Genomic DNA, 71316 nt, shown 5'->3' on the forward strand with positions numbered 1-71316 from the left:
TATAATCCGGAAGGGAATGCGAAAAGCGAACGCGGTCACCCGCCGATTGTGAAAGCATTGGTTAAAGCTTGTAATGGGAAGGTTAAAGAGTGGCCACGGCTTTTGTCATTTGCATTATGGGCTGATCGAACAACACATAGTTCGGTGACAGGATATATGCCAGTAGAACTTATGACAGGTCAAAAACCAATTATGCCGATTGAAGAAAAGGTACTTACTTGAAGTATGCTACTATGGGAAGATGGATTGACAAGAGAAGAACTTTTGGCTATTAGGATTCGACAATTGGAGCAAAAAACGGAAGATGTCCAGATAGCATTGGAAAGGTTAAAAAGAGCAAGGTTACAAAACAAGGCGCGATTCGATAAGCAACATCGATTGAGACCAAAAGCAATCGAGGAAGGTGACTGGATACTTGTTTATGACAATAGTCTGGATAATCAACATAGTACTTTGCAGAAATTTTTAAAACGTTGGTTTGGACCATATGTTGTAACAACTGTTCATGATAATGCGACTTACTCATTACGGGAGTTAGATGGTACAAAATTGAAAATACCAATTGCAGGGAAGCGATTAAAAATATTTAAACGAAGACACGCTTAGATGAATATGGAAGACCTTAATGAAGGTACAAAGATTTCGCAGTAAGAAGATGAAAGTGATATGGATAATGAAGGTGACGAAGACGAACTGGACAAAGACGTAGGGGATATATTCTGAATCAAACAGCAATTGGGTAAATTGGTGCATACCGGAGGATGCACAGGTTCAGAGGGGGTGGATGTCGTGTTGTAACACGAGTATACAGTGAAAATATAAAGAAAGGGGAATTTTATTAATATTCAGTTATCTCAAATATTGGGAGCATCGACCAACTCTAGTACAAATACTGAGTGGTCAGGTTCAGTCACTCCGTTATAGTCAGCCGGGGCATACTGAAATGCTCCGTTCGATTCCAATAACGGGAGTTAGCAGGAAGAGAAGGACCAATTCACACGACGGGTTCGAGGAGCCAATTGGATCCAATTTCGATAATCCAATCCGGGTCTTCTTATCCAATATGAGACCTGAATTGGCCGGTCAACCCAATGCAGTCTAATTACGGGAAATCCAAGTCTTACTACGGGTCTTAGCCAATCTGACGTGAGGACCAATTTGACCCAATTACGGGAACATCCAGGTTACTTCGGGCATCTTTCCCAATATAGGACCTGAATTGGTCGGGCGACTCAATGTGGTCCCGATTACGGGGTTCGATTCTGTTTCAGGCTGTCCTGTTCTCTGTGCCGTTTCAGGGAACGTTGTTTTCGGTAAATGGATTTCTTAAAGGTAAAAACGGAGGAGAAAGCTTGACGGCGAGAGCCAATTTCGGATCCAAGCTTGAGGTGGGAGCCAATTCCGGATCTAAGACGGAAGATTGAAGAAATTCAGAGGATAAGGTTAAGTGGGATATAGTTTTGAGGAGGGAGGTTTTTTTTTTTCGGGGAATCGAGGGAGGGGAGCTAGTTTTCAAGCTTTGCAAGGTTACCAGTTCAGTTTTCATTGGAGGTTTTTGAAGATCAAAGGAATTAGAGAGAGGAGCTTCATGCTTCGGGTCGGGGAAGGAAAGACATAGAATTTGGATTTTTCTTCTTCGTAGAGTTTTGGGAAGACTGAGGCAATCGCTGCTGAAGTCAGTGTTGTAATGGTGAATCGAGATTTTTAAATGAAGTGGGTTTGAATACTCTTGATTGTTTTGTAAAATCGAGTTACGTCTGTGATTGAAGGATTAAAGGTGTGTCTATAGGATTGAGTATGCGGAGTGAATGAAATTTATTGGGTTAATCTAACAGGACAGTTAGTGGATACAAGATCGTAAGTACAAAGGGGTATTGAAGATTAACAGTTTGGATTATTCGGGGTTCTCTGTAACGTCTAGAGACCTATCGGCTGGGGCAAAAAAAAAAAAAAGACTTCGACAAGCAGTCGAAGAGCATCCGTATAGATTTACGGTACATTGTTGCAGTCGTTTATATTCCAGCAGTCAAAAACTGATAGACTGCTTGACTATCGGCGAATCTCCATACTATCTTCTACAGCCAGACGCCCGGCGCGTTCTCGAGCAGGAAAGCACGTAATACGACAGCGGCATGGTAGTTCTTCTAATTAATGGAGGCCTTTTTAATGCAATGGTGGCATTGGATTCACTCTATGGAGTGAAGAAAACAAGATCAGCACCTTCTCCTTCAAAATACAAGGAGAGCAATGAAATTCTTATTTTGAAGAATTTTATAAGAATTACCAAGATCCTTGTAAGTAAAAACTTTCATGAAATTTGCAATTGAACATGGATTGAGGCACGTGAGTAGTTGATCTTAGCATCATACAATGTTTTGAATACAATGGTGTAGTTAGATTTATCTAAAAGTGCTTTCTTGACCACTTACAAGAGCCATCAGCCTTGGTAACGAAATTGGTTCTTGGATGAATGAAGGCTGTAGATCTATATTAGAGAGCTTAAAGATCAAGGATGGAGATGTGGCCGCCCTCCCACAAGCCACTACTCAATTGTATAAGAGTGGCTTGGTTCTCCAAGCCTTCTTTCTCTTCTCCTTTAGTGAAAAGCAAAGCCATACCAAATTTTGGCCTTAAATCCTAATCTTAATTTTGTTTTTGACTTTTAGTCTCATTGTGAACTTTGTGGTTGTAGATGAATGGATCTTGAGTAGTGAATGATGGTCATTGAGCTTTAAGACATAGGTCATTGTAGTAGATAGCTCCCTTGGCCTCCCAAATATCCCAAAGATTTAAGAGCCTTGGATTTCCTTCAATTAGTCATTCAATTTTTGAATTTCAATGTGAATTTTTTTGTAGTTGTAGCTTTTGGTGTAAGATTTCCAAAAAGATAAGGGCCGCTTGATTTGGAATAAGGACAAAATTTTTGTGGGAATTTTGAGTGCACATGGGTAGGCTACCTTGGCAATTTAGATCACCTACCTTTAAAAAGTCATTTCTTGGTGCTTTCTAATTGAATTATTGTAATTTTTTTTATGTAAGTGAATCTTTAAGCTGAGCTTCTAATGGCATAAATTTCACTAAATTTTAAGATGAATTGAGTTTTTGGTTAATTTTTAAGTGGAAGGAGGTTGCTTACCACATAGTCTTAGTCATTCAATTTTGAAGGAGCATTTCTTGCAGCTTAGGTAGTGGATTGAATTCAAATTTATTGAAACAAGAGCACTTTTAAGTTAACTTTGCAATAAATTAAGACTTATTTCATTAATCCTTAAATAATGGATGGTAATTTTTAAGGAATAATAATTTATAAGTTTCAATTAATTAATTAATTAATTATTATAATTAATTATAATTTTGTAATCACATAAAAATTAGTAATTAAGAACTATATAAATGATCTTAAAAAAATAATTGAGATTTAAGTGGAAATTATACAAATAGCCTTGAAGATCATAGTAATTTTATTAAATATATATATATTTTTTATATTAATATTGATAATCATTGCTTGAAAGGATTAAAGTTAATTGTATTACAAATACTAAGATTTAAATTAACTTAGCAATTACACAATTAGAAATTCTTCTATTCCACGTCTTAAACTTGTATTGTGGCTTAATTTCATTGAGTGGTTAAATTTGGGCTCACAACTAGGTAGAACAATGTTAAAGCTTTCAATTTAAGATTTAAAAAATTGTGGAAAAAATAGAAAACACCAATCCAATGTTCTTTGAGAGAATATATGTGAATGATGACGACTATAAGTAATTGGTACTTAAGATTTAAAAAAATGCACAATACCTATAGTATTACTTCAATAGTCATTCCACAACACATTAACAAGGATATGTGGGTAATTTATAAAAATACATAGATATTGGTGAAATTATAATACCTTATATAGGTATAGAAGTAGATTTCTATAAAGTAAAATATTGTTGTAGAATTGATAATCTTTATACTAGCGCATTAATCTTATATGCAACTATTAAAGATAAGAACTTATAGAAAGATAAATAATTAAAAAATAAAAATTATATCAAAGATAATAAAACAATAAAATAAAAATGATATATATTTCATAAGAAGCTAAAATGACTGTTTCCAAAGATAAAAAGACTAAAGACTCTTAAAACTAATCTAAAAAAAAAAAAAAATCATAAGAATAAAAATGACATTAATCTTTTATCCATATATATTATCTAGTTAAATAACTTTTCAATAATGTTCTATAAATGAACCAAGTTACTTCCAACTTATAATAAATTTATTAAATTGCAAAGAGAGTTTTTGACAAATAAGTCATGTAGCCAACTTGTATCATAAGTAGTTAACAAGTAGAATATGCAACCAACTTAAAAAATATGTGATCAACATGTATAATACAAGGCCAACTTATTGGCCAAATTTTTAATCTATAAATCATCTATAAATATTTTTTTAAATCAAATCCACATTGATCATGCTTTTAAAACGTTTTTTTATAAGATTTTAATCAAATTTATCTATTTTTAGTTAATCTTGCCTAACTTCTTTTATCTCAATAATAACTAGTGCCTATATCTATGTTGTGACAATAACATTGCCACATTAATTTTGTTATAATTCTTTTAAAAAAAATTATATTATAAAATAACTTTATTTATTTATCTATATTATTTCATTCATAAAAAAAATACTCTTCTATAATATACAAAGTCAAAATAAAACCGATATGTTGTTGTATTATGCAAAATCTTACTTAGGATTGCATTGAGTACTTGGTTGTTGAAGATAGATTAGAAATTACAACAATAAGGTCCAACAATTCTAACTGAATCTTAAATAAATTCCAATTAAATCTTAATAATTTTAATCAAGACTTAATAAAATTTAAAAGAAGTCTTACAGAAATTATAAAATAAATATAAATAAATTAAAAATTAAGCTTTAAAAAATATTAAAATTTTTATCATAAAAAAATTATAAATTAATCTTTAAAAATATTATTTAAAAAATCTCATATAAAATAATAAAGATATATTAATTAAATCCTAATTAAATCCTAATATAGCCCTATGAAATTCTTAAATAAATTCTAAGTAAATTCTAATCAAATTCTAATAAAATTCTTTAAAAACTTTTAAATCCTAAACAAATCTTTAATCAATCTTATAACAAATTAAAACCTTAAGAACTAATAATTCAACTATATTTTGATTCAATTTTTTTATACTACTTAATTATTAAATTGAAAAAAAGTACACATAATTTTAAGAAGATTGAACTTACCAAATAGAAGATAATTCTTCTAACATGCTTAGATATTGATGCGCCTTCTTCTTCAATCTTAATTTTAATCTCCTAGTACAAGTATTTCTTATTTCACTATCTAATGGCTTTCAATCCTTACAAAGCTTATGAAAATTGAGTGTGCTACTAGTAAAAAAAATTATAATTTAATCCAATTAAAAAATTATAATTTATTCCAATTAAAATATTATTACAAATCTTTAAAATCTTCATAGATTCTTTAAACTCCAATTTTTAAGAATCCACTACTTTTAAATTTTCATAGTCTCTAAATAAATTATTCAATTAAGCTTAAATTTATCACATATATTAAATACAACTATAATCACACACACAAAAATTTCATCTAAAGTTCATCTACAAATATCACAATTTTTTTCAAAATATGATCTCTTTATATTTCTTAAAATCCAAAATTACTCCAAAATAACCTTGACTTTGTAAAGCCTTCACAAAGTCATTACAAACTTAAATCACTCAAAATCAATGTTCTAAAGAACCTTTAGAATGAGGGTATAGTTTCCAATCTCACTCTTTAATCAACCAAAGAATTCTAAAATCATCATATGTGTACAATTTTGTATCTTAGAATCTAATTTCAATTCTAGTTCACAATTATTCCTCTCTAAGTATCTTAAAATAATTCTTATTATAAAATACTTTTAATTTTTTTCTAAAGAAACTTGTATTATTTATTTTTCTTTAATTTTGTTTTTGCCTTATTTATGGCTAAAAAAAGTAAGTAGAAGGTTTTTTTTATAAAAAAGAATTATTAATATTAAATACTTTTACTACCTTCCTATCTTTTATCTATGTTTTGCTACTATATTTTTCAATTAGGCTCTTTTATAATAGGATCCATATTTTTTTTCTTTCACTATATAGTCATGTTACAATACAACATCTACCTTTTCTAAATTTGAACATCACCTAGTATGTGCCAAATAATCTAAATATTATTGTTGGATTCACATTATTCCTTCTATGTCTTTATCTAAATTTTTTTATTATTTTTATTATCCAAGTCAAAATCATTGTCTTGGTTTGAAAAAATTATGTCTTCAAGAAGGTCTTCTATATTGATTTTTGTATATCTTTGTTTAAATATCTTTACTTGTTTCTCTAACAATTTGAAATGGAATGGAATTCTCTTAAAGATTCAAAATCCTTTTTGTCTATAACAACATAAATTCCATCACAAAGTAGGACAAAATGGCCAAAAAAAAAACTGAATAGAATTAAATACAATAGAATATAAAAGACAAAATAGAGCAAAAATAATTAGAACAGAACTAAACAAAAAATACAAACCAAACTTTATTGAAAAAAAAAAGAACTGAAGCCATACTTGACCAAATGCCCCAAATGGCTTTGATCAATCCTATTTATAATTTGTCCAAATATCTTAGAATATTTTAGAGTGTTTTTAATGGTGGGCCCTATCAAAATAATTTTCCTTCTAGAAGATTGTAGAGATAGGCCCCACCTTGATAACCACCTTTAATTTTTCTAGGATGTTCTATGATAGGCCTCATATAAACCACCAACCTGGCCCTAGTTTTAGAAGCTTCTATAAATTTTTCAAAAACAGCCCTAATTATCTATCTCTACATGTCAATAATATAATTATCTTATCCATGCCTCATTATACAACTGGTATTTTCAACCTTATTCCATCTAGTTCTTATAATAAATAGATTGCATTATCACAAATAATTGTTATTACATATGGTCTAAATTAATATATATATATATATATATATATATTTTTTTTAAAGTACTATATTGATTATCTAAGCTACTATTATAGACCAAAATCTAATCACATTTTTTAATTACTTTAGACATTAATCAATTTTGGTTATGAAATCAAGCCTTATTTTGTAACCTTCCTGTTTTTTACCTTTCTAATCCTATTTGCATATCTTTTTGTCTTTATTGGAGTTGTTGAATCTTAATAGCTAAAAGTTCTTCTCTTATTAATCCATACCATAACAACATGTATTAAAGAATTCTACATATATTATTAGACATTATAAAAATTATTTTTTTAAAATCTCACAATTTTTTATTTTTTTTTATTTTTTTTCAAAATAGCTCTAATAAAGCTTTACAGTTGCAAGAAAAAAAAAATAAAAAAAATAAAAATAACATGTAGTTATAAACAATATTAGATTTTAGAAATTAATTCTATATAAATAAGCATTTGAAAATATAATTACAAAAGGTTTATGATTCTAGCTGAAGAATATTTAATATCTAGAAGCTTACTTTTAAAGACTAAAATTCAAAAGCCTTAATAAGGTCTTCTTCTTGATAAAGAAAAATGCTCATTTAAAAGTCTTAGCCTTTTAATATACTGGTAATTGAAAAGATGTCATAAAATAAACCAAATAATTCTATTATTTAAAGTCTAAATATATCATCAAATATGCTGATTAAAAAATTACAAGTAGTATATTAATTGATTTATTTATTTAAAATAGTTATTCTAAGCATTTTTTAATGTGACTCCTTAACTTTTTCTAAAAACTACATCTTGAAATAAACACAATATAATTTTTAAATGACTATTTTATTCATGCTATATATAAAAAAAATTATTCTACCTTATATTTTCTTCTTAATATTTTCAAAATAAATTCTAAATATAAATCTAACTTAATAAATATATATAATCTTTTATTCTTGATCTTTTAATGCTTACATTTATAAAATATAAACTTGAGCCTAAGTGACTAGTTTTTATTTCATTATTATTATTTTCTTCTTATATTAGTGAATATAATATTCTTTTGCATCTTTTTTTAAATTAGTATTAAAACTATTGCCTATATTGTTTTTATCCATCTAAACATCCATACATCTATTCATATGTCAATATATTTATGTATTTATCTAAATCACATTTTATATCTATCTATCTATCTATATATATATATATATATATATATATATATATATATATATATATCTCAATAATATGCTATAACATATTACTTTAAAATATAACACGATATGCTACAATATTTTAATTTCATATGTATTCAAATTCATTAGTATTAAACTTATTGGAAAAATTGTAAGAATAGTGTTGTGTTAGTATGGCACATGCAATGTCTTTGTAATAAAAGAGAGATGTCTATACAATAAAAGAAAGTATCCACCTAAAAATTATTTTAATAAAAATTTGGTTTATAATTTTTTTTTTGAATTCTATATTCTTTTGAAAGAGCACAAAAATTTACTCAGATTATTAACCTGATATGAATCCCACCAATATATCTTAATTCGTGGATTATTTAAAAACATAGTTTTAAATTATTTTATTATATAAATATTAAGATCAATTTTTTTTTTATTATCTAATTATTTATTAGAATTTAGAAGTATTTATAAGTTATAAAAGTCTTATTGAAAGAAAAGTCATAAAAATAGAATCTTAGTAAGTCTTGGAGGCAATTATCTTAGTTAATTTAATTTTTTTTACTTATTTTTAAGTATTATGATTAGGTAATGAGACCAATGTCTTTATTGGCCTCATATCTATATTTATTACTTATAAAAATCCTATCAATGATTAATTAGTTGTTAGAAGAAGCATGAAGAGAACTTCATATCTTTTTAGTTAATTATATAGAAAATGGGATTTTTAGTAGATGTAAATTGATTTCATTGTTATAAAAAATATCAATATAGAAAATATAGCCTCAAATATATATTATTAGTATAAAAATATTATATAGTTTTTTAGAATTTATTTAGAATTTTTTAGGAATTTTTGTAGAAGATTTCAAGACCTTGGTAAATTTGAATTTTACCACCTTGGGAGCCATTATGAAGAAATGAAGCAAGATTCAAAGACCATGCAAGAATTTTACTCTAATTGGATGTTTTTAAATACCATGGTGAAGTCAAAAATGAAAAAAGAAGGAATTTTACTAGTAGAAAATATGAAGACCAACAACTAGTCTAGTCCTTGTAGAAAGGAAAGTGCACAAGTTCCATATGGGTTGTAGCACCTTGGATATAGGTAGGAAGATAAGACTAAGGCCTTGTGGCTTCTCTCAACAACCTATATACACTACTTGTGAGCCTTGGTGAGGCTTGATCTATTGATCTCTTAAAGCAAGTTATCTTTGATGTTAAAAGTATTCATTTAATTTTTTTATTATTTACCTTCTATCTTTAATATAAATTATTCATAGTAACTTTAATTTACATATTTTTTTATGTTATTGGAAAGATAAAAGATTTATCTATCTCAAAATATATTTTTTATTTTTTATTTTTTATTTTTTACTAAATGAAAAGCTAATAAACAAACCTTGACTAGTTTTGTAGTATATAATTGCTTGATTACATTTTTTTTTTTTTGTTTTGTATTTTTCTTCTTTTTTTTTTTCTTATTCTTGCTACTTCTACTTTATACCACCAATTACAAGTGATTCTTAATCGAGGCCATCTTATAAGTTGGGTGGAGGGAAAAATTCATCCTCACACATGATTATTTTATTTATTTATATTTCATTTATTTACAAAAACATCTCAAAGATATGTAAACACTTTTTTCCTACTCATTAGAAATATTTGGAATAAAAATCAAACTACATTGATTGACTTAAGATTTTACAAGTTTTTTTTTTTTTTTTTTTTTTTTTTTTTCTTTTCAATTTGTTTGATTACTTTCTTTTACTTAAGATAATACTACAAGTAAATTTTAAGTCTTTAATGTTATGTTTTTAGCCAAGACCTAAATTATTTTTAATAAATATATATATATATATATATATATATATATATATAAATAAATACTTATTAGTTCTTGCATTGTCAATTATTTAAATGTCTTCATTTAAAAACTTGAATATTCACAATAAATTTATGTTTCCTATCTTAATGAACAATTGGACTGGGAGACAAACCTATGAGCAATCATATATATTTATATTTTTTGATTTTGCTTTATAGATATTTCTAGATAGATTAAAGCTTCTAATTCCATGTATAAATTCATTATCAACAAGTATGTCTTATACCAAGTTAGTTGTTCAAAAAAAAGAAAAAAAGAAAAAGAAAAAAGAAAAAAAAAGAAAAAAAAAAAAGAAAAAAAGAAAAGAGTTTACACAAATGGTTTAAAAAATTCAGTATATAGAAATTGTAAAAAGAAACTTTTTTTGATTTTTTTTCTCCCAAAATTTAGATTAAAATATTTTTTCAAAAATTATATTGTACATAAACATTGTCACTGATAATACATTATTTCATAAGTTAGTCAAATGTATTCACATTTACCATTTTTAATTTTTTAGTTTTTAATTTATGTTTACAGATAATATATCAGAATTTCTTGTATGTATATATGTATATGTGTAAATATGTATATATACACAAACATACATACACATATACCCTTTCATTGTTTTATTTTTCTTTACTTTATTGTTTTGACACCCTTTCATTAGTCAGAACACTTTTCTTTTTATTTTTCTATTTTGGACTTGCATCATGCATACTCATTAATGCCAATTTTAGAAACATTTGCATCATCAATCACACAATCCATTATTATCAAGATAACCCCTAAATTGAAAATCTTATTAGAGTTTAATAACCATAGACTTACTAAAATATATACCACACTGTTGTTGGCTTTTACCAATCAACTAACATACGTTGAGTAGTGTAGACATCCAGCAAATCCACAAAACGTTTCAGTGGAATTGTTAGGAATTGATCCAAAAGGTCCAAGAGGGAGCCAAAGGCTGAGATAATGTGAAAACCAGGGGATACAAAATCGACGGCTGGAAGGAAGCCACGGTGTGAGTAGGAAGTTAGAAGATGGGAACGGGAAGTGAACGTTCGACCCCATTGATGACGTCAAGAAATGCCACATGCTGGGAAAACGTAGATGCGAGGGGAATGGCAGCCAACCCGGGTCTAGGGAGCGGGTTAGGGTTGCCCGGCAGTGTCTTCCTCGCCCGGCCCAGCCCACGCTCGGCCCTGCTGCTTCCAAACCCCGGCGTGCGCATTTCGCTGTGAGTGTTGTCTCCCAGGCGTTTCCCGTCTCGCATCCCGTCGCCCCGGTTCCTGCCTCCTCTACCCGGTCGCGGATGCTTGACCGCTTTCCAACGAGTCATCGTTGGCTTATTTTGGTGGAGTGTTGCGGTTTCTAGAGGCTGTCGTAGGAGTGGCGAGGGGGGTTGTGTTGTGTTGTTGTCTGCTTCTCGTTACTGGTCCCATGTGTTGGCGGAATGGAGCCGTATTGTTCCAAATTCGTGAGCCGTAAACGTGCGTTTTGGTTCTGTGTAACTGCATTCCTGCGACTGAGGTGTTTTAATGTTTGCATTCGTCCCGAAGGTTTCTTGGTCGTGACGATGAGTCTTATGTGTTGACAGAATTGCTGTTGTTATGTGCCGATGCGCGTGTTATGGTCGGGTGATTTAATCGGGTAGGGCTGTGCTGTTAGGCTTGGAGTTCGGTGCTTGGATATCATTTCTCTCTCTGTACTGTTGTTATTCGTAGTTTAAGAAGTGTTAATGCATGAGTTGATGATGCTTCATACGCGATCGTATAGTCTCGTTCTGGAAACTTTTGTTTCACATTTGGGGGGGGGGGAGATCGTGTCACATGATTTCAGTTGGAAAACTCATTGGTGTTGGAAGAAGTTTAGACGAGGAGGATGTGTGTTTGACTTGTGGGATGCGATGTCGAGGATGGAATCGTTGATGGTTTTTACTCGGAACTAGCAGGTGTGTTGAAAGGCTGTTGCCAATTTTTGATATGGGAGCAGCCTGAGGCATTGCTAGCTGTGCACGAAGGGGAGCCTGCAGATGAGGTGTGGAAGCTGTTTACTAATTGTACGTATTAATCAGTAACGGGAGATATGGAGCATGAGAAGCGAGTATAAAGGAAACAAATGATCACAGTGTCTCATGTGAGTGTAAACATAGTTCAAGAATGCCATCGTGGCTGGTCTGTTCTCCATGTAATTTTTTTTCAAAACATCTCTCTTTCTTGAAAGACTGTCGCGTCTGATCATGTTCCACCTTTTATTGAACTGCAAAAATATTGCTAACTATGCGTATGAATGTAGGTTACGTTCTCACATTCATCTGTATTTAAAATAATATATCTTCTGTGTGTGATCCATAACACAAAATCATGACACAACATTTTCTGCGATATCCTGTTGGAAGTACTGGGACTATGGCTGTTCGTAATTGAGTTAAGGAATTCTTATTTTGGATGCTTTTCGTAGATATTCATATTTTTCATTCTGCAGATAATAGAGCATCCTTCATCGGGAGCCCGTGTTGCTGAATGCAATGGCTGATCACATGGGCCCTCCTCCTGTTGTCTTGGGCCATCATTCTTTGGCCGATGCCATTGTCGATGATAGAGATCATCATAATCACACGGGAAGTGAAAATGGCGTAGTGTTTGGGGACCGTCGAAAGGGAGATGGATTCAGGAAAGGTAGGATCTACAAGAAAGGAAATTGGACTTCAGCGGAGATCCTGGTGTTGCAGGTAAAGTGACGATGCTGCGCAAAAGTAAAATGCATTTTGTTTGGTAAGGTTGAGTTGACGTGAAGTTGCGTTTGTTCTTGTAACTTTACGTCATTACCTAGCTTATGTTACAGTAACCGATATAATATATCATTTGAGCTGGTTTCATAAATTTTATATCAAGTCGCATCATATTCATCGCAGTCCTGTTTCATAGATGAGTTCGCCCGTTGTCTGAAGAAACGCAACATTTCGAGTAATTACAAAGTGCGTCATGCACATTGCTTTCTTCTAAAATTTGCTCATCCTCTATCTTTCTTGATAGCTCCTTCCGGTATGACTATTCATGATGGATGATCTTGGACTAGACTTTTCTTATTGAACTCGGCGTGTTAACTCTTGCTTCACAGGCAGCTAGAAGGGAAGACTTTGAAAGGGTTCGTAGAGGAAACTTGAAAGAAAGGCACAAATCAGCTCAAGAGAGGTGGAAGTGGATAGAGGATTACAGCTGGAGCCAAGGAGTTCATAGAAGTGCTCAACAGTGTCAAGACAAGTGGGAGCTATTGGTGTCAGAATTCAAGAAAGTGCACGATTACGAAAAGAGTCTCCCTGAAGGTCAGAAGTCTTATTGGGACATGTCCAAGGAAGAGAAGAAGAAGACAGCTATGCCTCCTAACTTCTACAAGGCGGTTTACAACGCTTTAGTAGAGTGGTACAGCAAAAGCCGCCCGGCAGATCCAGGGGAGCTAGACTCATCAGGGCCGCTTCGTCATACTGGTATGGATATCCTCGTGCAAATGTTGCGCCTTGATGAACGATTTTTCATTTTCCAATTATGTGAAAGTAAATCGCTGTTGGTTCAGTTAGTCTGGGCGGAGCAATTCCGTGTTGATCATATTTATCTTTCAGTAATGCCTGATGGACATTCACAGGTGCGTCTCATAGAAGTCACAGCATTCAGGTGGTCAGTGACGCTGAGTTCTCCATCCCGGAGGATTCGGATGCTGAGGGTGACCCTGAATCTTTGTTGAGAAAGCGAAAGAGAAAGACCTCTTTATATCCGCCGACAGAGGATTATGGTCTGGCTTGTATCCTGAAGATGAACAATAAAAGGGTCATAGATGCGATGATGGAAAGTGAGAACCGCAAAGATAAACGCCACAGGGAAGACATGGATATGGAGAAGAAGAAGCTTGATTTTGAAAGGGAGAAGTTTCGAGGGACGATGCAGTTGGGAGCAGGTTACATTAATGCTCTTAACAGCATTGGCGATGGCCTGAAGCAACTTGGAGCAGTCCTCGCTGCAACTGGCCAAGCCTGAGATTAACGAGGGCAATTTATTTTTGTGCCTATCGAGTGGCTTAGGTTTTCTATCGAATCCATTCGATGTGACATGAGTTGAAAATTTAAAACCTTGAAATTAGTATCCCATCCAGCTGAGTTATTCATGTTTATGGCAAAGTCTTCTAACAAGAATCAGATATGCAGTTGTGCAATTGTCCACTTGCACTCTGACCTGGGAGTCAAGCATGTGTTTGCTTATTAGCGCGATAAACATACTGACTGCTGTGTGGCTGAAACAGAGGGCTGGGTTTCTTCAAGCTTTTATACAGGTTTGTTATAAAGGAGTTAGGTGTAGTTTGTATAGATAGTAGATCCATTCGACGAGCTGCATTACCGCCGTATACCCTCAAGGGGTGTGGGCACAGAAAGGAAAATTGGGAGTCTGGACTTGACCCCTACCTCAGGTGAATCCGTCAGGATTGGCACTGAACGTGTTCAAGAGGATTTTTGTATGTCATAATATAGCTCTCATGTACTTCTGGCGTTGTACATACAGCAGCTTTATCCCTACGTTTTTATTTATTTATTATTCATTTTTTCTTAAATTTTTTATGGAGCTTAAGCCCACCGAAACATTTCGCATTTTGCACCAGTTTCTAAATTTGGTGCAAGTCATTGAGGCTACTGTAAAAGTAATAGAAGTCGGACGATATGATTGGCAGCGAGATTTTCCATATGGTTTTGTGAAAGCTTACATTTGTAACAACGTAGGTCTGTGGGAATCCGGTTTTTCTGGGCTTATTGTAAGCTGCGAAACTCAGGAGGGATGTTATGTCACTGTTTGGCGTTGATATTGAATGTTCGCTTTAAGTTCACGTTTCACTGCCGCTTTCGATGCTTTCTGAGGCAGGCTGTGAAGATGCGGTTTACTCCTCACAATGAATGCAGCTGGTCTACAATCCATAAGAATCATCAGGTCTGTAAGTTGTTTCTGTTAGATTTGAAACTTGTAATCCATAATCCGCAATTCACCCATAGATTTTCTGAACCCAACTCACACCACCGATTGGGAAGCAATATTACCAGTCAGGATCCAAAGCAGCAGTTTCAAGAGGACAAACGAGAACACCAAAATTTCGAATTGTGCCGGGCAAGCGCACTGAAAAATACTTAAAACTAACAATTCCCATCTCTCGTCCAATTCCTAGTTCTTCAACTTAAACTTAATACTCACCTGCGAATTAAAATTTGGGACTGTTGCAGATGCCAATGGCTGATGCTTCCGAAGACCCGACCTTTAGCGGAACGAAAGTTGGTTTTAGGGAGTCAAATCGATCTCTCCGCCATGGACGCAGACTAAAATGAACAAAAGTATCATGATGGAGGGTGTGGCCTTGATGTATGGAGTCGAAAGTGACGGACTAAGGACCAATGGGCGGCTAGCCTTAAATTTGCCCTTTCAATCCATGGCATGCTCAAAGCCGCACACCTGATTCTTGAGAATCTCTTCTGATACAGAGCTCATATTTGGGAGGCTTTTGTCGAATAGCATCTGGAGAATCACTGCAGGCCACAGGTTCATTGGTTAGTCCTGTAGAAGTGAAACAGCGAGAGCAGCTTGGAGCTTGGAGATTGAGAGTTCCAAATGGCGTCTCTAGCAGTCGAGAGGACAGCCGTTGCTGGCACTATGGCGTCCTCGCTTTGTGCGCATGGACCCCTCGCGTCGTCGCCATGCCCATCGTCGGTGAGCATGGCCGGTTGGTCATCACAGCGCAGGTTGCATCGCCTGGCCGGGAGTGCAGGCGGGTTGACGATTGGAGCGGAGATAGCGTTGTTCGCTGGAGGGCGAGTGTCGTCTGTGACGTCTGTGGTGACTAAGAGTGCTGCGAGTCCGCTGTCGAATTCTAACGGCAACGTGTTGGAATTTGAATCTGGTGTGTGTTCTTTGACAATCTTACGCGTTGTTTGGTTGTACTTAGTCGGAAGGTGCAATGATTAAAGTTGTTCAGAATACTACCTTGCATCCATCTCGTTGTTGTCTGAGCTTGGATCGAGCGCGTGAAGTTACTTTGTTCTTGACAACCTACTGATGTGCTAATGATTTTGCACGCCATGCTAGTGTTGCTCAAATGATTTTTGAAGTTTAACTGACCTTGTCGCTCACTTTAACCTTGGTTGCGAAAAGACCCTCCTCTTGCGGCTTCTGTAATACGCATTCAAGGCATAGCACTAGTCAATACTTTCGCATTCGTTGGAACGTTTATTGAGTTACATCCAACTTTTTATTTCATCTTTAGGAAAGAAAACCCTGTCTCATGCTGGTTTGGTTTGGGTATTGTTTCCTGCAGAAGAGGCGTTCAATACCTTCCTCGAAGAAGCTGGAGATAAACTGGTAGGTTCTGCTTTTTAACCTTCAAGATGTCTAATAGTATCAACAACAACTAATTACCTGAGATTGGATAAGCTCTCATTAACTCAGAGTCTGATTTTCCGCTTCCCTTCCTCCTTTCATAATGTATTTGGAGGGTGGTTTAGCCACCTTCTGAGATGGCAAAAAACACCTACAGGTTGTTTTGAAGCTCTGCGGGTACAATCCAGGGTTGAGGATGAGATGCAGTAGCAGTTGGTAAGAAGTGCTTTTGCTCTAAATTCAACGCATGTGGTCTTTGCAGGTCGTTGTTGACATTTCCACGAAAACATGCGGGCCTTGCAAAATGATTTACCCTAAGGTGGTGGAGATGAGCCTCGACTATCCTGATGTTGTCTTTCTTAAGATCAATGGGGATACCAGTAATGACACTCGGGTAAGAGCTGCAAAATGATCGTCCAATCTTTACAGAAGCGAACGCCAAATTCCTACTTTTCTCTATGAGGACATCTCAGAAAGGAATCGTCGCAAAGTGCTGGCCACTTCATTGTGAACTTCTTCATTTCACTGCAGATTAGGCAGGTTGAAATATCCTCAGCATCTTGTCTCATTCTTTCTTCAATCACAGTTATGTACAACATTTTTCCTCACCTCGAGAATGGATTGGTGCAGGCTCTGATGCGCAAGTGGGGAGTGCGAGCAGTGCCCAACTTCAGATTCTATAAGAACAAAGTACTGGTCCACTCCCACACTGGCGCCAAGGTAGAGGAGCTCAAGACCCGCTTAGCCGAACACTACGGCCAACCTGCCAAAGTGGCGGCACCCTAGGGATTCAACTCTTCCGACCAAGCACCAAGGATTGATGTTAAGTGCAAGCAGCTTGAACCTCAGAAAAGGGGATTCATTTGTATCAATTTGTCGACCTCACATTATTTTGTAGCAGTGAATGCATTTTGTTGAAAGGAGAGAAAGAAGAAAGTAGAACACCAATAATCCATTTTTTTTACTTCTTGTAAGGTGTGTATTACAAAGGTTGATGACAACCTGAATAATTAAGGAACATAATTATGAAAGGATATGTTCTAAGTATGTAAATGTAACAATTACTTTTTAACCCTTAATCTGCAATTAGATTATCCACTATTTTTTGTCTTTATGTCTATTTAGATATTTTAAATGTATAGGTCATGCTAAAGCTTTTAAGCTTCTGTCCAAGCATCTGCCACCATATCTTCAATTGGATAGAATAGTACATTAATATTGCCATGTTCAATCTTTCTTCTAAGATAATGAAATCTTATAACAATTTGTATTGATTGATCATAATAATAGTGCGGATTTATAGACAAAACGATTGGAAATTGATTATCACAATATAAAAATAAGATATATGATTGGTGATAGGCTGTCTCTTTAATTGATTATTTAATCCAAGTAATTTCTTTTGTCACTGAAGCAAAAACTTTTTTTTTTTTTTTTTTTTTTTTTTTGCTTCAATAGAAGAAAATACTACAATATGAAGTCTTTGATTATGCCAAGAAATAGTTCCACTGACAAATGAAACACATAACTAGAAGTAAATCTTTAGGATTCTTCATCACATGTCCAATCACTATCATTCAAATCTTCAGCTTCATATTGATAATTAATAGAACTTTTTTTACTTTGATTAAAAAAATATTATTTAAATTACATTTAAGATATCTTATTATATGTTCTGATATAAACTAATGTGTTTGACTTGAATTAGCCATAAACTTGGTAACTTGGCCAATAAAAAAAGTAATATTAGGCTTAATATAGATCATGACATGCATTAAATACTCTAAGATAGTATAATGGATATACATATTTATTTAGATTAAAAGAATTAGTTAGATGTAAGTAAAAGCAAATAAATTTGATAATATCTTATAGAACAAGTTTTTAGAAGCTTCATAGATATGGATTTGACATTTTACATATTTTTAGGTAATTGGTGGATTGAAAACTTAGCAAATAAATTGACTACGTGTCACACATGTTGATAATTTGTAGTAAAAGTTGGCTATGTAGCACACTTGTAGAAATCTTATCTTACAAGTTTGACATATGTCTTGCAAGTTAGATACAAGTCAAAGGTCTTATACAACATTGCCATGTAGCTCTTAATTAGATAGTATGTATAGAAAAAAAATAAGAGCATCCTCATTCTTATCAATATTTTTTTTATTCTTACTCTTATTTCAAGAATTTTTATCTTTGGCAATAGCCATTTAATTTAATATTATATCATCTTTAAATGAACATGTAATCTTTTGTTGTAACACAAGAATATATTGATCTTTTGGTTCTTTGTGATTTATGCCCTTGATAGGCAAATGAATATAGAATATCTTTTATTGTCTCAATATTTTTATGATCAATTGAATTCATATCTTTAGTTAATCTTAAACTTACTTCAAAAAAGATTGAGACAAATTTATATAAATTAAATATCATAAAAATTCTAGTTATATATTGAATTTGTAATAAAATAATAGATTTGTTAAATTTATTGCGTTCAACTATCATACCAAAGCAACTTGCTAAAAGTCTCTTGTTAGTATTTGAGAATTATATATGATTACTAATAATAATAGAATTATCTACATATAATGCCAATATGAATTTTTTTGATACATTAGTTTTTTTAAAATATATATATTAGAATATATTTCATCTTTAGGTTGAACTACAAAAAGAATTCATTCAAGTTACCATTTAGAAATGTGATCTTAACATCCATTTAATGAACATGAAGATCATAAATTGTAACTAAGAATATTAAAATACATAATAAATTCATTTTTAGGACAAGAAAAAAGTGTCTCTAATAGTCAAGACCTTTTTCTTATGAAAAATCCTTAGTAACAGATAAAGCTTTATAACTAGTGACTATTCTATCAACATTATATATATATATATATATATATTTTTTAAAAAATCCAATTACAACTTACTACAAAGTATTCAAAAGAAAGATCCTCCAAAGTCCATGTATTATTTTTAATTGAAAAACCATATTTAAAATCTAATGCATCATTTACTTCATAATATCTTTATCATTTAAAGCTTTTGTAATTATAGAAGGTTCATCAAAACTATGTAAAATAGATAAGTTTTTTGTGAATAAAACATAATCATAATATTTATCAAGTAATTTTTCTTACAATGATCTTGTGGATCTTCTTGGTTGAATAGATAATAAAGATCTTCTTGACTAAGAACTTTATATGCCATTTTAAATCTCTACCCAGTGTTCCTATCTTATTTGTGAAGAAAAAAGATGAATCTCTATAGATGTGTGTAGATTATCAAAGACTTAATAAGATCACCATCAAAAATAGGTATTCTCTACCTTTGATTTCAAGATTTCTTGATCAACTAAATCATGCAAATATCTATACAAAAATAGATCTATGAAGAGCATATAACTTAGTTCGCATCAAAAAAGGAGATGAATGAAAGATTGCTTTTCGAACTAGGTATGGACATTTTGAATATAATTTCATGCCTTTTGAACTCACAAATTCATCACCTGCTTTTCAACATCTAATGAATGATGTCTTTTGTGAATTTTTTGATGATTTTATTGTTTGTTATTTGGACAATATTTGAATCTATTTTAAGAACACAAAAAAACATGAAGTTCATGATCATCATGTATTATAAAAATTAAGAGATGCAAGATTATATACAAAGATGAAAAAGTGTATATTTCGCACTACTCGAGTTGACTTTTTGGGATACATCACTTCCAATGAAGGCCTTATGATAGATCCAAAGAAAGTCCAAACTATCATAGATTGTAAGATTCCAAGAACAGTAAGAGATGTGCAATGCTTTTTGGGCTTTGCGAATTATTATCAAATCTTTATCAAGAACTTTTCTCAAGTTGTAGCTCTACTTACACGTTTGACTTGTAAAGACAAACTTGAGTGGAATAAAGAAGCCAAAGTATCACTTCTGCATTAACTTTATATTGCATTAACTTTTCGAAGGCATTATTTATGGAAAGAGATGCATCAAACTTTGCCTTGAATGTAGTATTGTCTCAAATGAAAATAAATGACAAATTCCATTCAGTAGCTTTTTATTCTAAAAAAATTTTAGCAGCCAAGATTAACTATGAAATCCATGACAAAAAACTTCTTGCAATTATAGATTCATTTAAGAAATGACATCATTATTTAGAAGATACTTCAAGTCCAATCACAGTATATATTTATTACAAGAATCTCAAGTATTTCATGTCGGCATGTATTTTGAATCATTGCCAGGTCTGTTAGAGCATGTCATCATCAAGATTTGATTTTAAGATTACATATTGATCTAAAAAATAACAAGATATATCAGATGTCTTTTTTAGACGCTCTTATCTTGTATCAAAAGAAGAAGACATATCTTTTGATCAGCAAAGAACAATCTTCTTGAAGCCAAAGTATTTTCATCTTTGAGGAATAAAATCAATATTGGCTATTGATTCAACTTTTGTGAAATAAATTTAATCAAATATGTCCTTTGATCCTCTTATTCATAATATCAAGAATCTTTCTTCTAAGTCTCATGACATTTCAAGGTTTGAGTTCAAAAATAATCTACTCTACTTCAAAGGATGCCTATATGTTCCAGAAGGAGAGACACCTTAACATGTTTTTCAAGTACATCATGACTTTCCAACAACAAGATATTTTGGACACAATAAGACTTTAAAGCTTATATGCAGAGATTTTTTGTGGACGCAAATGTAAAAGGTAGTAAAAGACTTTGTCTAGTCATATGACATTTATTCAAGATCAAAAACTTCTTCTCATCAACCCTATGGACTTTTTCAATCATTGCCTATATGCAAATAACCATGGTCTTCTATTTCTATGGATTTTATTACAGATCTTTCAAGTTCAAGTTCATTCAATTTTATATTTGTAATTGTAGATCAGTTCATTAAAATGACATATTATAATACTATATACAAAATCTATTTCAGGTGAAGAAACAACTGAGCTTTTTATTAGCAATATCTATTGCTATCATGGATTGCCAAAGGATATTATATCAGATAGGAAGACTCAATTTGTATTAAGATTTTAAAAAACCATATTTAAAATTCTGAAGGTGGATATAAAGCTCTCTTTGGCTTTTCATCCTCAAACTGATAAACAAATGGAATAGATGAATCAAGTTTTAGAGTATCAATTGAGTTGTATCATCAATTAACATCAATTATCATCAAGACGATTAGACAATTCTTTTGCTATTGGTAAAATTTGCATATAATAATTTGATACATTCTTCTATTCAACAAAATTTTTTTTTTGCCAATTATCATTACCATCCACAATTTGATACTTTTGACTTTTCAAAAATTGATAATCTTATGGCAAAAGATTTAGCAAATCATTTGTCAGAGCAACATGCCACAATGAACACACAATTAAAGGAAGCTCAAGAACAACAAAAAATCAATGCGGATGCCTATCGCAAGGAATAACTACAATTCAATATGGGTGACAAGGTATAGTTACTTTGTCATAATATCAAGACTACTTGTCTTTGTAACAAGTTGGACTATTGTAGCTTGAGACTTTTTACTATTTGAAAACAAATCAATGATATTGCTTATCAATTTCATTTATCAAAGTCTATGAAGATACATCATATATTTCTTGTGTCCGTTCTTGAGGTGTACAAGACAATGATTACTTCGAAAAGAAGATAAATACCACCTCCTCCTATAAAAGTGGATAATAATAAAAAAATGTGATGTAGAAGAAGTCTTAGATTTGAAACGGTGCCAAAATAGATTGAAATATCTTATTCATTAGCATGAATGTGATCTTAGCAAACGTACATAGGAGCCAACAAAAAATCTTCCAAATGCAACAAAGAAGGTTGAGGCCTTTTATTGACAACATCCATCAAAAACAAGATGAAGAACTGCAAAGATCCATGAAAGATGATGATTGCTCATGGTGGAACTCGTCCCTATAAGGAGGTGTAATGTCACAGATATGTATATTTATCTCAATAGTTACTTATATGATTAGGTAGAAGTAGGTAAATATAAATTAATTTTATAAAGTCTTCTAAAAAAACTTTTTAGAAGCTTCATAGATATGATTTTTACTTTAGATGTGTTTGTAGGTTAGAAACTTATCCAACAAGTTGACCACTTGTTGGTAGCTTGGAGAACAAATTAACTTCATATAGTAGCTTGTAGAACAAACTAACTATGTGGCGCATACATATATAACTTGCCTTGCAAGTTAAGACATGTAGTTAACAAAGTCAACACATGTTAGAGGTCCTATAGAATATCGCCACATAGCTCTTAGTTGGAGAGTAGATATGGAGGCAAGAGTGAAGCCTTCTTCACTCTTATCAACGCCTTTCCAATCCTTAGTCTTATTTCAAGACTTTCTAATCTTCTTGTTTTTTGCAATAGCCATTTTAATTCAATATTATATCATCTTTGAGTGATATTCTAATTCCTTCTAGTGATACAAGAGTATATTGAAGATTTTCTTTCTTCGAGATTCATGTCCTTTGATAGATACATTGAATTGATTATTGCAAAGTAATAGTATAATAACAATCATATTGATATTAAAACATGAACTTTTAGGAATATTAATAAAAATATAATTTTTCAATTATAGCTTCTTATATGTATGCTATCATTAATACACAAAATGGGTTTATTTCAATAATAAAATAAATTAAAAACTTAACTATAGTCATCTATCATTACAATACACATAGATTGTTTTAATAATATTATATATTAGTATAACATATTATTTTTAAAAAATATTAAGATATTTCTAACATTTAATTTTAGATAGTCTAATTTTTTTTAATGCATGTATTTTTATTATTTTCTAAATTCCTTTCAAATTTAATATAACACAATTATATGAAATAGATACATAAAAAACAACAAATTATTTGACATCAATAAAAGTTGAAACAAATTCTATAAATAAGAAGGTAAATACTTCAATAATTAAAAAATATATTTTTTTATTATGCTTTTAGAATTTAAAATCATAATTAATTTTATTATAAAAAATTTAATTAATCTTTTGTATATAAAAAATCTATAGAACATAATTTAAGATAAATCATTTCATAAATATGTTTTTTGAATTTAATCTTAAACCTCTATGTATTTCTTTATTTCTATCTCGTTCTTATCTTTTCTATGAATTTTAAATATCTACTAGATGAAATAAGAATATATCTATGATTGCAACTATTTAATATCTTGTCTTCAGTTTCTACCACAAAACTACTTACTTCTAATAGTAAACCTATTACTATTCAATATTATCAATTATTTTTATTATTGAAATCAAAAGACTTAAAAAAATAGTAGTGTTTATTAGAGAAAATCAGAAAAACTTAATGAAATAAAGTAAAACAAAACTAATATAGTAAATTAACTAGTTTTAAGAATAATATGACTTAAAAAGAAAGAAAATATTTGTGGAAGATAAAAATATAGAGCATGAAAATATTAAGCTCTAACCTCAATTAAAAAAATAATGTGGTAAATAACTATGATACATATCAACAAAGAGTAAATAAAAATAATTGCAATAATTATAATTGTTTGTGTGTGTATATATATATATATATATATATGTGTGTGTGTGTGTGTGTGTAATAAATATAATTATTTTATATACTATGATTTTTTGTAAATACAATTATTTTTTACTTAAAGAGTAATATTATAATGAATATAATATATTTTTTAAAATATACTATTATATTTTGTTACTACTTATGTATAGCATATCTTTTTTTAATCTAATGTAGGAATATTTGATAGGGCATCTTATTTGTCTTTTTTGTTTTTTAAAAAATATGTAAAATCAATTAAAAATTATAAGTAATACATGCTCTAATTTTCTTGTTAAAAGTTCAAAATATTAAATAATAATAAACACTTGAAATTTCTTTTAATCAACATAAACTTTAATCAGATTGAAAGTGGATTTAAATAATGATGCAATTCTTGGTATTAAACCTTGATAGTAAGAAGTTATTTGTTGTAGGTTCTATAATTTATTTCTCTACTCTTAAATTTATCTACAGGAAAGTAATAATATAATTAAGTATAATACTTATATTTTTTTGTATTAAAATTACACCAAATACAAATTTTAATGCACTTTTTTTTTGTATATTATGAATATAATTTTTTTAGATAATAAATAATAAGAAAAAATATAAATACTATTCTTAAATATTAAAATACTACTTTTAGATCTATATTCTACTTTAATTTGTGTGTGCAAGTTAGTTTGGAATGTTGAATAAGAATATTTTGTAATTTTCCTCAATATAATTTTTGGAGGTAATTAATTTGTTTCAAAATAAGTTATAAATTGGTACATATGGTTGTTGAACTCATTCTTGGAGGTCAATTGTGTAACCGCAAGGTTAGTGTTCATGCAGAATACTAGTATTCTTTTTCTTGCATACATCTTGATATTTTTTTATATTACTGGGAGGCTTGGCTACAACCTTTGTTTGAATGAGCACTTGGTGCTATATAGATGACAAACAAATCACTTTCTTTTCTAGCTTATATAATTATCTTTGCTTCAACAAATAGAGATATTCTTTTAGTAGGCATAAAATCTATATATGATAATTTATTCTTTATATTTGCTATGTAACATGTATGTAACACCAAGGTCTTAATAAAAAAAATATATGATTTGACCATAAATTTTGTTGAAACCATTTTATTGACTCAAAAAAATTAGTTAATATAAGACCTTAAATTTTTTATAATTTTAAAAATAAATAATAGCATATGTTTTTAAAAAATCCTAAAATTAAATATATATATATATATATATATATATACGTTAGTAAAAAACAGTCTTATTGGGTAGAAGAAGCATCAGCTCTCTAATGTCCATATCTCATATCCTATCCTTGAGCTCTAAAATGGACCTTTGAGTAACGTTCACCTCATGTAATTTTACAATCTAAAACCAAGGAGGCATGACTTCTTAAGGTTCAAAATATTAAAAAAATAAATAAGAGGATTTAAAGCCTATGTAAATGTTGTAATATCCATTTGGGTGTGGAAGTACCCACCATACTATAATAATATGTATAATAAATAGTACAGAGTTGATTTATTAACCATAAATTAGTTGTTGTTGATACTATTAGACAATCTCAGGTTACAGAGTATGCACCTTATCAGCCGCGAAAAAAAAAAAAAAAAAAAAAAAAAAAAATCCAATTCATGGATGCAACAGTACAGGTTGGTACAATCCGCAAAATTGATGCATTTCATCACACAAACAAAGCTTAAATCTAATGCTGCAGGAATGAATTCAGACAGGACTGTCCAATTTCATATCCGCAGAGCCATCTTAAATGCGAGAGATATTTTTTGCGTACTAGTCGCCTCACTTGGCCAGGTGCACCAACAACTGATCACTCCTGATCAGTCTTGTTTTTCACGGGCTTTTTCTAAGCCCGGCTCCACAGAATGTAGCTAAAGGAAGATCCGCATGTTCTAATTAATTTTTCCTGAGCCTTTCCCAAATGAATATAAAAAAGAGCATGGCATCGAAGTCGAAGACCCCAAGTGAAGCTTTAAGGCTTCCGGGCTGGAAGTTGATAGCCAGAAAGCAGTAGAAGCACAATTCTAGACAGGAGATCTCTCCGTGATGGTTGCACGCAGACGTGATTTCATGGTGACCACCATCCGAAACTTTTCGGAGAAATCCACAGGCTGGCCTGGAGACTCTGGACCCCATTCGAATCTGTAGATCAGATTGGCAAGCAGCATGTGCAAGTGCAGGAGGCCCATGCTAGCTCCGGGGCATGATCTCCGCCCGACGCCGAACGGAAGAAACGCCATTTTGTGCATGTGGGTAGCCTCATTATCCAAGTTCAGAAACCTCTCTGGTCTGAATTCTAGTGGATCGGACCAGATCTCTTCATTCAGTGCTAAAGCTCCGGCGTGTAGTACCACCATGGTTCCCTTCGGGATGTCGTATCCGCGGAGCTTGCAGTCGCGGGAGGCTATTCTCGGAATCGCTAGTACCGCCATCATGTGTCTGCGCATGGACTCTTTCACGATCGCTTGAATGTAGGGCAGATTTGGAATGTGGTTCTCTTGAACGAGACCTCTGTCGAGATTTGGGCCCATGGCTCGCTTCACCTCCTCGTAAGCTTTCTGCTGGACGTGCGGATATGTGATCATGTTTGCAAAAATCCACTCTAGGATATGCGATGTGTTGTCCGTCGCACCGACCATGAGCTCCACCACATTCCACACAATCTCCATGTCCGTCAGCGCGTCATCACCTTTCAGCATTATCAAGCTATCCACAAATGTTTTGACCTCCGTCAGCGGCCTCTCCTTGAGAAGTCTCTTTCTTTCCATGACGATAGGCATGACAAGGTCCGTGATCTGACCAGCGATTGTTCTTATATTACTGTAACATTTCCGAGAAGCAGAAAACAGCAAGGTTCTTGTTAAAGGCGACGAGTCTAATGCGATTTGGAAGATGGATCCCGCGTCCATGATCTCCTGGAAGAGCCTGTCCAACACTACGGCATTGCCTTTTCGGCCTTCATTATCTAAAGTTGCGAATTCGTCTCCAAAAGCAATTCGCATGATGATGTCCACCGCGCTTATGCGTAACTGTTGTAGAGGATGCACGACACCTTCATTTTCCCTGGATTGATCGCGGAATCTTTCCAGGAGTTTTTGGATCTCGCTGTCGCGAACCGGTATGTAGCGGGCCAAATTGGTAGGGCTGATCAAGTGGTGGCTAATGATTTTTCGAAGCTTCTGCCAGTGTGCTCCTGCGGGCGTCGTCATCGTAGTCCTGTAGCCCGAGCTAATATACTGCCACGAGATCAACGTCGGGCGTGCCGAGAAGATGTGACCTTGGTCGACAAACGCTTCCCGAGCAGTTTCTTCGCCAGTCACAATCACCAGGGGGAAGGACCTTCCCAGCCATAGTGTGTAGATTGGCCCCAGCTTCTTCCCCAGAAGCCGCAGCGTCGTGTGTAGTGCAGCACTCTTTCTCATGATATGAGGCAAGTTTCCGAGGACAGGCCACTGGGGAGGACTTGGAGGTAGCTTTGGTTTGATTTCTTTGCCCAGCACGTTGCCGAGGTAGCCCAGAAGGAGTGTCATCGAAAGAAAGGTGACAACGCAAAGAATTAGTAAGGAGTCGCTGGCACGGTTGTGATCCGCCTCCATTATCCTCAGTAATGCGTTTAGCAGACTGGTTAGCGCGTGCATCGTCCCCATCGCCACCGTCCACTTCTCAATTTCAAAAGTGAGTAGAGAACTCAGAACTCCCCGATCATCCTCAATGTTCAGCACAACTCTTATCAATGCTCTAAAGTGCAAACAAAATCCCCTCCAACTCCTCTTCGCTATTCAGATGTTAAAAGACTGATAGCCCCCGCCTGTACTATGGTAAGGTTTTCATACGTAATCGATCAAAAACTACCAGTTACTGTTGATCTGCATGTCAATTGTGCATGTCTAGATCGAGGCAGTCGCTCGTGGATCGCATTCTTTAAGGGAATTAAGCTATGATTCTAACGATTTTGCGTGACACAGGACCGACCTAATACCGGTCTGGAATTATGAGCAGACTGTAAGCTCCGTGTAGTACTGTCACAGCGAGCACCTGATTGAATCACTCCCGAGTGTGTGCAGATTGATAGCGGATCGAGCAGCTTCATGTATCCTCGTCACTATGAACTGTCGTTGCGTGGCACCTTCCTAAGGTCGTAGAAGGATTGAGAACCGGTGGAAGGGACGTGCAGTTAATATACTTCTATCAGGTGTTTGCAGGTGCTTTGTCGCACCTATAATGAGAGGTAGGGTGATTCGGTCTCTCATGATAGACGAAATGCGTACTTCCAAAGAGAGGCCGATGTGGTTATTGGTCTGGGAAGCACAAGTGTGGCCTGCTGCTACCTCCGAAGCTGCCACAACTGAAAACATCTCATACTCCTTTCGAATTCATAAAATAACTGGTAAGACATCAAAAACTTCACACGCGATCATTTGCGCTTCGAATACCACGTGCACAGCAGATGAAAAGTCTTTCCATTATTATGGGATGATTTTGAGATCAACTATATTAGCTTCGACGACTTGGGATCGTCTTCTGCTTTACCTTATTCGACGAACGATGAAACGAAATGTTTTGGCTGACGAAAATGTGCTCAAGTCAGATGTACTTGTATAGCACACCTCAGATATCATTGTCGCGCATGCTGGACTGTCATGTGATAACCCTCGTTCCTGAAAATGGATGGCTGGGCCAAGAGGCACCGAGTAATTCGTTTGTGTGGGTTAAACACTAGTGACATCTGACATGTACAGCTCTTATGACATTATCTTCTCATTGCAGTCCGGAGCAATGAATCGCCTCAAGGTACAATACGATAGTAGTGTTAACTACCTCTACCAAAATCAGGATGGTTGGAAAACATGAATTTTATACAAGACTGACTCGCAGTTACATTATGAATTGCGTCTCTGTTGCTGGGTATGCATAAATGTGAACAAGGTTTGTGCACAGCGCAGAGAAAGTCTTGTAGTCCTTCAGAAGAAATAAGGAGTGGAGACATACTGCACCGTCACTTCCATTTCTGCGCGCTTGTCACATTTCTCTGTAGCCCTCTGTGGTAAAAGATTTGATCATTACGTTGATAATCCTTTTCAATATAGAATGAATTGTTTTGAAGATAAACAATAAAATGACATGAACATATAATTATTGACAAACATTAAAAAAATTTAGGATCACTACTAAATGACCCAAACATGTGTTTCAAAAGACTTGAAAACAGAAACCTATTTGAAATAAGATATTCTTGATCTCTTCTTCTTCTTCTTCTTATTTTTTTTTTCTTTTTTTCTTTTTTGCCAATTTATGCCTTGTCTTCAACTTTCTTTATTCAACTCAAGTTTTCCTTCAAAGTCGTAATATAAATCCATGCAAAATAGTTATCAATTTTAGCACCCATTTGTAGTGGTATGCTATTTTAGTTATTAGACTCTCATTAAAACTATCCTTTTCTAATTAAAAATTATTCAATTCTGGAAAACAGTATCTGAAAGTGTGACATATCATTGGATGAAAAAGATCATAATTCAATTACTATGAATTCCTTAATAAAAATATCAAAAATGCAAAATGAATCTGTTAACATCGACATCAATACACACATAATGTAACGTTACATTGTAACAAAATCTCACATACATGCAGAAAGAGAGAGATTAGTGAGATAAGCAGGCACTGATCCAGCCATTTGTGCAGGTTAGTAATTTTAACCTTGAATCAAACCAAAGACGTGATACCAATCTTGTTCAAACAACACCCACCAGCACATCACTTTTAACATTGGCACCACTAAATTCACAACCAGCTCGTTACGAAAAATCTTCTGCAATACATGAGTACAAACGAGTTGACAGATTGTAGCTGGCGGTCTGACTAGTGGCGAAGCGCAGCGGCAAGTTATGAACAGCACAGTCAGCTGTCTCGAATGGTGGTTCATATAGGATGCCGTGGCCGGGGGAATTGGTAGTATGACTATGGACAAGGGAACCAGCAGTACAGTGCAAATTATCTCACACTCTGACAGAGTGACGATGGAGCACTGAATAATGCAGGAAAGGCGTTGCAGGGCCACTGAATGCGAGGCCCTGCGTTGTGTGAAGGTTTTTCTTGTTCATAGCCACCCAACGTAGCAAGCAGGGGCGAGCTCTCATGTCGGTGCTTTATGCTTGACTTAGAGAGCGAGAGAGGCTCCCCCTTTGCAACAGCAAGTTGAGGTAGAAATCAGGCACACAAGTCTTTTTGAACTAAAATATTGGAAGAAAAGGGATAAATGGGTGGAGGAAGCAAAATTGGGGGGTTTGAAGCTTAGAAGGTTTTCTAAACTTAAAAACAAAACAAAAAATTATAAATTTGACAAATAATGTACAATTAAAACTAATTTGACAAATTTTTGTAAGAACAAATGGATTTTTATAAGAGTTTCTAATAGTTATTTGGATTGAATAGCATAGAATTGTATATCATGGTTGACATGATATACTATTTCATATAAATAAAATTAAGTGAATATTTTTTAAAAATAAAATTGCATGTTTTTTTAATAAAAAATGAGAGAATCATTAGATAGAAACCTTTCACTTATAATATTTTTTATATTTTAGTGTAAATTTATAATAAATTTTTTTTACATGAAATCAATAAGTGTATTAAAGTGATTGAAAGAATCGCATGAAGTGTATTATGAAATTTTCTTAAATTTAATCATAATAAGTTTTAAAAAGTATAAAAAAATACCATAAGCAATTGCACACAAATCTTCTATTGTAAACTTACGGTAAAATATTTTAGTGTAAATAAAAAAAATATTGTGTGTATGCAGGGATGTGTGGCACAATAAGAAGGGGGTGTCCATGCAATAAAAAAGAGGGTGTTTATGTAATGAAAGGGGGTCTCCATGCAAGAAAAAATGGAATGTCCATGCAATTAAACGGGAAATGTCCACCTAACTGTTCTAAAAAATTTAATGCAAAAACGAAATGTCTGTACTTCCCTCATGCCATCTAAACAAGAAATGAAGATTTTAAAATCAATATCAAATTTTTAATGGATGTTGTCTGAATCACCATCTTTTTAAAACCCCAACATCAACTCCTTTTCTTATCTTCTTAAATGTGTTCACAATTGTTATTCCGCACACTTCAAGGAAACACGAGTTCTCTGATTTTATTTTCCCCTCAAGTAAGATCTATTTATCTTCTAATAATCGGTTCCAAATATCAAAATTAAACAAAATCTGTAGCCGTGAGTTTTGTCTTTTTTCTGTTTTTTTGTGTGTCTTTTCCTGAATAAACGTCTTAAAACCATGCGCCAATTTGCTTAAGATCAAACAGGTGGTTGCAGAAACAAGCAATTTGCTAGTAAACCTCGTTGTTTGAGACCACAAAATGGACAAAGACTGTGGATGTGTGTTGTGTTGTCTTGAATCGATGGGTAAGAATCCCTTGTGCTTCTCGAATTCGTAGCAACGATGACTTCTCTGCCAGAAGTACCGAGGAATTGCAAAGCATCAGCCGCTGCCTACATGATTGCAATGCCGTGTTGAAACTGAGACACCTTCGGCCGACTTCTAGTACTCGGAAGGTCGCCGTCTTCAGCGTGGGACGAAGCAATGAACTGCATGTAGACAATCAAATGCCGCGTGCCACGTGATTACAATAGATCCTGCTCTCTCTGTATGATCGATCCTTGGGGTGCCTGCAACCTACCACAACCCTTTCCTGCTAGCACAAGCCGGAGAGTTGAGAGCCGAATCATGTCCTTCCAGAAGGAATGCAAATGGGTTGCATGTAATACCGCATCAAAAGTGCCGCGGTACCCACCGCTTTCAGAAGACCAGGCAGTGGCTGCCACTGATACCAACTAGGATAAGGATGAGATATATGTGATTCTGTGTTCTAGTGGGGGAAGCCAACCCACTTGAATCCCATACGTGCAGTCACTGTGAACAACAACCTGGCCCGAACTGTGCTGTTGAGCCGAGCTAATTATGCGGTTTCGATGTACTTCACTAGAAAGGACGGTTTAGTTAGGTGCCGGGAGAAAAGCAGCCAATTGTGGCTGAATAGATTTATAAGATTGGCGAAGTGATTGATTAAGGACGCTGTGGAAGCAATGTTGTTTCAGGTCATTTGTCGATTTCTTTGCAAGGGGTTTTTTGGCAGGAATCGTGATCAAAGCATCAATTATATAGCATTTAGTTGCCAAATGAACATAGATAGAGAGGAATGATCATGGAGTTAATTAATGATTAATATGGTCTAAGACCAATGTAGAAGATTTAGGAATTAGCATTTAGAAGGTATGCAATGCCTTCGTTACGCATGTGTGTAGGCCCTCACGTCATGAAGCAATGTTGCCAAATTGTTGCATTAGGAAGACCCAGATGTAGAGCTGAACGAAAAATCCCTTTTAGATCACATCCTGTAGGCTTCATCTCCTAGCCCACATTCATACGCAGGTCCACTAGGATTTTGAGGAAGACTTTTGATAAATGAAATCTGTGAGGTTTTCAATTACATCAGAAATGGGAATTAAAAGAGACTTGAACACCTCCAGGTAACAGGAATGATTTATCATGACCTCTCCAGCCTCGACTCAGAACAATGCTGACAATAAACAATACTTCGACCTCAATCTGCAAATTTCTAAGTGTGGTACTTAAATATAAGCCATTGGAGCATCGACTCTATTAATTGAGATCCACGATTACACGGTAATCTTAATCAGGAACATACCGAGACACAGGCAAGGTTAGCACTCAGACTCAGCCTCTCAATGCTAATGTGCTGTTGTATTCGAAGCAATACGCTATCTACACTACTGTAATGTGAAAAAATAAGCACCAATATCACATGAAGGTTTCATTCGACTTATTCATTTGATACGTTGATGTTCGTCAACTTCAAAGCTCTGGACTGTTTAAAACTAGAGACATTCCCGTAAAGTCGACCAAAGTTAGAGGAGCATTGGTCTCAACGCCATGGTAAATTATTGTTGCTGTGGACATGACCCAGAAATCTAATATTTAAGTACAACTGATAAGTTCATTTAAATTTTTCCAAACACTGGGTGTGGCTGCCGATTTGGACAATTTCCATTATTGCTCTTTGGCAGGGACATCACTAGAGACTGCTCCTCTCTTTCCTATGAACCATGTCCAGTATCCTCTAGCTCTGCTTTCTCCCTTCGACTCAGTGCTGGTGCACCCACGAGTATCAAGTTCGGAAACTTCTAGTTTTGGTTTTTGTTGATTCGTTCCCTGCACAAATTTGTCACCATAACATCATAAATGTAACCAGAATCGCTACAGCTATAAAGGCACAGGAATATGAGTCACAAATGCGTATTTCCTGTTTGATGGAAAGTGACGTTCCAAGGCATAAAGACTGATCCGATCAGAAACTGAACAGCCAACCGACTCTCAATCAAAGTACACACAAGACAAAAGGATTCATTTGAAAGATTCTATGCAAGTTCCAAGATCCGGAGAAGTTTACATTACAATATAGCAAGCGTTAAATGTAGGACTGACTCAAGACTTCAACCTTTTATCTTTTAAAAAATTGACTCGCTATTCTACTTGTTTGAAGAAAGCAAGAAAGGTTTATGAATAACAACCTGTTGCGAAACATGGGTACTATTTTCCTGGGGAACGGCAGCAGCGTCTGTTGTCTTCGGCGGAAGATTCCCATTTTGTTTGAGCGCTGGCTCCAATTGCAACAATTTTTCCTCCAGAGCCTCAAGACGCAGCTTTAACGCTTCCAGATCTGGATTTCTTGAATTAAGCATAGCCGAGACTTCTTCAAGCTCTACACCTACCTCAATCTCTAACTCCGCTTCAACTAGCTTCTCAATTTTAGTATCTCGTTCCTGCATCCAGAGCAATTATTCTAAGCCTCGTCACAAGAACTGTAACCAACACACAAAAGGATAATTAATTAATAAATCAACAAAAAAAGAAAAAAAGAAAAGACCATCCTCGTTAACTGGAAACTGTCCGGAACTGAACAGCCTTCAGTAATCTGGCAAGAAAAATGAGCAATCACCTTCAGCATTTGACGCTGATCGTAGCGAGAGTATTGTGCGAAAGCATAGACAGCTGCACACATTAGAATGACAATGTTAATAAGCATTCGGTTTGTGGGATTCTTCAGGCAAAATTTTACAGATCTAACCATTCAGACGAACAACACCTTGCATGCAGTAATTAAAAGAGTGATATACACAAATCATGTATACCACAAAAAGTACAGTTAATGATCATAAAAAATTCTTAACCAAAATCTTTGAACGTCATCAATTAGAGACCACTTTGTACGGTGTAAAACAGACAACGGGGGAAAAAGTTCAACCTACATGTGAATCCATGACGCCTATAACGTGATATGCGTACACTAAGGGGAAGTGAAAGATGAAAATTACCTAAAGGCGGCAAACAAGCAAAAAAGAATTGCACGAGATGAAAATCCCACCTGACCAGACCCACAAACATGAAACCTCTTAATTCTGTCTCCCCAATTTCCACTTTCATGCTACAACTGCTCAATCTTTGTCTGTGCAAGCAAGCGCCAATGCAGTCTAAGATGAAAGTTCACAAGGAAACGCGTAACACGAAGGAGCAACACATTCACGATTGAACAATAAAATTAGAAGCTGAACGTCTAGCAAAAACAAATCACTGAAACTCCAGAAAGGGCGTGCAAAAGACCCTATGGAATAATATTACATACAGGATATACTTAGGCAGCTCCAGATGTTCTTGAGAAGCCGCATACATCACGCTAAAATTAAGAAAGTAGAATAAAAACTAAGTCTCCCATTCCACTCAAAATGGGGGGGGGGGGAAATAAATAAATAAATAAATAAATCACGTGTAGTTCCAATTGAAATAGGAATGCGTAACCAAAACTGCATGACCCAAAAGCAAAGAAAGCACACTGGATCATTGTGGAAAAGAGGACAATACAGGGAAAGGAGGAGCTTAAAAATGTTCACTCGGACAGTTCTTAAACATTAAATTATTTGTAAAACCAAATGTGGAGGTCATGCGTGACTACAGAATCGACTCATAAACCCTAAACCCTGAGTTTGGAAAAATTGCAACTCCAGCGATTAATAGATTTACAAATGATTGTGCGAAATTGTGTAAGAGAGTATAGGTCGAATATGAAGTTGATCAATTCTGAAATTGACGGAGTAGTAGGTATGTAGAAATATTACCCGAATTTGCGCTCATCCGCAGGCGATGACATGAGGAGGCGAGCAGCAGTTTGAAAATCCAACCGATCTTCGCGAGCAGCAGCTTCCAAAGCCTTCCTAGTCACCTCTTCATCCTTTCCCCGAGCAATGCCCGAACCAGAAATGTCAGAAAAGGCCCGACGCTGCAGCAAAGTGCTCGAAAGCCGCCATGCCCACTGTCTCTGAACTAAGATTGCAATTCTTTTCATCGCAACCTGAACTTCCCTCTCTAATCCAAAAATAAATAAAACTGAAGGGGGGAATTTACACACATCTAGACACCAAAAGCATCTCCAAGGACCATTGGTGCACTTATCCCAACGGCTTCATCGCAGTCAGAGAAAAATACCGCAAGCATTTAGGTATTTATCTCAAGACCTCGATACTGAATTTCAACATAATTCGTATCATGTAAGAGATGTGCAATTCCCTACATTCAACAACCACATGCGAAGTAAATCTCTTCTTCGCAAAGTAGAGAAAGTTTGAGAGGGTAGGGGAAGCAGACGAGAGAAAGACAGCTTTCCGGAAGCGGGTCAATCGCAAGATGTTAATGCTAGCATTCATCGTAACACATCACACCCATTTTTCACCGAGATTGGCTCTATCGCGTGACGATATTCGTTGATGGGATGACTATCATCTTTTTGAGTCCATACACTTGTTTCCACCGAAACCCAACTTGAACACAGGAGGCTCCATCGCGGCAGTGAGCAATCGGTGCCAGTACTTACCTCTTCCAGTCTTGAGGTGGCCTCAACACGTTTGAGTGTGTGTTTTGTGGAAGTTGCTAGTCGCCGGATCAGGTGCGTGGAATGGGAAGGCCGGAATGTCTTTTTGGTGTGGGAACTGTCCTTAGAGGAATTAGGGCAGGCGCTTGTTGATTGTAATTGTGCAATGTTCGATCAGCTCCTGGAGAGATAATTCTGATGCGTTGCCTCGGAGATTTCTTAATTGTGTGTTTTTAGTTTTTTCTTTGAATGAAATTTTTCTTTTGGGATTTTTTAGGCGTCTATGGTTGTGCAATGACCGTGCGTTGAAAATTCAGATTGCTTTCCAGGGTTGTTTGCACATGTGAAATTTGTCTACTAATGGCAAAATTTGCAGAATTGTTGCTGTGAGGTGATGCCGTAGCCCCTGCTGTGTTCAGTGTTTTGGTGTGTGGCTTAGTTTGTTTGACTGAAAAGGCTCAACGGTGCTTTATGTTGTGATTGTTTGCAGGGTTACAGGAGTTCTTCGTTGAGTACATTTGGTGGAGATTCGAAAACCCCAGGGTTTGAAGGTAGTCAACATGGTCCAGCCTTTACTTGCAAGGTTGGCGTCCGCAGCTGAGTTTGTGGCGCTTCCTGGAGCGATTCTCGTTGCATATTTCTCGACGAGTCGCTCCACTGAACCTAAACGAGATCACCGGAAATGATGGGCTTCCAGCTTGATCGTTTGTGTGCTGTGCCTGCACACAAACGAGCGTCCCCCCTCTATTCATGCTATCTGATGCTTTCGGAGAGACATTAACCGCCTTTGAAATTGTGACATTGTTGCGCATGTGCGTCATTTGCATGATAAAATAAACTCTCCATTTGAACGATTATGAACATTTTCCGTGTTAAAATGCGATCATTGATGATATTGGTATGATTCATGTTGGTCACAGAGTGACTGCTGGACATGTGCATAGTCAGTGCCCACTGCCGTCGCCATTTCCATGAAAAACCTTGTATTTACATTGTCCTGGTATGAAAACATTAACATCTGTTAAGTTCACTTTCGTTACTCTTTGAGCAGTTGAAGAACTATGTGGAGTGTAAGGGAAGTCTGGGTCAACTTTTAGTTTACTGCTGCCTAGTCTTCACCAAACAGGTGTATCCCGCTTGTTCTGGTGGAGCTTGGGCAGATAATTTTTAGCCTAGTGCTTCCGGCAACAACGATTACACTAGGGTTTTCACTGATTCCTCCACAATTGCTTCAGACCAACCATGGTAATGCAAAGCAGATGGTGCACCCCTAGCGTCTTCAGATGGCCATAATGCTTACCTGACATTTGCGAGTGTGTGAATTACTTTTCTCTTGAATGTATATGTTGATTCTGAATGCCACGAATGCAGTAATGTGAGACAGCAGTGGCACTATTCATATTCAATGCAAGAGTTGAAATCAGAATCCATTTTAAACAGTAACTCTGAACATCTATCCTCATAATTCCTACATGTTCTTCGAAACATTCAATTGTTCATAGTTCTAAGCAATCTTTAATCTTCCATCGTATTCACTGGTTTGAAACATGTAGTTGTCCAGATCTACTTGCACAGATACACATTTGCATTCTGCCCCTTCACTATTTGTACATGTATCGATTTTGACAGGATTCTGGGGCTGAATCGACAAATTAGTGTCTTCTTGGGAATTGTATATGAGATTCTTCAAAGCAATAATAATCTGCAACAATATTCAAGCTCGATGCCTCTCATAGAAAGGTCCCAATGCCGTTAACAAAGATTATTGATGCTGCTGATCATGTTAATGTATTTATCCCGTAAGTACCATATCTTGTGATTATCCTCCGAAGCTTCTTTGCGTTACAAAAACATGTGGCCTGAACTGCCCATGGCTACACCCTGTTACCTATGCTGCGTTTCGTGTTCCTGAGACACTGCGAAACGTTGACGAACTGTTGCACCAGAATGAAATAAATAAATAAATAAATAAATAGCTTGAACTGTTTTAGTTTTTAAAAAGTTTCCGTGGATGTGGATGTGCTCAACTCACCATGTGCAGCTGAATGCACGACCACGATATGATGAGAATCATCCGCTATGTCCGGTGAAGTTGCAGACGGAGCCCTAGGGGCAACAGTTCACAGCCTTGCACATTCCGGGGAAATAGACACGCTGTCAGCGTCTCATGTGGCACGCTTCAGCGCTTCGGACCGGAATGTTCCCCTTGACAGGTTTATAGACAAGCGACTGTGGCGTGGAAGAGAAATTTTCCATCACCCTGCGCGTTCAATTTGCGGCTTGTAAGATTAGGTGAACATGCCATGCAATCCCTTTCCCTCACAATCTCGTGTTTAGTTGTTACTTTTTTTTTTCTGATTCCATTCTACATGAATTTTTGTGGGTTATGTCTCATTCTTCGAGGATTCATTCTCGGTTGTGTGGAGGAGGGGGTGGGAAGCGTGCTGCAGTGATTTCGTGTCTTAAATGTAGAGAAGTTGGCGTATTGGTGGAAATGTGTCGAAGTCTCTTCTGAAATTGGAGCTTTATTCAATTCGGTTGCTGGATACTGAGTTTTCTGTCAAGTTATAAAGAAATTTGGCGAAAGAAAACTGTTGTAGGGATATTTGTGTTTGTGCAATACAGGTCTGGGGTGTGCTTTCTTTTGCTTGATGTTTTGCTCGTGCTCCATGTGCTGGCTGATCCTCATCTAGGGCAATTTGTAATGTTAGAATGACCGTAAGTCCGCTCTGCTCTGTATCTTCAATTTTTTAAAGGCATGAACTTCGCTAGGCTGTGAAATCATCGTCATTTCTACTGAAAACGTAGCTTATTCTTTTGTCACGACTTGCTACTTTGTCAATTTCGTCAGTAGCTGCATTTATCTTGACCTATTGAATACAAATAGTTGTGGTGGAGATGTGTTGGAAGGGCTGCTGTTTTGTGGACAACTATGAAAACATTAAATACGATTAATTGCTCAACTGCTCCACTAAAAATTCCAACTAAGTTGTGTGTGTGTGTGTGCGTGTGTGTGTGTGCGCGCGCGCGGGTTTGTATTGATTGACGTAAAGATCTGTTTTAGCTAGAATTACAATCACAGTGTAGCTCAATTATTATAGGAAGACACAATAGCAGTGGAATCATGGAAGCAGCAAGTGTTCTCTCGGCGAGTGCCCCTCGATGTTGCTACACATCTAGTTGTAGAAATCCGAACGTGACGGCATCAGGGTTGGCGAGGAGTTTGAAATCTAGTCTATTTATTAGTAGCAACGTTAGTTTAAGGCCGCATTTCAGGTCGAGAAATAGCACTTCAAGGCATCACCTCCGCATGGTTGTGCGCTGGGAAGGAGGCCAAGATAAAGACCCAAGCAGTGAGGAACGACCTGAAACACTCTTCATGAGAGAACTTGCTAAGCGGAAGAAGTTAGGCCAAGATGTGGGTATGAAGGAAACAGATACCAAAACCAAGGAAGAAGAAACTGAAGGCTCCAAGGCCTTCAGTATGCCCAAGTCCACAGACGAGAGAGACACATCTGATCAAAGGAAGCGTTCCATGGCTCTTAACAGCGAGGGCCTTGATGGATTGATACCTAGAGGCCAGGAGCTTGTCAAGTTAGGCGGGACCTTTTGGGTAACTTTCTGGCCGCTCATTGTAGGTACCCTTGTCTTATTTCTGGCTTCGTATTTATATTTTGGTCCAGCCTTTCTACACAGTGGCACGAGAATTAATCCACCCCCTTACATAGACCCATATCAACTTTTAGACTCAGAGCAGCTGCCTTCTCAGGTTGGCCCAAACCGCGTGCCATACAACACTTACATATCCCCACAGTAGTGTGCTTCATTGTTTGGACCTATAAATGTTGCAGTTATGCCGCTCTGTGCAGATGTCAACATTGTAGTATTCCTTGTGTAGGTTCGTTAAGGACAAACGTTAATCGTTGGATACTGTCACGAGATGAGTAGCATTGACGCAGGTGTTGGTTGTGTTAGTGAGCTTAGAATTGTTGTTTTCCCACCTGCTTAGAATTGTTGGAATTCATTGCACCCTATCGTGTGTGGGGTGCCGAAGAAGACATTCAAACTGTTGCGTCAGTCCGTTGCTCAGTATTCTGAGATACAATTTATATTTCTTCTATGCACTTTGCCATAAGCTTTAGTTCAACATACTCGATATTTGTGTGTGCGCAATTGCTGCCTAGTCTGAGTTTTCGTTTTGCTGCCAATTCCAGCCTGACCGACACTGCTCTGTATTTACTTGTGGCTCTGAACTCGTGGGCTTGTGAGCTTCATTGGCATCTTCGATCAGCAGGTGGAAATGAGAGGTTATCTAGGCTCTTAGAGATTGTGGTAACTTAAACAGGCTATTGAAGAATGAAATTGTATTCTGCGGTAATCCTGCGTTCTCCATTTGCAAGCGTTCATCTTAATTAGTTATCCTATCTAGGACTTTTTGTCGTCTTGCAATTTTCTTTGTGCGGTAGAGTGGTTGAGAACTTCTGCATTGCAATACGGATTTCCAAACTCTTGAAGCAGCAAATTCAACCCACCCCATGAGCAACTACGGGCTTGCATCTCGACAGTGCGCCTCGTAAGATTTATGGTACAGAATGTGAACATGTGCATCAATTTTTTGAATTTGAATATAAATACATGAAAAATCTCAAGCAAGGAAGGTACAAATAAAACTCTTCACTTCGTAAACAAATGTAGCTGATTAGGGTATAGTACTTTGTGCCACCACTTCACGCTCCCCCACAATACAATATTAGCTGCAGTTTAACAACACAAGTTCCACTTTCATCAGATTTATGTACACGACAAGAATTTGTCCATTCTGATGCATGAGCCTCCGATCTGGGGTATGTACTTCATCGAAACCCCTTACTAGCTCTATTTTCATGGATTTTTTTGGAAAGAGTGTGTAACATCTGTAGCAGTGGGACCCGTGCAGAATGATAAATATCCACACGTGACTTAACGCAACGACGACGCAGTAATTGTGATTCGTACAGAATCGGCATCAGGCGAGAAACTCGTCAACAATGAAGTGGGTCCAGAAAGCCTATAGCTTAATGCTACCGCCCTTCAGAAGAAATCAGCATTACAGACTAAATTTGAGCAATTCTGCTGTTGGAGATAATGAGTGACGCGAACCTGCTTTCTGCTAGACACCGAATGAACCACCTTGCTTGGCTCACTTCACTGACTGGACAGCTCGCCATTTTAACCCCGCAGCTATTCTAATTTTAGAAGGGGGACGTGCACGTGTTATGGTATTTCTGGATTAGCACCCAATTTTGTTGCGTATCTTACGCATGATTGAGAGTTTTTGGAGATGGGGTTTGAGGTTTGGGCATTTGCTATGGTTTTGTTAATGCAGTTAGTTTTTCTCCTGTTCAATCAAGATCCTTACACTGATGTGGAATGTTGCAATCGGCTGTCTTAACGCAGCTTTTTATTGGAGATGGCTTCAATGTTCTCCATTCTCAATTTATTATATATATATATATATATATATATATATACAAAAACAGAAAACGAAACCGAGATTATGTCTTGCCTAGATTATTCCTTCATACTGCACTCCTGACTTCTTCTCCTGTTTCTTCTAAAGCTTTCCTTTATTAGGGTGTTTTGTTATCCTCTAACCTTGGCCTTGCAACATTGACTGTAGGTTGGTAACACTCCATTAATTCGCCTCTATGCAACTTCGCAAGCAACCGATTATAAGATTCATGGGAACCTCTGAGGTCTTCTTTAATTTGTCTTTCTAGACATACGGCAGCTTGTCCATAGTGATGGCAGCCTTATAAAGCACGGGGAATCCGCTTTTGATCCCTTCGTTTTCTTAAATTGTATTTGACTATCGTAGACTAATACTCACAGTAATTAAGTGGTGGCTAGAAGAGATTTTGAATCCTGGAGGTTCAGTGAAGGACCAAGCAGCTCATCATGTCACCGAGCTATGAACCATCATGTTTGCTTCGACTTTTAGAGTCATCACCATTGTTTTGTGTGACCCTGTTTTTCCCTAGTGGACAGGGATAAGGTTTGAATAGTAGGTTTGAGGCTCAAAGTGTAGAGTATGAAGCTTTGAAGGTATTCACCTACTATTTGCTGCATATCATCTCCACAGTATCAGCAGTAACTGAATACTTGTTATTGTAACGTTGCCCAATGTTACGGGAGGACATTCTCTGGCCTGCGAGTGCAACACTTGTTGAAGTGAGCTTTTCGTCTAAGGCCAGTGTCAGGATGGTCTTGAGATAAAGGTGCCTGAAATTCTGACTCAGCATCAGTGTACAAGCTTCGAATTTCCGCATTTATTTGTCACAGTGACCTAGTATATGTTCTTGCTCGACTCTAAACTTTGGTACTCTCGACAAACTTGGAAACCAAACTTTCTCACCTGATTCTCTTTTGTTAGATGCTCTAATAGGTGCTGGCTGTTCCTTCAAAAACCCAAACAATTATGGCAAGTATTCTGGATTCCTCGCAGAGGAAATCGCAAGAGATAATCATTCAGGTGCTACTGTTTTTATCTTTACTTTCTCAAGCATCATTTTCCATTCAATGGTGGTAAGCTCTTCTGTCTTATTGCTGGATTTATTTATGAATATTCATTCTTTGACGAAGATGAATCCGAAAATAGGAATTGATAAAAATTCTGAGCGACCTTGGAACAAGGTAACTAAGTAATATCTTCAACAGTGGTTTTCTCAAATTTAACGGACACCACAACCTTGAGCAGTTGGACCCGCCAACGAAGACAGTAGCATACTTGAGCATATTTTAGCAGGTTGGCTGTTCGTCAGTTTTGTACAAGGTTGTGCTCGAGTTCTGATGATTGATTTAGGGACTTTACTATTCTGATGCATCGAGTTTAATCATTTACTTGTGAATGCACGACCCTCCTTCATCACCCTCACTTTGGTTGAGCTCTCAACTTCACCATTGTTCAATGATAGTAACACATCGAAAGCTTTTTTGGGATGTCAAGAAGTGCTTGGCTATGGCTATGGCAGCTTGTTGATCAGGCATGCAAGAAGAGTATAGTTGATAAAGCGTTGACAATCTTGAGTAGTTGGAGCTCAAGCTCTAGAAGCATGGTCAGATGGCTCCGATTCGGGTCGCGCAATCATAGAAACTGTTCGTGAAGACACAATCAAATGTGCTGTGACAAAAGAAACTTTTGGTGCATGTGGATTTGTCACACTGCCATGTCTCCATGTTGTATCATTAACGTGCATTCTGAAACACTCATGATTTTTTCCCTGATTCATGTATGGCAAGACTTCGATCCGTTGCAGTTTTAAGATTCGTATGATCATGGTAGGGGCAGGGAAATATTAAAAAGAAATACTGATTATTTCTGTGATCCAACACGTGGATTTCTTTACTAACAATCATTTATCTGCATAGTAGGTGGTGGACAGAAGCCACTAGCTATGCATGAGGGTTGCCAGTTTCTATAATCTAGTAGTTGGAGGTGGTTTTACACAACTATTCTTCAAGTCATACTCCAAACCATTTGGTTTTTACAGAAAAAAAGTATATATATATATATATATATATATATATTTTTTTTTGAAAAAAGGGAGGGGGAAAGAAGGTGAAAACAATGTGAACGCAGAAAAGCAAAACCTACACCCATTACGACTTCAAAGAGAGAAAAACCCCAACCAATTTTTCACATGTACAAATTAACAGCCCATGAGCAAAGCAGCAGTCACAAGAGAGACACAACCCTAAAGTCTCACAACCTAGAAACAGTATTTTTGGTCAGACTCAGAAGAGTATAGACGTAACCCATTTCCCGTAGTAAGACGGGCAGAATTCGTCGTAAGTTTCAACCGCAACTACGGCTACGAGCAGTAGAAATGTCTACGTGAGTTCACGAGAGGGTGGGTCCAACGATTCAAATCCTGAACGCCATGCACACTACTACTACTACCCACTGCCCTCGAGAAGGAAGGAGAGAATTGACCTGCCTTCCAACTTCCCACCACTGGGACCATTCCATGGTGCTGTAGAGAACTATCGCATGGCAGAGTGAAGAAGGGGATTCAGAACAGTAAACTCATCTGAATCTGCGTAGTCCAACTTCACAAGGGTAAATGAATATGTCGCCCTTCGCAACTGAAGAAGCCGCGCGGACCGGCACAAGAATGGATGAAAAAACAGAAACGAATGCTGTGGTTCGTAGGCGAGGGCAAGGCTTGAGCAAGACGAGACGGAGAGCCAGGGCAGTGCCGAGGACGCCATTAGTGCGTGCAGGACGAGGGAAGCGCGAGAGACCGATCCATGCTTTGCAAATACAACGACGTCGGTCGGGGCAGGGGAGGATGGAGGGAGATGGCGATGGCGTCGCCAACACCAGCAGCACCACCACCACCACCAAGGAGCCACCACTGCCGCAATCCGCAGGGGCGACCTCGAATGGTGCCGCGGCAGAGAATGACGCTGTAGGTGGGAATAATGTCCGGCCTCATTCTCTGCCTACAGGGTTGGCCAAGGAAGCCGCGCAGCTCTTCCATGCCCGTGCCTACCAGGGGTGTTTGCTTATTCTGCACCAGCTGCAACTGCACAACGATGAGGATCCTAAGGTAGGTCAGTCATACCGCGTCTTGCTCTTTTGGGGTGAATGTAGTGGATCCAAGCCTGGATACTGTTTCTGAGTGATGTCGCATTTGGTATCTGGTGGAAGATGTGTTGGGTCTTTAGGATTTTGTGATTTTACGGTCTGGAGCTGATGTTGGAGCCGATTCTGTTCATTCGGAGAAGTTTAAGTTGTGCTGAAGAGTTTTAGGGTATTCAGCGAAGAGCGTTCAATGCGCTGGTTTAACAGTTGCTAACTTGGAAGTAAGTTTACGAACAGGTCTTCAGCGCTATTTTATTTCAGGGTTTTATTCGTCATTTTCCATATACCTCGAGCAGTGGAGCTTCTTAGAAGTCTGACTAATTTTGATGATTAAAAAGTAACGGGTTCTGCAGCTGTAGCTCTTAGGTTGTTAAAGTTGGAAGGCTTTAAATTGATGCTACCTGTGCTAGTCCAACATTGGTATTACGCTTGATGTACTTAAATTATCCTTTCGTAAGCAGCTTACTGATCAGGTTTTTGTCCTAACATTCGGCATCGATGATTATATCGGTAGCCGTGCTCAACTTTGTAGCATATATGAAATGGCTTTTATTCTTGATCCTTTTTTAGAAGCGCATTCCGTCTTTATTCTCTTCTAGGCAGGGGAGGCTATGTGCATCATGATATTTGTGACTTAGACTTTACTGGGACTTCAAAATCCGCAAAACTTATTTGAGAAAAAAATCATGGGGCTGTATTAGTTCTGGAGAAAGGTTATGGAGTAGGTTATGTGTGTAAGAAAGTTTGAGTGATGGGATCGTCGGCGTTTTCACTTCTCTTTTCTTTTCTTTTGTCAATTTCTGGTGCATGTGCCCTTTAAAACCATCACGTGTTATTGTTTACATTTCTTGACTTTCGTAATCGGAGTCCTTATGCATGGAATGTGAAGGTCGGGAATTTTGGAGATTGTTGATTAGTCATATTGTTGCTCTTGTGCTGTAAAATATTTTAATGATGATATTGTACTGTCATGAATGTGCAGGTACGACATAACATTGCTGTTGCAGAGTACTATCGGGATGGCTGCACAAACCCTCAAAAACTTCTGGAAGTGCTATCTCAAGTGAAGGTGCGTGACCATGTCCTAGTGGATGTTGAGTAGACTGCATCCGGTACTGAATTAGTTTCTTCAATGATTTAACCTACATTTCCCATTGAATTTTTTTGTGCTCTATGGCTGTTGGTAATACCTATCATGAGTGAAGTTGTGATCTTCTGGCTTTTAGAGGTGCTTTCGATGAATTTTTTGTAGTTTTTATTTACAGGCCCGTAATGAAGAACTAGCTCGGGCTGCAGAACAGCAGCAGGAAGGAAATGGTTCGGCTTCAACCTCTGGTAGCACCAATGGCAGTGGTGGGGTCTTTAACGCCACGCGTACGAATAGCGCGGATGTTGTTGCGTACATGGACGACTACGATACATCGATTCCCAACTTGAACACTGTACGTAATCAGTGTCTCCTCAATTTCCAGTCAGTTATGAGGCTTAATTCTGATTATCTGCTCCTAACTAAGATGTCTTGTTGTGGTCTGGTTAGAGAGCTTGGTTTTAGGAGTATCTATTCTCAGATACTTCCATGTTTAGTATTGGAATTGATGGCTTTGAACTGCTTTCTCAATCGACATTTTGGTACCTGCTCCTTGTTATCATTGATATTCGTCGCATTGTATAGCATCTTCAGGGGATAATGTCATATTTTGGTGATTTGCATTTGAGGTTAGGCTATTACGATGTACCACCTTCAAAGATATGCTGCGGCGATGTCTGTCTTGGAGCCTCTTTACCGCAACATTGAACCAATCGATGAGGTAGGTCATTTACATTTATGCCCCCCTCTTTTTAGTCTGTGTCTGGAAGGTCGTTTAAAGAGTCCAACGCGCGTTTCTAAGCACCAGATGATTTCTTCTCAAGCTTTAGAATTTTTAGACTCTCGCGAGGACAAGCGTTGTGGCTAAATGTGCGTTCTCTTAATGATCTGACCCTCCGGATGCGTGTATGTGCAGACAGCGGCACTAGGAGTGTGCCTTCTCATGCTGGACATCACTCTTGCTTCTGGTCAGCCCGGGAAAGCAGCGGTGGGTTTAATACCTTTTCTACCTTTCGGCATGAGTTTATCACGAGTATGAGTTTACAATATTATAATTTATTGTTTTATTGGACTGAAAGTCTTGTACTAAAAGTGTTTTATCCGATGCAAGTCTGTTTGACGCTATCTATTTGTGGGACTGCAGGAAGTTTTGCATTATATGGAAAAGGCTTTCGGGTACTTGTTACCTCCTGCGGAGAATTATAATTCAGCATCCTCCGTGCCAAGTTCCACACCTCCTGAGACCGAATTACTTATTACCAATACTGAGAAAACTCTGGCCAGGACTTCGTCTGATGAAGGCCTAGAAGAGGATCCTGTCACTCTTGGATCTCTAGAGATAGATTCCAGTCAAAATCTGGGCAATAAAGCTACAACTGCGCCCGTGGTTGCAGGACGGGAGAAACCTATGCCTCCGGTAGATGTGAAACTGCTCTTACATCTGTACAGAATTCGCTTGTTTATCTCTGCACGGAATCTGAAAGCCAGTAAAAGAGAGATCAAATCTGCTTTGAACCTCTCCCGGGAAAATATGACTGCGTTGCTCCTCAAAGCACAGATGGAGTATTCTCGTGGAAACTACCGAAAAGCCATTAAGCAGTTGACCATGTGTATAGGACGATCTGATCCAAGTATGCGAGGAATATTTCTTTCCAACCTTGGGTGTATTCATCATCGACTTAGAAAAGACCAGACTGCAGCTCTGTACTTTCGGAAGGCACTCCAAGCTTGTGCATCATCAGAGCGCAACAATTCCCTGTCTGCGATGTCTTTTTCGCAAGACAGGTCGCTACCTATCGTCTATAACGCAGGGTTGCAGCAGCTTTCATGTGGGAACCCAATCCGGGCCTTTCGTTGTTTTCAGGTGTGAAAATTATATTTTATTTTCAATTCTAATTTTTCTCCTTTGTTCTTACCTTCTTGTATACGTCCAGATTAGAGAAGCGTTACTTCTAGTGCCGTTTTAATTTATTCACACTAGTGCTTTCAATGGCCTATTGTGTCTGTCTCTTCAGGAAGCTGCTTCTCTATACTACAATCGACCCTTGTTATGGCTACGATTGGCCGAGTGTTGTATTGTTGCTCTAGAGAAGGGTCTTTTGGAGAATACTACAGCGAAGAGAGAAGTTGAGGTAACAATTGTAGGCGAAGGAGAATGGCGTCGTGTGGTGCTGCCTGGAGGGAGCCTTAACCCAACAGTAGTAAATGGATTTAAGGTAAATGAACCAGAGGGAGATGTACAGATATCTGATGGTGGCGAAAAGTGGTTCCTTTCTGGGAAGCCTCACAAGCTGTCCCTTTCTTTTGCAATCCAGTGTCTACATACAGCGATATGTCTCTTTGATCGCTGTGATGTTAAGGCAGCCGAAGCTGCTGCTGAAGCAGCTGCTGCGGTGGCTGAGGTGAAGGACAGTGACGACAACAAGAGTACCAAGGGAGGCGATCCGATGGGGGGTGGGCCCAGCCCAACCGGAGAAGCCAAGGATACTAAATGTCTCTTAGCTGCGGTGGCAGCTATGGAGGAACAAAAAATGCAAGAAGCAGCTGCACTTCGGATGTGGGCACTCGCGGCGCTCGCATACTGCCAACTTGGAGTGAGTCATCCGTTACGAGCTCTTCGGTCAGCAGAGCAGCTATTGCGGCAGCCCTCCTGTGCGAGACCCTACCTGCTCCTAGGGCACGTGTACGCAGCCGAAGCTCTTTGCCAGTTGGAGAGACCTCAGGAAGCCCTGGAACATCTCTCAACATGTTTAAACGAGTCAGCATCTGAACCTACGAGCTCAGGAACCGAAGAAGAGAGCCTCAAATGGAAATATGGTGACAACAGTGAGGCAAGTGGCGATGGCGAGGACGGTGCTACTTACACTGTTGGTGCTTTGGGCGATGCGGCCAGTGTTGCACGATTGACAGGAACCAGTGCACGAGTATCACTCTATATAAACCTCGCCGCTGTCTATGCAATGCAAGGTAACCTACAGGAAGCACATCGATTGGCACAAGCTGCGCTTACAATGGCTCCCACCAACTCCACAGCTATGCTGGCTGCGGTGTACGTGGAGCTTAAACGGGAACGAATGGCTTCAGCACTGGCGTTGTTGAAGCAGCACCGTCATCTGTGTGTTGTGAGCTCCAGTAAAGGGCTGTCACAACTCAGCTGAATGATGTGACCGCTAGGCTACAATTAGATGTATCATTCATGTGCAGACACTGGCAAGCAGCTGCTAACCATCAGAATTTTGTACCATAACCTTACTTTTTTACGGGTTGGAGGAAGAATGTCGGAATTAACAACTCATTGCCTCAAAAGCTTTCATTCACTTGTGGTTGTTTTCCTCTAAGCATCTATGTTTGAGGTATTTTCTGTGTCGATCCCTAAAAGTATCGGGACGATGACATCAATTTCTTAGCTTTTTCTCTCTCCGCCTATTCTCAATTTTATCAGTTTATTAGACCACCTTTCATGAACGCACTACTGTGCTACTCTTCCATGGGAGGCTTCTCCAGCTTCGCGTAGTCTTCACAACTTTTCCCCTGGTGTGTCAACTTAAACAACTCAACCCATGTTGCCTTGACCTTCGTGCCCATGCCTTCAATTAGTTGTGCCGCTTGCCACGTTGCGCACCTGTTAACCCAGCCATTGAGCTTCACGGTCGATGGGCTCAGAATCTCCATAATCTCAGGCCACATCTTTAAATTGACGTTGGCTTGCTGCAGTTGCAGAGATGTCAAGTTGTTGAGACAGTATTTCTAACTCTGTCTTGAAGAGGGTTGAGGGATCCCATTCACCTCGAGTATCTTCGCCCGTGCTTCTTTCACAAGCTCTCGGAGCACTAACTTGCTATGCCTTATTTTGGCTTCCTGAGCTTGATTCTCAAGAGCTACGAGACGGCTCTCCAGATTGCTCAGCCTATCTCTCAGTGCCAGGCCATATGCAATCTGGTAACTCTCACCACTCAGTTCCGCAAAGATATCACTAGGCCTCTGTTGATGTTTACCACCGGAAGGCCCACCGTACTTGAGCTTTGCACATTCGGCTGTCATGCTTCAGCTAGCAGTAAGTTCGGTCTCTGACCCTAAACTCTAACTCAATCGCTGCAGTACATACTCTCTAAATATTAGACGGAATTCGAAGTCCTGTTGGACACGATCTTACACCCAATTGTTCACTTATCAATCTGTGGTGGTGTGATGAGAATGACTCTTTCTCACTCCACTTGATGCATTGTAACAGAATGCTTGCATTCCCAGTGAGATTTGAGAAGTTGCTGTAAGGACCAGAAGAAATCTCCACATTTGCGACTGTTCAGTCTGTGTGAAGAGATGGCTACATGGGTACAGTTTACTTGGCCTTGAGAGTACACTGAAGCACGTCTTTTCTGATGTACAGACAGTATCAGGTATGAATAAATAAGTACATTAATTGACAAACACACATGTATATGGAGAATCAGGGGTGCCAAGATCCACAATCTCATTTCAATCAATCACTGCTGGGTAGCACTCAGAGGGTCTTAATATTAAGAGACAATGTGAGAGGCCGCAAACTGATTAATTGTTTGATTGGCTGAAATTACAAACTCATCAATCACTTTAATTTTCAACCCTTCTATTTCGTGAGTTCATCAAGCTTTTTAATTGTCATGCTCTTGTTGAATACTTGTAATGGTTACTTGCAAAACTATTGTATACACAATTGCCAACATATGGTGTATTGTACAACATTGTGGGTATGTCACTCTATTTTGAGAAAAATTTAAGTTTATGACCTTGCATACTGATGTGCTTCTATGCAATTATAAATGAATCAGCTAAAACCCAAGGAAAACATTTGAATTGAGAAGTCTATTTATTGATTTATTAATGCAGCATTTTTTAGATGTTATGTATTTAAAAATAAATAAAATCATTAAAATGAGAAACCAGGTATTATAATTTATTATATATATATATATATATATATATATATATAACTTTCTGATCTAAAGTTAAGACATAAAAAATTAGAATAAATAATAATTAAAAAAAATGTGCCATCAATGAGTTCATATTAGATACGAAATGTGTTGTATTTTTAAAAGTATTTCGGAACGTTTTTTTTTCTTTATATCATTATTTATGAGTACGTTGCATATTTTTGCTCACACCTCTAAATCGACCATCAGCATACACACATTGAAGCAAACAACTATATATCACATCTGCTTAACCAACAAGTTGGGATCCGCCTTGAACGCTTCATAAGGAAAGCCCTACACAATTTTTCAGTTCAGAAGCTAGAGCTGAAAAGAATGAACAAGGGTTCACTTTCATAATCACCAAACCATTCACTGAAGGCACCAAACTTGACAAGAAACTGGTACAACCAATATGCACCATGGGGACAAGATCCAGCTGCACATTACCATAGAATACATTAGGGTTTCTTGCATCCATCGAATAAGCCAACACAGTGTGTGAAATCTAGGGTTTAGAACTGCAACTGGTGCCAATCAGCTACAAATACAATCCAAATGCAGCTCATTGCTGGCTTCCAGGTGCATGACAGACATCCCCATTCTTGTCATTTTCGAATATTGGTTCACGCTATGCAGAAGGTCTGCAACAGTTCTAATTGCGAGCGTTAATACCACATCACAGAATGCACTGCTTTCTCCGAACGAGAGAATAAGCACAGGGTAAGGAAAGTGGAGGAAAACACACACACGGACGCACGCCTGCCTGCCAAAACATCGACGTTCAAGGCTAACTCTAACTTTTCCGTGCACAGTCTGATGCCAACGCGTCAGTTGCAACGGACAACACCCTTGCTGTCGCTACCGGGTTCGCGTGTGAACTCCAATTAGAAACGAATGAAATCCGTCGGGAAGATAGTCACGGAATTGCAAGCTGACAGCAGCAAATCGACCCGAACAGTGCACAAGCTAACCACTGCGAAAGGGTCAACAAGCCACCTACCGAATTGAGGGATATCGTGTTGCTTAACATCAAAGCTTCCACCAAGACGCCAAACTACGATCTCCCCAACTCCACAAAATCTCGACTCTGCTCGGCACACTATATAATTTCACTTCACCAGCTACAACACAGTGTGTAGAATTTACACACGAAGCATATTCTAAATGGTTTGTGAAGAAGTGTAGGAAGGGACCATGCACTTCAAACTTACTGCACTCTCTGCATGAGAAGGCATCACCGAGGTGCTACTAGCTGGAACTTCGAAAGGACAGGAATTTGCAGGCCGGCTGCACAGGAATCAATGTGGACGCTGCAAATCGAATCAGAAAAGAAAAGAAAAGCAAAAAAGGACAAAAGCAAGTCCTGCTACCACTGGAGTCTGACATAGTATGTATCAAGTGATCTCTCGTGCATGCGTCACCACCTCTGCCACGTTTGACAGCACCGGCAGCAATAGCAACAGCAGCGTCGCAGTCGATGCTCCTCCATGTTCGAGCCCCGATGCCACGAGACCGCGCTGCCGTTCCACAACACCACCGCAGCGCAACATGGACGCCGCCATACCGACCTGCCCCCCCCGCTCGTGGATGGATGAATAAATGCATGAATGAATGAATGAATGGAAACCGGGTGGGGGTATCGTTCTTGGTCCTGCGTGTCATGGCTCTGACTTGGAAAGACTTGCCTCGACTTTAAGCATGAGGGTTGTCAATTAAAGAATTGGGTGCTTCCTTTTATAAGTATTTTTTTTATGTATATTTTAGGGGTTCTTTATACTTAGAACCCCACTTTGAAAGGCCATGGTGCAAAGGTATTGTAAATGTTTTGTGTTTGGTAAAATAGATTCTATATTTGGAAGCTTTAGCTTTTGGAGACAATCGCAAGTGAGAAGAGGTTATGAAATGTACTAAATAATTCTTTTATTATAGGTCTAAATATGTCTACTTATATTTTTATTTTAATAATTCCAACAAATAATATATTTATCTATTTATTTATGTTCTTGTTTTAAATGGTTTTTTTAATACAAAATTGACATTGGTTCTCAATTTTTTTGTAAAAACCACCACTTGAGGTGGATATATCACAAATTTATGTGAAAAAATATTATTATGCTGTAGTAGAAAAAAAATTATTTCATCTCATATTTTTCTTTTAGGGCCGTAAGAAACTTACTTTTTATACTAAGTATAAACATCTCTTCAAGTCCACATTAATTCTAAATTTATAAAAATATATAAAATTAAATTCAAAATTTTAAATAACATGATAATTATTGGTGGTTCAAAGTCTAGTCCCAAGATTACAACTATGCTTTATAGATACTTGTATAAAATTTATACTTAATGTATAAAAAAAAACAATGTGTCTTAAAAGATAAATCTACATTATATAGTATCAGTCTTGTTGTAATTATGCTTCTATTTTTTAATCTGAATCATGATATTTAAATTTTTAAATTTTTTTTTATAAATATTAAGCACCATTTTAAAGAAAATATTTATCAAACTTGGAAAGCATGTAAAATTAAATATTTGATCTTAAGACTTTTAACACATTAAGAATATATAATAGAACACTGTCTGAGTTGGATCTACAAAAAACTAAAATATCAAAGAATACTTCGTTTGAAGGAGAAATAAGAAGTTGCAAGTTATTAAATTGATTACTAATTTATAATAATATACCAATAACAAAAACAAAAAAAATAACATCCATCTGTTCATCTAATTAAGTAAAAATTACTTAGGAATTAAGCTCTAATAATGACATAGTGTAGTTGCAATAGGAAATATTAAATATATTTTTATTTTAATATTATATATACATATCTAGATATATATATATATATATATATATATATATATATATTCAAAATCAAAACTAAAAGATAATTGTCTCTTTGTATAAAAAATTAATGGTTATATATAATTACATAGTATTTTTTATTTAATTAATTTAATAATTTTTTATATATAAGTAATTTCAAAGAATACCAAATAATATTTAAGTAAGATAATAATTATTTAAAAAATAATAATATTTTCTAATTTTTTAAAGTACAAAAATTTATTAATAAGATCTTTTTAAAATTATTAAAATAAAAATTATACATATTTTTGTATAATTTTTGTATAAACTAAAAATTATACATATACACACATGTGTATATATATATATATATATGTATATGTGTGTATGTATATGTGTATGTTTTTTTTGTATATATATACAAAGAAATATTTTAATTTTAAAAATAGATAAATAATCTCTTATATATTTATTTATTTATTTATTTATATAGATAGATAGATATATAAATATAAAGGAAAATGATAAAGCAACTCAAATTTTTACTAAAGCAATCCATCCATCATCGCAATTTTGCACATAGATAATACTAATCTTTTTCATCATTAAGACCATAATCTATATTTGGATAAATAAAATCATTATTTTGGATATTTTTTCCAATGGTTCTCAATAGTTTTCAATGGCTAATAATAAAATAAATCTATTTCTCTTTTCCTACTTGTCTTATAAATATATATGTACTAAATTTAATTTTTTATCCTATATTAATAGATTTTTTTTAAAAAAAATTGTGTATAGTAAACAAAGAAGAGAAAATTATATATTCTATAATTTTTTTGTATTTTGCAATAGAAAGTGAAGGATATATGTATATACCACCAAAAGAATATTTTGAAAGTATAGGAAAAACAAAACATAGTATTCATGAATTTATATACAATTAAGGCTATATTGTATACAAATAGCACCCTCACAAAGATTGCATTGATTATAAGTATGATCAAAATTTTCATTTTCACAAAAAAAATAGTGCAAGTTATAACAATATATACATTTACATTACATATTCATCGTTTGCATAATAGTACTCAATAACATTTGATCATTTAAAATGCTCTTCATAACCATGGAGCTACTTCTTCTATTTTAGGCCATCCATTTGCTCATTGTTTGTAAATAATTAAAAAAGAACTAACTTTATAATTGCTAGTTGCACGCATCCTATCAAAAAATGTAATTATTATCTTACATAAGAGTAATATTAATAGCAAAGTCATTTTTTAAACTATTTACAATGAGTGATAAAAATTATATCACATTACACTTGCTAGATGATTATCTATTATATGTCTTATGAAAACTGTACAAAGAGCTAATTACCATTTTACTTATCACTGTGATTAGGAGGATAAAGTTACTTCTTTATTTTTTGCACATTTTAATTGTGTTCAACTTGTAAAAAATTACCATTTTTCTATTATCATAGATTGCACATATAAAACAAATAGATTTAAAATTCCAATTTTACATATTATAGAGATGACAAGTTTCAATACCTCATTTACTATTACTATTATTTTTTTCTAAAAAGAAATAAAACTCTTCTTTTGTTGGATAGTAAGCCAACTTTAAGAAGTGTATGAAAAAAATTTGATCCATTTGCATAGGGGTTGATAGAGATTTAGGATTAATAAACACCATTGAATTAATATTTCTTACTTCAAACATATTACTCTATATTTGGCATATACAAAAAAATGTACTAGCAAATTATAAAAAATATTTTTCAAACAAAGTAGAGTTGAAATAGTCTTTATTTCTTACATATTGGACCACTATGATTAGTGCATGTTTTATAGAGCTTTTTAATTTGAAGTAGACTAATCTTTGCAATAAATACATTCCTACTATTTTTCATATAGTTATTGAGTACTTAAAGAACACTTGAATATTACACAAAAAGATATTTGTTAAAGATTAGAAAAATAATCTACTTTATTTCAAAATTATGACTACATTTTAAGTAGAAGGTCAACAATTGGTATTAAAATCCTACTTAAAAGTTTTGACCAAAGATCTTAGAGAAGTTCAAATTCCTTTCTCAAACTTTTTTGAGAATACAACAAGAGAATTGAAGGCTCAAGAAAGTTCAAAACAAATCCACATTTCATATCAACATAATATTGGTTTTTTCACCAATGCTGTGAAATATGTATCTTTATATGCTCTTAAACTTATCCTTCAGCAATATAAACAAGTAAAAGAAAAAATTAATAAATACATTTTTTCTTACACAAAGGCAATAACAAACACATTAAATCTACTATGTAAGCATCAAATAAGAATTTTATTGAGTAGAAGAGATGTTTTGTCAATTAGTGATTTTATCATTAATATTACTTAATAAATACTTCTTATCAATTTATTCTAATAGCACCTACAACTCCATTCTTTTCTCATATTTTATGTCTACTTTATGCTACTATTAGTAGATCTTTTGATGTTTTACTTCTTCACCAATAAGAGAATCTATGTAAAAGATTGGTTGAGCTTTCAACAATAATTGTGCAATTAAAAAATCTACAAGTGAGTTGCCTAAAGGAAAGACCACAAGGAGTAGGAAATAGAACCAGAAGTGACATGCGTATAAAAACATCAACACAATGATTTGTATTATAGTTTGAGTCTATAGAAGCAAGAACAAAGAGGCGCTTTTGGAGCAACTATAAGTCAATGGGACATAATATCCACACATATCCTATAAAGACAATGTTTCTTTCACGATTGTCTACAAATAATATTCAAACAAAGTAGAACTCAATAATATGCTTGCACAATTGTTTTGAAAAATTATTACATATAGTCATTTGAAAAATTGTAGATAGATATTACTTCAAAAGAAATTAGTTTTCAATTGATTTTATACTAACAAAGTAAAAACAATGTATCTAATTTCATTTTCTATTTAATATTTATTAATATTTCAAAACAATATTTACATCTAAATTTCGTTTAATTAATATTCAAATTTTATTTTTAAAAAATTAATTTAAATAAATTTATTTATATAGAAAGAACATCTAATTTGGATTCCAATTATGATGAGTATGAAGAAATAGCCTATTGAAAAGTCCAACATGATCCTTGATCATCTTTGTCACATTATCTAATACATAATACCTTTTGATCAACAACATACAAATACACATGTTGATGGCAAAACTAACCTTTGCGTCTATAAAAAAGCCACCATTGTTTACCATCACATACCACCAAAAATCTCACACCATTGTAACTTTAACAATTGACAAAGATTTTACAACCAGACAATGATTAGTATTAATATTCCAGTAGTTTTCATTAAGCATCACTTAAGTTATGACAACTAGTTAGCAAAGGCATACTAAAAGATACTATTTAATAGATACATTGTTGTAATTGAATAAATAGGCAATGATCTATCTTATAGAGATAATTAATCTATAGAATTGGAGAGTATTGAATATAGAAATTACTTTACTCCAAAATCCAATAATTTATTTATTAAAAATATTAAACACCATCAAAAAAGTTAGCTTTGATGCAAAAAAATTATTACAAAACTTTGAGATCCAAACATTATTTTCATACCTTGCAACATACAACAAGAGCTACATTCCAATAGATATAGTGCAAAAAAAAAACCAAGCATATAATCAAGATATAATATCAAAGTCTTTTTCTATTGTGGTCATAGAAAGCAACATTGCCATATCTAAGCTCCTCCCTTTAATTGGCTTACTTACAATGACTCAAAAAATTATTTCAATGTTGATATATTTTGAAAAGAGTGGTGTATTATAGATAAATTTTAGTGAATCATAACACATGGTTTGTATAGCAAATAAAGTACTCTTTTACAACTACCAAATGAGCCCATGTTAAAAAAAATCTATTAAATAATTATAGAGCTATGACCAATCTAATTTAGAGTAGTATTGAAATAATTTTTTGAGTATGGTGTCTAATTTTTGGATTTTATCAATTACTCAATATTACAACATTCTATCATCATCAAATTTATTATGATAATATTATTAATAATCTAATAATATCATTAATGCTTATTAGGAGCTATAAAAGTACCATCTTTAATTATAATTCCTAACATGAACATATTCTAAATTACCACATTCTAAGACCTTATAGAATCTTTTGTAAATTTTTAGAACCTTTTAGATACTTGTAGAATCTTTCATAATCTTTTAGAAAGTTTCATAGGCTTCTAAAAGCCTCTTTAGACTTCTAAAAGCTTCTTTAGATTTCTATAAACTTCCATAGAAAGTACAATAGACTTTTATAACCTTCATTATAATATAAATAAGAGTCTTTGGAACCACTTTTGCTATCAATTTCATTCTTTGTCTTTAATCTTGATAAATTTCTTTTTCAGATTCTTGTATCCTTGATAATTCCTTGAACAACTATGAGATCCATTTCCCGCTCTCTCCATGACAACATCACCTTTATTTTTTTTATTTTTAAAAATCTTATGGCCAAATTGCTTTTGAACTTAGCTGCAATAAAGCTACTATCTCTAAGCTAATTAAAAAGATCACTTTTAATTAAAAGAATCTTAAATTAGGAAAATCAAAAAAACTCATTATAATAGATGAAAGGACAATCATTTTCCAAATCAACATTGAGAAGGCTAAAAATATTGTTGAAGTTACTGAAAATCTTAACAATATTATGAGTAATTTTGCGTCAACTCAAATCATTCAAAATGTTCTGAAGAAATAGAATATGAAAGCCATGGTGAAGAAGAAAAAGCCACTACCATCTACTCGCCATTAAAAACAATGCTTGGATTTTGCTTTGAAGTATAAAAAATATACTATGGAGAATTGGAAGAGGATTATTTAGTCAAATGAGACAAAAATCTATAGATTTGGGTTAGATGGCATAAAGTGGGTGTGGAAACAAAAAAGTTAGTCTTTGCTCAACAAGAAGATTCAAAAAATAATTAAGCATAGCAATGGAAATATTATGGTATAAGATTATATGGGATGGAATGGGATTGGAAGGATGAAAGAAGTTGAGGGGAAGATGGATACCAAAAAATCTTTAAAAAAAACCTACTCCCTAACATTGAAGAATCTAGCATTTCTGAGGAGGAAGTGATTTTTCAGTAAGATAACAACTCAAAATTAGTGTAGGAGTGATTTGATCATCATGGAATTAAAATAATGGATTGGCCTACTTAGTTTTTTATCTTAATCTTATTGAACATCTTTGAGAGCAACTCAAATGCGAGTTCAATACCTAGAAGATAAAACCAAAGAGAGTTTGAGAATTATGTAAAAGAATAGCTACAAAATAAAATAATATTAAAATAATTTTGTACCAAAAGTTAATAGAAAGTATGTATAGGAGGTTGGAAGTAGTTATCAAGGTCAAAAGACGTCCTATAAAGTATTGATATGTAATTGGATACCACATTCAAAAAAATATTTCAATATTGTTCCAAATTAGATTGGTCATAGCTCTACAATCATCTAATGGGTTCTTTTCAACCTAGGCTCATTTGGTAGCTATAAAAGAATACTTTATTTACTATATAAACTATGTATTATAATTTACTACAATTCATCTATAATATACTATTCTTTTTAAATTATGTCAATATTAAAAAAAAAAATTGAGTCATTGTATAATCAATACATATAGCATCAGATTTTTGTGTATTTTGTATATCTCACTTCTAGAAACAAATGGCATACTTATATAGTAATCTGAATGCCATTCATAAGGTCTTCCAATTTTAAAAAACTTAACTTTTTTAACATTTTGATAACAATTAGTAAGCCACAAGCTCTCATCAATCTCACACAAATACTAGAAGACTTCCAGAAGCTAGTTTTTGCAACATACTTCTAAGATCTTGCATTGAAGTGTGAAGATGAAAGGACAACCATGCAAAAAAAAGAAGGTAGTTAAAAAGCTATGCAAAGAAGAGGGTGGCAAAGAAGAGCAGGCCAACCAAGCTTGCATCTCAATGAGCAGCAGGATAATAAGATGACTTGTAGCATATTCTTTTCTCTTTTAAAAAAATAATTAGGATTCTATAATTAAAGACTATTGTGGCTAATAATTATTAATAATAAAAATAAAGATTAAATTATCATGTTTGTACATGAATATATTTTTTTTCATTAATTGTAGATTCAATTGTAGATAAATGAATCTAAAGATAATTATTTTTTCATGTTTGCAATGATGGATATGTTGTTTAATAAAAATTCGGATTACTTTATCATTTTTTTATATAAATATGAGAATTATTAATACTATATCTCTAATTGATAATATTTTATATATGTCACTTCTTCAAAGATAATTAGGTAATAATATTTTTTTCTTTCTTTGCTTTAAAAAAAGATGGTGATTGAGAAAAAAAATAATATTTTATAAAAAAAAATAAGTTATAAGTTATTTTTATTAAAAAAATAATTTTTTTTATTTTTATAGAAATTATTTTATTGTGATTTAGTTCATATATATATATATATATTAAAAATAATTTATTTGAATAAAAAAAATTAAATAAATTTAAAAAATATATAAAATAATTGATAGATTATAGTGGCAGTAACAAAATTGTAGTGACATTAGCAATACCTTCTCTCTATATAAATATATATGACTTCCTTCTCCAAATATAAGATTCAATAATATAAAAGCATTATCTATATTTAAAGATCTATTATTGATAAACTAATATTTATTAATTATGAAAATTTTCATAAATAATTTGGATAACAAGAAAACCTATATTAATGACTCAATAGTCAAGCTTGAAGCTTTCACTCAATGGTGGCCAAAGTAGATAAAAACATGTGCATGTTTAACTAATAATCTGAGCCAAAGGTGCTTCAAAATGTGTAATGAGTTTGTTATAGAGTTATTTGGTGACAAGTCTTCATAATTACCATATTCAGAGTCTATATTTATTTTGCTAGCAAAGTGACAAACTATAAAGAGTGAGACAAAATCTACATCCTTTATATCAAAAGTGGCATTCAGAAGCTCTTGTTGTCTAGCTCAAAAAACTCACCCTATGATGTGCTATTATCCAAACCCCTATGAATTAAAATCCTTACAAAGGGATTTTATTCCAACTGCTTATTTGTGAGGAGATACCATACTATCACAGCAAACTAGAGAAGTATATAGATTTTTATGTTTGAAAGATAAGAAAAACTTTTAAAGTTAATTGTCTTTGGTGCTTAGATATTACTAACAAATGGTAGTAAAAGCTTCCATCTTCTCCTTATTCCAAGAATGCACTTATCCACTATTATTACCAACAAAGATTTATGGACAACACCATCTATATCATTAATTTGGATGTCAATCAATTATAGCTTCCAACAAAGTCATCCATATCATATCTATATTTAAAAGAGAATAAAAAATAATAATATGGAAGATAAATACAAATAGAATAAAAAAAATGAAATGATAGAATAAAGATTGTATATACTTTGAAACAGGACCAGACTATGTTAAAAATCCAAGATCCTTCTAATCCACAGCAACATAAAGCCTCATCACAAAATAGGACAAAATAGACTAGAATAAAACTAAATAGAGCTAAACAAAATAGTACATGAAAGACAAAATTGAGCAAACAGAAACAGAATAAAAGAAAACTAAACAAAAAGATGTAAAACAAAATTTTACTAAAAGAAAGGATCCATAGCTATATCTAATCATATATCCCAAAAGGTCCTAGCTAGTCCTATTTATACCTTGATCTATTACAATGGACTTTTTAGAATGTTCCTAGGTGGTAGATCCTACCTAAATAACTACCCTAAGCTTTCTTCTAAAAGGTTCTATAGTAGGCCCTACTTAAATAACCGTCCTAAATTCTTTCTAAAATATTCCATGATGGATTCTATCTGATCCATTAACCTAACTCCAATTCTAAAAACTTCCATGGTTCTAACTATCTATACAATTATCTTATCTACACCTTGTTAGAAATAATCCTCATCCACTAATGTAGAACATCTTTGTTTTGCTCCCAATGGTATCTTCAAGTTCTCTCTTGGCAATAGGTGAGGTTTTGTGGAGGTTCCCACATTATATCGTGAATGGGATAACCTTTCCAAAGGACTTTGTATTCAAGTTGTCGAAGTCTATTGCCACGACAAAGATAGCAATGCTCCAAAATGTTGTCCACTTCATATTCTTGTTGGTCATCAACTACAACTGGTGGTGGTCGTTGGTATCAATCTGAAAAGTACTTTGGTTTGGTATAAAATTGCTTTAATTGCAAAACATGGAAGATTAGATGGACTCGAATATGTGGCGGAAGCTAGAGACAATATATGACATTAGAAATTATTGCAAAAATGCAAAAAAGACCAAGCCACCAAGGTACTAGTTTACAGATTTGGATTGATGTAGCAAGTGGCAAGTTGGCTTTAGACAGTAACACCTGATTATCTTTTCGAAAGGTCTTGTATTGCCAATGATTATTTACATACTACTTCTATTGATTCTATGCAGTAAGGAAGCGTTTTCATATTTCTTGCAAGGCCATTGTGAGCCATTACATAAATTCTTCCATTCATAGATTGTTGGTATCGATGGGACAATAGAAAGTTATTGATATAATTGGATGTTGGCCAATATTAAAGAAAAATAGTGAATTATTTGTACTTACTTGAATACTATCATTGTAAGCAAATTCTAAAGACGTCAAGTATTTATCCCAATCGTTATGATGAACTACTACAAATGCTCGCAGCATATCTTCCAAGGTCTAATTTATATGCTTTATTTGTCTATCTGTTTGGAGATAGAAGGCTATAGACATGACAAGTCATATACCAAGTAGCTTGAATATAGCTTTCTAAAAACTTCTCGTGAATCATGGATCTCAATTTGAAATGATAATATAATATAATCCAAGATGATGAAAGATGATATCAAAGAAGACTTATGTAAGCATTGAAACATTAATATTTGAATATACTACGGCCAAATAAAGTTGCTTTGAGAGTCAATCCACAAAGATAAAAATTGCGGTATGATTATAAAGTGTCAGCAGCAAACACATAATGAGATCCATAGTCACTTGCTCTCAACATGGTATAGATAACGGAATTGGCTACAATAATCCAAGAAACGTAACGTTGCATGCTTTATTACATTGACATGACATGCAAGAATGTATAAAGGCTCAAACATCATGATCCAAGCTTGTCAAAAATCATATCCTTGAGATCTATTCTAAAATCTTTTCTTGTCTTTGATGTCCAAATATTGGGATATTATGTCCCTCTTGAAGTATACATATTTGAAGCTTAGTATTGTTAGATATATGAATTTGCTTCTTGAAATAGAACAAGCCATTACTAAAAGTGTAATCCTGATATTATATATTTTCCACCTTCAATCAATCGCTAACCATCTTGAAATAAGCATCCCAATGCATACCTTCCTTCTATTCTGCCTCTTTGATTAGATCTCAAATATTACTACTAATAGTAGCAATTTTTTTCTTATATCTTAATTTGACCTTCAAGTCTGGTCTCCACAATAAGAAGTTTAGCATAATATATTGTTGCATGTACTTCTACTTAAGCTAGATATCAAAAAGCTACAACTATTCTTTTCAATAATGATACTACAATTTCATATTTTTCAGATGCAAATCATATAGCAAGAGTCAATGGTCAATCCAAACAACGATTGGCTTCCCTATTAGATAATACTGCTATACCTTTGTGGCATGTATAATCGCTAATTGCTTTCAATGACCTGCAAAGTAATAGCACTCTATCCTTCTGAGTTTGCATGATTCATACATCATAGATTGAAAGCTCCTATCAAAGTCTTGTTGAAGAACTCCAATAGCAAATTCAAAAGCATCAATGTCAAGCATATAAAAAAGATTAGGATCATACGGTTATAACATTGGAGCAATAATGAGTGCTTCTTTCAACTTATTAAAGGCATTTTGCTTCTCCAATTTCTATTCAAATGGAGTACCTTTTTCCAATAAATTTGTCAATGAAACAATAGTGTGAGCCAATCGCTAAATAAAATAGTGACAGTATCTAGCAAGGCCTAAAAATGACTGAACTTCAAAAGCATCTTTGAGGATTGGTCAATCCTCCACTTCTTTTACCTTATCTTGCTCTATATGTTGTTGTGTTGTGGTTCGGCTACTATATGAAAATAATTTAATTATGTACTTAATATATAATTTATTAAGTAACATGGTGAGAGCCATGTTAGTAGATTTTAGTTGGTTTTAGAATATAATTTGATTATTACTTTGAAAAGAGGTTGTTTAAAAAGATTACTATAGAATTTGTATAACTTTAATTTCCTTTTGATAGTGGCTTTTAAGATTGGTTTTGGTTGATAGTAACTTCTAAATATTTAGAGTCAGCTTTGTTAGACATTGGTGACATTTGAAAACTTATTTTGGTTCTTTTATTTGGTGTTTAGAGTATACATTATGTAAATCTTATAAGAAAAAGGATTGAAGAAGGATTTTGGTAGCAAAGGGAGTAATTAGGGCACCAATATAGATGAATGGAGATGAAAAATAAAAATCTCCATTCCTATTAGTCAAAAATCATGACCAATGGGCTTTGAGGAGGCTGCCCGAGGCCATATTAGGGATTAGGGTTAGTTTCTCGAGGCATTCGAACTTTGAAGGCTAGGGTCAGAAGGTTTAGGTTTTTGGTTAAGGTTTTGGTGTAAGTTTTGTGTCATTTGGGGTTTTTATGAAGAAGTTAAGGTGTTAGTTTTGGACCTATTGTCACTCTTTTGGGCATAACGCATGCATACGGATGGCAATTGAGGATCGGTGACTGCAACTGGAGAGAGCACTTTTGCGGCTATACTTTTTGAATACTGCTTATTGGATTCTAAGTTGGGGTGAAGGAGTTATTAGATTTTGAAGTCAGCACATGCAATCTAAGGGTAGTAAGTAAACCGATTTACTAGTGTTTGTCTCTTGAGCTATATCTTGAGCAATTTGATAAGGTTTTGGCTCAAAATTTCAAAGAATGTGTAATTTTATGTTAATAAACTTTTTGCATAAGTTTTATGACATTTGGAGTTCGGATTTTTGAAATATAAGGAAAATAGTTTTTCAGGTGCTTGTAAATTAGGGTTTGGAGTGTCTACTAGGATTTCTTAGATGCCAAAAGATCGGGAATGAATTTGCGGTTGGTTTTTTTTGTGATAAAATTTAAGGGTAAATTCTACCTATCTTGTAAATTTGAAACAAACTGAACGGTTAGATCAATAGTTATGATTTTCTAAAGTTTAGAGGCGAGAAAACCCCTTCACGGAAAAAATATGTTTTGAAGGGATTTTGTTATATTTGGAGTTTTATACAAAAATAAAGGAGTTTTGGAAGCCAAGAAAAGAATCATATAAAGGTTTAAAATACACTCTCTATAGCTAGATACCCAATGTATTCCCAGATAGCAAATCACGCCATACGACAATGCATGCCTTCAAAAGACACCACATGCTTCAAAAAGGTGACTTTCGACTTCCAAAGTTTATATTTTGATTGCTTATAATAGAAGAAACTATCTTATAGTTGATGCAATACTTTTCATAAGTATTACTCATACTTTTTAGAGATTTTACTGTATATGAGGATATCGTCAATGAAGATGACTACATACTTATCTAAAAGGTTTTCAAATAATCTATTCATCTAGCTTATAAAAGAGATTGGAGCATTGATGAGGCCAAAGGGTAAAACCAACCATTCAAAATGTCCATAGCGCATACAAAATGTCATCTTTTTCACATCTTCTCTTGCAATAGGTATTTACTAATAGCCACTCCAAAGATCTAATTTATTAAAGATGGTCATATCTTGAAGTTTGTTAAGAAGATCATCTAAGTATGAAAATAGATATGCATTTTTGATAGTTTGCTTATTGAGGCCTTGATAGCCGATGCAAAGGCAAAGTCCACCATCTTTCTTAGGTGCAAAGAGTATAGGTGCTCTCTATGGTGATGTAGTTTCTCAAATGAGGCCTTTCTCTAAGATTTTGTCTAATATCTTTCATAGTTCTTCAAGTTCTTTTGGTGTTAGGCAATAAATTGATCGACTTATTGATTTGGCTCTAAGCAATATTTCTATTTGAAAAGGGGCACCTCAATCAAAAGATATGCCACTAGATAGGTTGATTGGAAAGACATCCTGATATTTCTATATGAGTTGCTTTATCCATTTTATTCCTTTGGCTCTCTTTTCCACCACTGACTTAAGATTTGAATCCATCATATATATATTGATTATTCATGCTATATTTGCTTCTTCATAAAGGTTGTCTCTACGAATAAGTCTTTGCTTGTAGATTTTCTTTCTTCTTGACTTGATGCGAAGGTACAAAGAATCACCTTATATCTTCTATCTTTAAAAGAGATTATCGTTGCTATCTAATCAATTTACTTATTTCTCATGTCTAGCCATGGCATATCAAGAATAATATCATACCTTAGCTTTTTTACCTTTAATCTCTCTCTTAAGATGTAGGCATCTATCAATCTCAACATTTCTTCTTTACATGTTTCACTCAATATGTTCTCTTAGTTATCTGCAAGGTATATACTTCCTTCCTTGATTGTCTTTGTTTTAATTCTAATTCGATCAATAATTTCAATTGAGATGTAATTTTTTGTAGAGCCACAATCTACAAGCACTTGACATGGTTGTCCTCTTAGTAGTCTTGTTAGATGCACCATTCAACTTTTTTTTATAGTTATTTGGGGCCATGCCATTTGTTTCTAAGAAACAGTAGCTATGTCCAGTGCTTGCTCTTGGCACATTTATTGAGGAAGCCCATTTTTTTTGCTTTGACTTATTATTGGCTTGATGAGTTTTGAGATTGTGAACTCGTCTTATCTTGTTGGTATTTGAATTTTGACATTTTAGATAACCTTCGATCTAATGGCTTGGCTCTTGACAATAGAAATATAATCCCTTTTGCACCAATATTTATCATCTTTGTGGTGTTAATAATCCTTGTAGGACATCAATCTCTATTGGTATTGGTTGTTGTGCCATAATATTACAAAACAGCATAAGACTTTGTATTATAGGTCATGCTCTATAATTTTTGAAATCTATAGCATCGATCCTTTTTGCAATCCAAATTGCCTCTTCAAATATTTGTAGATCCTTTAGCTCCACCTCTTGTTGGATCTCAAGTTTCAAACCTAGTAAGAATTGATCTATCATCTCTGCCTTCAAAATATTGTCAATTTGGAGATATAAGAACTTGAATCATGAAACATAATCTTACTTCAACTTAGCTTATGTAAGATTTATCAATTCATTGCGTACTATCTTTTCTACATTGATTGGTAAAAATTGATTTCTAAACTTGGTCTCAAACTCCTCCCAATCACAAAATCTTCCTTAAGTTCTATAGCTTTGAACTTGATATCACCACCAAATGGCTATTGCATCTTTTAAATAGTTGACTGCATATATGATTCTTTCAATGGTATTTGCTTTAGTTAATTGAAGATATTATCGCATGTTGAAGAGCCATTGACATACATCTTCTTGTTTTGAAGTCTTAGAATATGTACTAGGCTTATTCAATTTCAACTTGGTAGATGTTGACTCTCTTATCCTCAAGGCTTCTGTTTACCTTTACAAAGTAGCTATCTAGCCTAAGAGGTGTTGTATTTGAGCCTCCATCTAGGATTGCTCCACCATATCTCTCATACTATAATTTCTCTACTGAACTCGACTATTATAATGTCTTTTCACCTCTCAATTGATTTTTTAAGAGTAGCTCGTGGTAGCCTCAACACAATATCCAATGTGACTATAACAACTGACTTTGGAGTAGATAATGACTATCGATACGCTACCAAAAGTAAATAGTTTAATACTTGCTCTGATATCAATGAAACAAGACTAGACTATCTTAAAAATCCAAGATCCTTCAAATCCACAACAACATAAAGCCTCATCACAAAATAAGACAAAAAAAACCAAAACTAAATAGAATAGGATATTAAAGACAAAATTGAGTAAATGGAAATAGAATAGAATAAAACTAAACAAAAAGATGCAAAACCAAATTTTATCAAAAAAAAGATCTGAAGCCATATTTCACCAAATGCTCGAAAAGGCCTTGGCTAGTCCTATTTATACCTTCTCCTACTACCTTGGACTTTCTAGAATGTTCTTAGGTGGTAGGTCCTATGTAGATAATTACTCTAAGCTTTCTTCTAGAAGATTATATAATAGATTCTATCTAAATAACCATCCTAAATTCTTTCTAAAATGTTCTACAATAGATCCTACCTGGTCCACTAATCTAATCCTAATTCTAAAAACTTCTATGGTTCTAACTATCTATACAATTATCTTATATATACCTTGTTATATACTTATATATTATAATAATAGTATTTATAGGTATAATTATACTTAGAATCATATTAAATTCTAAATATTTGGTCGTAATTCCAAATCTAAACTTATCAACATAAAGTACTTAGATAAATGATAAGTAGGATGAATGTTTCAACAATTGTCTTTGGTACAAAGTCATTTGTTATATTCAACCTATATAGATATAAAATTTTATAATTTCTAATTTTAAATTCTTTAGTATATTTAGATATTTTTAGAAGAATGATAAAAAAAACATCAAGAGTTTTTTTTTTAATAATATGGAAGTTGTCGAGTTCATTCTAGTAATATTGCCAATTATTTTTGCTAGTATTTTTTTCTAAGAATTCCAATTATTTTGTGAGAAATGTAGTGTATTGATTAAACTTGTTTATTTTAGTGTTTATAATTCTAGATTGTTGCTTTATACCTTGTAAGGTCAAGAAGTTCAAGGATATTTATTTAAACAATTAAAATAAAGAATCTATTGAAATTGATTTTTAAAAGTCCAACTAGACTATGAGGTGAATTTTTAATGATGTATTCTATTTTTCTTTCTATAATAATATCCTAAAGTTGAGTTTTGGTATTGTTGTTGAAGACAAATCTTTTTCTTCTTAAGCCGCATTTGAAAAAATCATAATTGAAGAATTTAATAGGAATATTCTTCTAATGTAAAAGAAATAGTATTTAATTGATGAAATTGTACAATTTTTGAGAGATATTATTTTTTTAAGCATTGAACTTTAAATTTTAATTTAGATTTACTTCATTGAACTTTTCTTGAATTTGTGTGAAATTATTTATATCATAAGTGATTCTTAATCTCCAAATGTCAAAGTGGAGATCTAAGAAGTTGTAAATAACTTTGTATTAAAGAAGGCTGTGATTCAAGAAACAATTGAAAAAGTTCAATTTCTTGCTTCTAATTTGATTGGAATTCTAAGACATCTTCTTCATGATATGATCAATCCAAAACTAGTATGTGACCTTTCTATTCTTGATGACTTATTTTGGCTTCTTTGAATGTTGAGATTAGTTAATTGTAGCTGAGATAGATGGTTAGTAGATTTTTAATTTTTATCTAAATTAGAGAATAATCAAAGCTTAGTACTTAGTTTTAATTTTGATATATTTACAAAGATGGATATAATGATAGAGGCATACTGGTATAAGCAAGTGCTTACAAGAGTATGTAATTAATGTAGTTTTTTGCTATAATTAGGATTATTCTTCTTTAAAGGGTATTATATTTAGTTTGGTCCTAATTTTTTTGAATAAGCTTCTTCTTAGTAGCTTGCTAAAGATGTCAATAACTTGTTCTAATGAGAGCAAATAAATCAATAATACTTTTTCTATTTTAATTATTTTTTTGGTGAAATCATGATGAATTATTATATTCTTCTAGATGGCTTAATATTAAGATTTGTGACTATTTTGATGCTTCCTTCATTGTCACAATAGATGTGTATTAGCTTCAAAATATTGAGGCCAAAATCTTTAGTAGGTTTGTTGAACTAAGTTTTTTCTTGGTTATTGTAAGCAATTCTATATATTTTGCTTTAAAAAAAGAAAGTGCTACCATAGGTTGTTTTATTTTAGAGCTAGGTAACATGAATAGCCTCTAATATAAATTTAATACTTATTATTGATCTTCCATTATTTAAGTCTCTTGCCTAATGTGTGTCCACAAATCTTGAAATATTTGTTATTGATTTTATAAGGTACATGATGCCATAGTTAAGTGTTCTTGCCATATACCTTAGAATTTGCTTAAATGTTGTGAAGTGTGGTATTTATGGCTTCAACATGAAACAACTAACAATATCCATAGAGTAGAAAATATCAGATTCTGAGTAAGCAAGTTATATGAACTTGCCAACTATGGATTTGTAGTGAGTTTGATCTATTGTATCTCCATGCATATCAAGATCAAGTTTGAAATATTCAACCATTGGAATTAAGAAAGATTAGCATCCTTTAAGTCTAAAATGGTAGATTATTTGGAGAGCATAGCTTCTTTGAGTCATGAATAATCTTCAAGGTATAATAATTATTTCAATCTTGAAGTAGAATATTAGATCATTTTCTTCTATCTCTGACATCTTGAATTTTCATTCAAATTTTTATTTGAACCAATTTATCTATTTGATATAATTGTGTGTAAAAAAAGATCATCTTCATAAAAAATTAGGAGGAGGATTTTTTCCTCATGATGTAAGATATAAAGGTTGTAGTCTTGTTCTCTTTTTGTGAAGCCTTGACATCTTAGAAAGGTGTTGATTTTCTCATACCATACTTTCGATGCTTAGCAAAGTCCATAGAGAGCTTTGTGATGTCAACATAATAAGTATTCTTATCCTTGGATTACAAATCCTTGAAATTATGCAACATAGACCTTTTTTTTAGATCTCCATTAAGAAATGTTGTCTTGATGTCTATGTGGTAGAATTGTCATTTTTTTGTATAAAAAGTTCTAATACCATTTGTATAGTCTTCCACTTTATAATTAGAGAAAAAAAATTCATAATCTATATCTTTTTTTTGCTCAAATCCTTGAACAAAAAATTTAGATTTTTTTTCTTTTGCAATATTTTATCAACTTTAAATTTAGCCCTATATATCCATTTGGTAGAGATAGCTTCATGGCCAAGTAGAAGTTGAATTAAGATTCATGTTTTATTTGAATAAATAGACCTAATTTTGACACACGTGGAATTTTTCCAACTTACATCCTAAACAATTTTTTGAAAGAAAGTAGGTTTTGGCAACAAATCTAGAAGTTTGCAAAAGTAATCTTAGAACCACTTAGGCCATTTTGAAGTACATCAATTTGTATTGATGTAGGATCTTTTTGTTATTGTTATGGCTTCAAGATTTTGTAGTATTTTATTTGGTGGATGTTTCATAAGAAAAAATGTCATTGAATGTTTTATGTGTAGGCCATTCTTTGATTGTATCATAATTAGATTGAAGCATGGCAAATTTTGTTTTAGAAGTTGGATATAGAAATAGAGTAATTGAATTAGCAAGATACTACTAAGGTAGTTGAGGTATTTTCCTAGTATCAAAATGTAGGCTTAATATTGCAATTATGGGTTTAGACTATTGTAATGTGTTTAAGTTTTGTAGATGGATTGCAATGAGAGATGAGTTTGATGTAGTAGAATTATTGATTTCTTATTGTGATATGTCGCAAGTTCTAGTGATTGAAGTTGGCATAGTACTAGTATTGATGATATTGTTGAGTATAGTTTGAATAACATAGTTGTCTTTATCAAAGGAGTCTTCAA

At 34.5% G+C, this 71316-nt stretch overlaps 6 protein-coding genes and 4 long non-coding RNA genes across 16 annotated transcripts; 7 read left to right on the top strand and 3 right to left on the bottom strand.

Moving 5' to 3' along the window:
- Positions 1-11209: 11209 nt before the first annotated feature.
- On the top strand, positions 11210-14692 carry LOC112286749 (uncharacterized). Of its 5 annotated transcripts, none has more exons than XM_024528978.3 (5): positions 11210-11330; positions 12045-12229; positions 12578-12824; positions 13214-13580; positions 13736-14692. In XM_024528978.3, the coding sequence occupies exons 3-5, from the start codon at positions 12621-12623 to the stop codon at positions 14122-14124; spliced, it is 960 nt and encodes a 319-aa protein (XP_024384746.1). In that variant the 5' UTR covers positions 11210-11330; positions 12045-12229; positions 12578-12620; the 3' UTR covers positions 14125-14692. The 5 variants fall into 5 exon arrangements, with proteins under 5 accessions (XP_024384746.1, XP_090109389.1, XP_090109388.1 ...); XM_090253263.1 differs by lacking the exon at positions 11210-11330 and adding an exon at positions 11345-11743; XM_024528977.3 differs by lacking the exon at positions 11210-11330 and adding an exon at positions 11376-11583.
- An 84-nt stretch (positions 14693-14776) lies between these two features.
- Positions 14777-15589, top strand: LOC149988392 (uncharacterized). The gene is made up of 2 exons (XR_016504853.1): positions 14777-15063; positions 15351-15589. It is a non-coding gene; the product is annotated as an uncharacterized LOC149988392 (long non-coding RNA).
- A 138-nt stretch (positions 15590-15727) lies between these two features.
- Positions 15728-17598, top strand: LOC112286750 (uncharacterized). Its single transcript, XM_024528981.3, has 4 exons — positions 15728-16021; positions 16436-16479; positions 16760-16891; positions 17128-17598. The coding sequence occupies exons 1-4, from the start codon at positions 15733-15735 to the stop codon at positions 17281-17283; spliced, it is 621 nt and encodes a 206-aa protein (XP_024384749.1). The 5' UTR covers positions 15728-15732; the 3' UTR covers positions 17284-17598.
- Positions 17599-25388: 7790 nt separating this feature from the next.
- On the bottom strand, positions 25389-28753 carry LOC112287027 (cytochrome P450 77A1). Its single transcript, XM_024529621.3, has 4 exons — positions 28729-28753; positions 28403-28479; positions 28114-28169; positions 25389-27872 (listed from the first exon to the last, which is right to left on the bottom strand). Exons 1-4 carry the CDS (start codon positions 28751-28753, stop codon positions 26159-26161), a joined length of 1872 nt encoding a protein of 623 aa, XP_024385389.2. The 3' UTR covers positions 25389-26158.
- Positions 28754-32769: 4016 nt separating this feature from the next.
- LOC112286786 (uncharacterized) lies at positions 32770-35906 on the bottom strand. 2 transcript variants are annotated; one of them, XM_024529055.3, is made up of 5 exons: positions 35340-35906; positions 34542-34591; positions 34166-34218; positions 33738-33989; positions 32770-33378 (listed from the first exon to the last, which is right to left on the bottom strand). In XM_024529055.3, exons 1-5 carry the CDS (start codon positions 35564-35566, stop codon positions 33217-33219), a joined length of 744 nt encoding a protein of 247 aa, XP_024384823.1. In that variant the 5' UTR covers positions 35567-35906; the 3' UTR covers positions 32770-33216. The 2 variants fall into 2 exon arrangements, with proteins under 2 accessions (XP_024384823.1, XP_024384822.1); XM_024529054.3 differs by having other exon boundaries at positions 34542-34672; positions 35340-35715.
- Positions 35907-36052: 146 nt separating this feature from the next.
- On the top strand, positions 36053-36943 carry LOC141045765 (uncharacterized). Its single transcript, XR_012218184.2, has 2 exons — positions 36053-36163; positions 36579-36943. It is a non-coding gene; the product is annotated as an uncharacterized LOC141045765 (long non-coding RNA).
- A 374-nt stretch (positions 36944-37317) lies between these two features.
- On the top strand, positions 37318-40235 carry LOC112286787 (uncharacterized). 2 transcript variants are annotated; one of them, XM_024529056.2, is made up of 4 exons: positions 37318-37401; positions 37718-37887; positions 38130-38380; positions 39142-40235. In XM_024529056.2, the coding sequence occupies exon 4, from the start codon at positions 39213-39215 to the stop codon at positions 39903-39905; it is 693 nt and encodes a 230-aa protein (XP_024384824.1). In that variant the 5' UTR covers positions 37318-37401; positions 37718-37887; positions 38130-38380; positions 39142-39212; the 3' UTR covers positions 39906-40235. The 2 variants fall into 2 exon arrangements, with proteins under 2 accessions (XP_024384824.1, XP_024384825.1); XM_024529057.3 differs by lacking the exons at positions 37318-37401; positions 37718-37887 and having other exon boundaries at positions 38370-38806.
- A 785-nt stretch (positions 40236-41020) lies between these two features.
- Positions 41021-43355, top strand: LOC112286789 (uncharacterized). The gene is made up of 2 exons (XR_002971117.3): positions 41021-41346; positions 41748-43355. It is a non-coding gene; the product is annotated as an uncharacterized LOC112286789 (long non-coding RNA).
- Positions 43356-44181: 826 nt separating this feature from the next.
- Positions 44182-49107, top strand: LOC112286899 (uncharacterized). Its single transcript, XM_024529283.2, has 7 exons — positions 44182-44679; positions 45697-45783; positions 45980-46156; positions 46436-46522; positions 46718-46789; positions 46946-47665; positions 47817-49107. Exons 1-7 carry the CDS (start codon positions 44191-44193, stop codon positions 48957-48959), a joined length of 2775 nt encoding a protein of 924 aa, XP_024385051.1. The 5' UTR covers positions 44182-44190; the 3' UTR covers positions 48960-49107.
- Positions 49108-51001: 1894 nt separating this feature from the next.
- LOC149988393 (uncharacterized) lies at positions 51002-51848 on the bottom strand. The gene is made up of 2 exons (XR_016504855.1): positions 51757-51848; positions 51002-51192 (listed from the first exon to the last, which is right to left on the bottom strand). It is a non-coding gene; the product is annotated as an uncharacterized LOC149988393 (long non-coding RNA).
- Positions 51849-71316: the final 19468 nt, after the last annotated feature.

The sequence above is a fragment of the Physcomitrium patens genome, chromosome 9 (assembly GCF_059467195.1).
Source record: "Physcomitrium patens ecotype Gransden chromosome 9, ASM5946719v1, whole genome shotgun sequence".
NCBI lineage: Eukaryota > Viridiplantae > Streptophyta > Bryopsida > Funariales > Funariaceae > Physcomitrium > Physcomitrium patens.

Coding starts and splice junctions, on each gene's coding strand:
- LOC112286749 (XM_024528978.3), top strand. CDS start 12,621: ATGGCTGATCACATGGGCCCTCCTCCTGTTGTCTTGGGCCATCATTCT. Junction 12,825..13,213: donor CGGAGATCCTGGTGTTGCAG/GTAAAGTGACGA, acceptor CTTGCTTCACAG/GCAGCTAGAAGGGAAGACTT. Junction 13,581..13,735: donor AGGGCCGCTTCGTCATACTG/GTATGGATATCC, acceptor GGACATTCACAG/GTGCGTCTCATAGAAGTCAC.
- LOC112286750 (XM_024528981.3), top strand. CDS start 15,733: ATGGCGTCTCTAGCAGTCGAGAGGACAGCCGTTGCTGGCACTATGGCG. Junction 16,022..16,435: donor CGTGTTGGAATTTGAATCTG/GTGTGTGTTCTT, acceptor TGTTTCCTGCAG/AAGAGGCGTTCAATACCTTC. Junction 16,480..16,759: donor AAGAAGCTGGAGATAAACTG/GTAGGTTCTGCT, acceptor TGGTCTTTGCAG/GTCGTTGTTGACATTTCCAC.
- LOC112287027 (XM_024529621.3), bottom strand. CDS start 28,753: ATGATATCTGAGGTGTGCTATACAA. Junction 28,170..28,402: donor ACATCGGCCTCTCTTTGGAA/GTACGCATTTCG, acceptor TGATTCAATCAG/GTGCTCGCTGTGACAGTACT. Junction 27,873..28,113: donor CTGCTCATAATTCCAGACCG/GTATTAGGTCGG, acceptor TTTGCACTTTAG/AGCATTGATAAGAGTTGTGC.
- LOC112286786 (XM_024529054.3), bottom strand. CDS start 35,566: ATGAAAAGAATTGCAATCTTAGTTCAGAGACAGTGGGCATGGCGGCTT. Junction 33,990..34,165: donor ATCAGCGTCAAATGCTGAAG/GTGATTGCTCAT, acceptor CTCTGGATGCAG/GAACGAGATACTAAAATTGA. Junction 33,379..33,737: donor GTACCCATGTTTCGCAACAG/GTTGTTATTCAT, acceptor AAATTTGTGCAG/GGAACGAATCAACAAAAACC.
- LOC112286787 (XM_024529056.2), top strand. CDS start 39,213: ATGGAAGCAGCAAGTGTTCTCTCGGCGAGTGCCCCTCGATGTTGCTAC.
- LOC112286899 (XM_024529283.2), top strand. CDS start 44,191: ATGAATATGTCGCCCTTCGCAACTGAAGAAGCCGCGCGGACCGGCACA. Junction 44,680..45,696: donor ACAACGATGAGGATCCTAAG/GTAGGTCAGTCA, acceptor ATGAATGTGCAG/GTACGACATAACATTGCTGT. Junction 46,523..46,717: donor ACATTGAACCAATCGATGAG/GTAGGTCATTTA, acceptor GTGTATGTGCAG/ACAGCGGCACTAGGAGTGTG.